The sequence below is a fragment of the Hypanus sabinus genome, chromosome 1 (assembly GCF_030144855.1).
Source record: "Hypanus sabinus isolate sHypSab1 chromosome 1, sHypSab1.hap1, whole genome shotgun sequence".
Lineage (NCBI taxonomy): Eukaryota > Metazoa > Chordata > Chondrichthyes > Myliobatiformes > Dasyatidae > Hypanus > Hypanus sabinus.
In genome coordinates this window covers 197794238-197866326 of record NC_082706.1, presented here as the reverse complement: position 1 = coordinate 197866326, position 72089 = coordinate 197794238, and positions in this window count along the sequence as shown.

The window sequence follows — 72089 nt, the reverse complement described above, 5'->3', positions numbered from 1 at the left end:
CTCCCACCACAGGAAACATCCTCTCCACATCCACTCTATCAAGGCTTTTCACCATTTAAAAGGTTTCAGTGAGGTCACCCCTCATTTTTATGAACTCTAGTGAATACAGGTCCAGAGCCATCAAACACTCTTCAAATGACAAGCCATTCAATCCTGGAATCATGATCAGAGCCATCAAATAAATCTTACGATAAATCTTTCATTCACAGAATTATCTTTGTAAATCTCCTTTGAACCTTTTCCGATTTCAACACATCCTTTTTAAGATAAGGGACCCAAAACTGCTCATGATACCCCCAGTGAGGCCCTGCCAGTGCTTTATAAATTTCACCTTGCTTTTATATTCTTGTCCTCTTGAAATGAATACTAACATCACATTTGCCTTGCTCGTCACAGACTGAACATGCAAACTAACCTTTATGGAATCCTGCCCAAGGATCCCCAAGTCCCTTTGCACTTCAGATTTTAGTACTTTTTCTCCATTTAAAATATAGTCTACCCTTTCATTTCTTCTACCGAAGTGCATGACCATACACTTCCCGACACTGTATTCCATCTGCCATATCTTTGCCCATTCTCCAAATCTAATTCCTTCTGTAGCCGCTTTAATTCCTCAAAACTACATGACCCTCCACTTATCGTCATATCATCCGCAAACTTTGCAGCAATGCCATCAATTCCATCACCCAAATCATTGCATGAAACATAAAAAGAATCAGTCGTAACACAGACCCTTGTGGAACACCACTAGTCACCAGCAGCCAGTCAGCCACTGGTTTATCCATGCTAGAATCTTCCCTGTGATACCATGGGCTCATAGCTTGTTAATTAGCCTCATGTATGGCACCTTGTCAAAGGCCTTTTGAAATCCAAGAACACAACATCAACTGATTCTTGTTTGCCCATCTTGCTTGTTATTTCTTCAAATAATTCCAACAGATTTGTCAAGCAAGATTTTCCCTTGAGGAAACCATGCTGACTTTGCTCTGTTTTATTATTTCACTTCAAGTACCCTAAGACCTCATCCTTAATCACACGCTCCAACATCTTCCCAACCATTGAAGTCAGACTAACTGGCCTATAGTTTCCTTTCTTCTGTTTTTCTCCCTTCTCAAAGAGTGGATTAATATTTGCAATTCCAGTCTTCCTGAACCATTCCAGAATATAATGATTCTTGAAAGATCATGAATTCATACTGCAATTTGAGAGGGAGAACTATGTCACATGTATCTGTATTGCAATGGAATAAAGGGAGTTAGAGAGGCATGAGAGAGGAGCTTGCCCAGGTGGATTGGAGGAGGATACTAGCAGGGATGATGGCAGAACAGGGGTGGCTGAATTTTCTGGGAATGGTTCACAAGAATGGTTCCCACGAAGAAGTTGTTCTCAAATGGCAGGGCTTGGCAACCATGGCTGACAGGGGAAGTTAAGGACTGCATAAAAGCCAAGGTAAGGGCATATAAGGTAGAACAAGTGAGTAGGAAGTTAAATGATTAAGAAGCTTTTAAAATGCAACAAAAGGTAACTAAAAAAAAAGCTGCAGTATAAGAAGGGAAAAGAAAAAAATGAGAGCAAAGTAGTCGATAATATAAGGTTACTAAAAGTTTAAGAGTAAAGGGGAAGTACGAGTTTTTATCCGACCACTGGAAAGTGATGCTGGGGTATGGTAATAATAGGGGACAAATAAATGGCAGGTGAACTTAATAAGCACTTTGCTTCAGTCTTTACTATAGAAGACCCTAGCTGTATGCCAGAGGTCTGTGAACGTCAGGGAGCAGATTATGAGTACCATTGTTATTACAATGGAAAAGTGAAAGGTCTTAAGGTGGATAAGTCACCTGGGGCAGATTAACTACATCCTAGAGTCCTGAGAGAGGTTGCTGAAGAGATAGCTGATACGTTGGTCATGATCATTCTGGCATAAGTCCCAGAGGACTGGAAGATTGCAAATGTCACTGCACTTTTTAAGAATGGAGGAAGACAAACAAAAGGAAATTGTAGGCCAGTTAGCCTAACCTCAGTGGATGGGAAACTGTTGGAATCTATTACTAAGAACAAGGTTTTGGGGTACTTGGAGACTAATGATGAAGTAAGTCAAATTCAGCATGGTTTCTGTGAAGGGAAATCTTGACTGACAAATCTCTTAGAATTCTTCAAGGAAGTAACAAGCCGGGTGAACAACAGAGTGAGTGGGTATTATTTACTTGGATTTTCAGATAAGGTGCCACACATGAGGTTGCTTAACAAGATAATATCCTGTGGTATTACAGGAAAGGTATTAGCATGGATAGAAGAATGGCTGACCAGCAGGAAGCAGTGAGTGGGAATAAAGGGGGCCTTTCTGGTTGGCTACCAGTGACTGGTGGTGTTCCTCAGGGATCAATTTTGGGGCTGCTACTTTTCACATTGAGAGCAGTGATTTAGGTAGTGGAATTGATGGCTTTGTAGCAAAGTTTGCAGATGATGCAAAGATGGGTGAAGGGGTAGGTAGTAGGGGGAGGAAGCAATGGGATTGCAGCAGACCTTAGACAAATTGAAAGAATAGGAAAAAGTGGCAGGTGGAATATAGTGTTGGGAAACGTACATTTTGGTACGTTTTGCATTTTGGTAAAAGGAACAATAGTGCAGACTATTACCTAAATGGGGAAAAATTCCAAAGTTTGGAGTGCAAAGGGACTTGGGAGTTCTCATGCAAGGCTCCCAGAAGGTTAATTCACAGGTTGAACCTGTGGTAAAGAAAGTAAGTGCAATGTTGGCATTTATTTCAAGGGGAATAGAATGTAAAATCAAGGAGATAATGCTGAGCCTTTATAAAACACTAGTCAGGCCACACTTAGAGCATTGTCACTAGTTTTTGGCCCTTTATCTCAGAAAGGATATATTGTCATTGGATAGAGTCAAGAGGAGGTTGAGGGGGATGATTCCTGGAATGAAGGGGTTAACATATTAGGAAGGTTTGGCAGCTTTGGGCCTGTACTCACTGGAATTTAGAAAACTGCATGGGTACCAAATATTGAACGTACCAAATATTGATTGGACTAGAAAGGATCTATGTGGGGAGGATGTTTCCTTTGGTGGGATTATCCAGAACTAGAATGCACAGCCTCAAAACTGAAGGGTAACCTTTTCGAACAGAATTAAGGAGGAAGTTTTTTAGCTGTATATGGTGAATCTGTGGAATGCTCTGCTACAGTGTGGGGTGGTGCCAAGTCCATGGTTTTATTCAAAGTGGAAGTTGATATATTCCTGAATGGTCAAGGCATCAAAGAATATGGTGAGAGGGCAGGTTTATTGGATTTAATGGGATCCAGGACCTGCCATGATGGGATAGTTAGGTGGATTTGATGGGCTGAATGGCTTAATTCTGCACTTATGTCTTACGGTCTTATGGTTTTATCATTACTTATGCCTCCACAATCTCTTCAGCCACTCTTTCAGAACCCTGGGGTGTACACGATCTGGCCCAGGTGACTTATCTACTTTTAGATTTTTCAGTTTCTCAAGAACCTTCTCTCTAGTTATGATAACTTCACACACTTTATGACCCCTGACACATGGAGCTTCCACCATACTGCTAGTGCATTCCACAGTGAATGCTGATGCAAAACTACTTACTCTGTTGATCTGCCACTTCCATGTACCCCATTATTACCTCCCCAGCATTGTTTACCAGCAGCCTGATATTCAACCTTGCCTCTCCTTTACACTTTATATATCTGAAGAATCTTTTGGTATCCTTTTTAATATTATTAGCTAGCTTACTTTTGTATTTCATCTTCACCTTCTTAATGATTTTCTTAGTTGCCTTCAATTAGTATTTAAAAGCTTCCCAATCCTCTAACTTTCCACTAATTTTTGCTTTACTATATGCCTCTTCTTTGGCTTTTATGTTGACTTTGACTTATTTTGTTAGCCACAGTTGTGTCATCTTTCCTTTAGAATACTTCTTCCTCACTGGGAAGGATGTATCCTGTTCCTTTTGAGTTGCTTCCAGAGACCCCAGCCATTGCTGCTCTGCCATCATCCCTGCCAGTGTTCTTTTCCAATCAATTCTGGCCAACTCTTCTTTCATGCCTCTGTAATTTCCTTTACTCCTCTGTAATACTGATACAGATGACTTAAGCTTCTCGTTCCCTAAATGCAGGGTGAATTCGATCATATTACGATTACATAGCCCTAAAAGTTCTTTTATATTAAGCTCTCCACTCAATTCCAGTTCATTGCGCAACACCCAATCCAGACTAGCTGATTCTCTAGTGGGCTCAACCATGAACTACTCTAATAATTATTTTATAGGCATTTGCCCTCTTAGAATCCAGTACCAACCTCCACTATCACCATTCCTGGGTATGTACTGTCTCACTGGCAGGACAGACCTAGCAGAGGTGGTGGCACAATGGTGTATAGTAGAGAGAGAGTTGCTCTGGCAACTCTCAACATCGACGCTGGACCCCATGAAGTCTCTTGGCACCAGGCTAAACATGGGCGAGGAAACCTCCTCCCTCAGCTGATGAATCGGTACTTCTCTATGTTGAGCAGCACTTGGAGAAGGCATCGAGGGAGGCAAGGGCACAGAATGTACTGTGGGTGGGGGACTTCAAGAGGGGCTCAGTAGTACCACCATAGACTGAGCTGGTCAGGTCCTACTGGACATAACTACTAGACTAGGACTACAGAAGGTGGTGAGAGAACCAACAAGAGGGAAAAACACACTTGACCTCATTCTCACCAATGGGCTTGCCACGGAAGCATCTGTCCATGACAGCATTGGTAGAAGTGACCACCACACTGTATTTGTGAAGACTAATTCCCATCTCCTCATTGAAGAAACCCTCCACCATATTGTGTGGCACTACCACCATGCTAAATGGGATAGACTTCGAACAGATCAAGCAGCCCAAGTCTGGTCATCTATGATGCACTGTGGGCCATCAGCAGCAGCAGAATTGTACTCAACTACAAACTGTAACCTTGTGGCTCAGCATATCCCTTACTCGAACATTACTACCAGACCAGGGGATCAACCCTGGTTCAATGAAGAGTGCTGGAAGTCATGACAAGATCAACACCAGACATACCTCAATATGAGGTGACTCCCTGGTGAAGCCACAATGCAGGAATACTTGCATGCCTAACGCCGCCACGAGCAGCAAATAATAGATAGAGCTAAGTGGTCTCACAACCAATGGATTGGATCTAAGCTCTGTAGTCCTGCCACATCCAGCCATGAATGGTGGCAGACAATCAAACAACTCACTGGAGGATGAGTCTCCACAAATATCGCCATCCTCCATGATAGAGGAGCCCAGCACACCTGTGCAAAACATGAGGCTGAGGCATTTGCAACAATCTTCAGTCAGAAGTGCTCGGCCTCCTCTAGAAGTCCCCAGCATCCCAAATATCAGTATGCAGCCAATCTGATTCACTCCAGATGATATCAAATATTGAGCTGCTAAATAAAATGTGACTGTAAATGTATTGACAGGAGAATTAAGATGCTGTATGGTTTAAGAGTTTGATTTCCACATTGAAAATGACAGAAGTCAATTGCAGCAATAGAGATAACTGAGCCAACAGTGCAAGCTGTTACATTGAGGGAAGACAAATGAGAGTTGGACTTCCACAGCGAGCAGTAGGGCCCTGGGGCAGTTTGTAGAATTGAGGGTCCTTAGATCTCAAGTTCATAGTTTCCTGAATGTAGCATTGAAAGTAGACAGGTTGGTAAAAAACACTTTTGCCATGCTAGTCTTCTTCAGTCTTCATTGAGTGTAGTGGTTGAAATATTATGTTGTACTTGTACAGATCATTTGGCGAGGCTGCATTTGGAATTTGTGATAGTTTTTGCTATCCAGCTATGGAAAAATGTCATTAATCTGGAAAGACTGCAAAGGAGATTTACGAGAATGTTGCTGGATTCAAGGGACTGCATTATGGAGAGAGGCTGAGCAAGTTCACACTTGATTGATTGAAGAATGAGGGGTGATGTTATAGAGGTACAAAATCATGAAGGGCAGAGAGAGGGCAGAGAATAAAATAAAAAAAAGGTAGGGAGAGGAGGAAGAGTATAAGCTGGCAGATGATAGGTGAGTCCAGATGAGGGGGGAAGTTGGTGGCAGGGGTTATGGATGAAAGGGAATAATGTTAGAAGCTGAGAGGTTTTAGGTAGAAAGAGAAATGGACTGAAAATTGACTGTGCACCGTAATTTTTCCGAGGGTTGGGGAATCAAGAAGTACAGGTATAGGTTTAAGATGAGAAGGGAGAGATTCCATACGAACCAGAGAATCAACATTTTCATCCTGAGGGTGGTTAATAGGTGGAATGATCTGCCAGAAGAAGCAGTTGAGCCAGGTATAAAAATAACATTTAAAATACATTTGGTTAAGTACATAGATCAGAGAGTTTAGAGGGATATGGCCAAAAGTGGGCAAATATGACTTGGCTAGATTGGCATCTTAATTGGTCTGGACTAGTCGGGTCAAAGGGTTTGTTTTATACTGCATGACTCTATAACTCTATGACTAATTTAAGAAAATATTGTTCGCACATGGGCACATGATGAATCTTTGAAATACTGAACTGAATGACATGACCAAATGAAGACGTGAAATAATGAGAAGTACGTACAAAATGGTGGATGAACTTTGCAGATCAGGCCTCCAACCTCACGACTTGCCCATCACCTCCTGCTGGTTCCCCGCCTCCTTCCTCAAATTCCATGGTCAACAGTCCACTCTTATCAGATTTCTTCTTCTTCTTCAGTCCATTTCTCTTTCTACCTATCAACTCTCAGCTTCTAACATTATTCCCTTTCATCCATAACCCCTGCCACCAACTTCCCCCCTCATCTGGACTCACCTATTATCTGCCAGCTTGTAATCTTCCCCCTCTCCCTACCTTTTTTTATTCCAGTCTCTGCCTTCTTTCTTTCCAGTCCTGATGAAGGTCTTGGTCCAAAATATGGATTGTTTATTTCCCTCCATGGATGTTGCCTGACCTATTGAGTTCCTCAAGCATTTTGTGTGTGTTGCCATAATTTCCAGTATCTGCAGAATGTCTTGTGCCTACAGGAGATAATGAGCTCAATGGAATATTGTTGTGTTTGATTTAAAGAGCTGTCATAACTTTTGTGAACTCTGGCTTTTAAAAAAGCATTACTTGAAGCACTCTGGTATTGTGAACACACAAACAATTGTCAATAGTTTTCTTAATGGGCTTGGGTAGACAAAGCCATTAAAAGTTATTTGTCAATACTGTATTGCAGAGACAAGTTAGCAAAGGCATCCTGCAGAAAAGGCCAATAAAACAGAAGTATGTTCTGCACATGAACCTTTTCCAACATGTTTGTGGCATGGCCACTAATGGCTATAATGATATGGTGGCACTTTAGTGTAATGCTTTACAGTGTCAGTTCCAAGATCGAGGTTCAGTTCCCATCACTGTCTGTAAATAGTTTGAATGTTCTCCCCATGAGCACGAGCTTCCTCTGGGTGCTCCGGTTCCCTTCCATATTGCAAAAAAGTATGAGTTAACATTAGGGAGTTGTGGGCATGCTACAGTGGCACCAGAAGCATGGCAGCATTTATGGACTGCCCCCCAACCCTCCCCACCCACCAGCATTTGTGTCTTGGACTATGTTGATTGCTGATGCAAACAACATATTTCACTGTATGTTTCAATGTAAATGTGACAACTAAAGCTAATCTTAAAATCTTTAACACATTTAATTTTTAATTAAGATTATCAAAAAAGGACTGAAAGTTTTGCGTCAGTACTCAAGTTTGGCAATGAGACATTTGACAAACTTTTACTGAACTTCAGAAAAAGTCAGACAATGCTGAGTCAAAGACAAAAAATATAATAGAGCTTAATTCAGCCAAGTATTGATGTAAGTTTGTAAGCGAAATATTCAAAACAACCACAAAGGCTCAAATCAAGGGAAGAAGCATTTTGAAGAACATAATGGAATTAAACAAATATTGGTGGAAAGCAATAGAGCAGGCAGTGCCTGTGAAGGCAGAGGGATGGTTGATATTTCAGTTTGGAGTTCCTACACAGGGTCTCAATCGGAAACGCCAGCCATCCTTATGCATTCACGGATCCTGAGCCACTGAGCTCCTCCAGCAGTCTGTTTATTGTTCAAGGTTACAGAATCTACAGTTTCTTGGGTGATTATGATACGGTTTGTCTGCTAACATTACATCAGGACCAGAATCAGGTTTAACATCACCGGCATATGTTGTGAAATTTGTTGTTATGTGGCAGCAGTACGTTGCAATGCAGAATAATAATGAATGGTAAATTACAGTAAATATATAAAACAAGTTAAGTTAGATAAATAGTGCAAAAAAGAGAAAAAAATATTGAGGTAGTGTTCAAGGTAGATTTCAAAAATCTGATGACAGAGAAGAAGAAGCAATTCCTGAATTGTTGAGTGTGTGGTGTATGCCTTCATGCTCCTGTATATCCATTCTGATGGTAGTAATGAGAAGAGGGCATGTTCTGGGTGATGGGCGTCCTAAATGATGAATACTGGGGAGTCCAGTGACCATGATGGAGCTGACTGAGTGCACAACTTTCCCTAGCTTACTTAGATCTTTTGCAGTGGACAACCCCCCGCCACCCCCCATGGGGATGCAGTCAGTTAGAATGCTCTCCATGTATATCTGTAGAAATTTGCGAGTGTGTTGTTGACATAACAAATCTCCTCAAACTTCTGATAATACATAGCCCCTGTTCAGCTTTCTTAGTATCTGCATTGAGGTTTTGGTCCCAGGATAGATTCAGAGATGTTGACACCCAGGAACTTGAAGTAGCTCATCCTTTCCACTACTGATCCCTCGATGAGGACTGGGGTGTGTGCCCTCGTCTTACCAGTTCTGAAGTCCACAATAAATTCATCAAGATGGAGATCAAAATGCTCCCACAGATAGAACATAGAACAGTACAGCACATTACAGGACCTTCAGCCAACAATGTTATGCTGGCCCTCAAACCGTGCCTCCCAGATAACCCCCACCTAAATTCCTCCATAGACCTGTCTAGTGGCCACTTAAACTTCACGAGTGTATCTGCCTCCACCACTAACTCAGGCAGTGCATTCCACACACCAACCACTCTCTGAGTGAAAAACCTTCCTCTAATATCCCCCTTGAACTTCCCTCCCCTTACCTTAAAGCCATGTCCTCTTGTACTGAGCAGTGGTGCCCTGGGGAAGAAGCGCTGGCTGTCCACTCTGTCTATTCCTCTTAATATCTTGTACACCTCTATTATGACTCCTCTCATCCTCCTTCTCTCCAAAGAGTAAAGTCCTAGCTCCCTTAATCTCTGATCATAATCCATACTCTCTAAACCAGGCAGAATCCTGGTAAATCTCCTCTGTACCCTTTCCAATGCTTCCACATCCTTCCTATAGTGAGGTGACCAGAACTGGACACAATACTCCAAGTGTGGTCTAACTAGAGTTTTTTAGAGCTGCATCATTACATCACGTCTCTTAAACTCTATCCCTCGACTTATGAAAGCTAACACCCCATAAGCTTTCTTAACTACCCTATCTACCTGTCAGGCAACTTTCAGGGATCTGTGGACCTGTACCCCGAGATCCCTCTGCTCCTCCACACTACCAAGGATCCTGCCATTTACTTTATACTCTGCCTTGGAGTTTGTCCTTCCAAAGTGTACCACCTCACACTTCACCGGGTTGAACTCCATCTGCCACTTCTCAGCCCACTCCTGCATCCTATCAATGTCTTTCTGCAATCTTCAACAATCCTCTACACTCTCTACAACACCACCAACCTTTGTGTTGTCTGCAAACTTGCCAACTCACCCTTCTACCCCCACATCCCAGTTGTTAATAAAAATCGCGAAAAGTAGAGGTCCCAGAACAGATCCTTGTGGGACACCACTAGTCACAACCCTCCAATCTGAATGTACTCCCTCCACCACGACCCTCTGCCTTCTGCAGGCAAGCCAATTCTGAATCCAGCTGGCCAAACTTCCCTGGATCCCATGCCTTCTGACTTTCTGAATATGTTTACCATGTGGAACCTTGTCAAATGCCTTACTAAGATCAATGTAGATCACATCCACTCCACTACCCTCATCTATTTGCCTGGCCACCTCCTCAAAGAACTCTATCAGGCTCGTTAGACACGATCTGCCCTTCACAAAGCCATGCTGACTGTCCCTGATCAGACCATGATTCTCTAAATGCCCATAGATCCTACCTCTAAGTATCTTTTCCAACAGCTTTCCCACCACAGACATAAGGCTCACTGGTCTATAATTAACTGGACTATCCCTACTAACTTTTTTGAACAAGGGGACAACATTCGCCTCCCTCCAATCCTCCGGTAACATTCCTGTGGACAACGAGGCCATAAAGATCCTAGCCAGAGGTTCAGCAATCTCTTCCCTTGCCTCGTGGAGCAGCCTGGAGAATATCCTGTCAGGCCCCGGGGACTTATCCGTCCTAATGTATTTTAAAAACTCCAACACGTCCTCTCCCTTAATATCAACATGCTCCAAAACATCAACCTCACTCATATTGTCCTCACCATCTTCAAGTTCCCTCTCAGTGGTGAATACCGAAAAGTATTCATTGATGAACTTGCTCACTTCCACAGCCTTCAGACACATCTTCCCACTTTTATCTCTAATCAGTCCTACCTTTGCTCCTGTCATCCTTTTGTTCTTCACATAATTGAAGAATGCCTTGGGGTTTTCCTTTACCCTACTTGCCAAGGCCTTCTCATGCCTCCTACTTGCTCTTCTCAGACCCTTCTTAAGCTCCTTTCTTGCTACCCTATATACCTCAATAGACCCATCTGATCCTTGCTTCCTAAACCTCATGTATGCTGCCTTCTTCCACCTGACTAGATTTTCCACCTCAGTTGTCACCCATGGTTCCTTCACCCTACCATTCTTTATCTTCCTTACCAGGACAAAATTATCCCTAACATCCTGCAAGATATCCTTAAACATTGACCACATGTCCATAGTACATTTCCCTGCAAAAACATCATCCCAATTTACACCCGCAAGTTCTAGCCTTATAGCCTCATAATTTGCCCTTCCCCAATTAAATGTTTTCCTGTCCTCTCTGATTCTATCGTTTTCCATGATAATGCTAAAGGCCAGGGAGTGGTGATCACTGAACCCCAGTTGCTCACCCACTGACAGATCTGTGCCCTGACCCGGTTCATTACCTAATACTAGATCTAGTATGGCATTCCCCCTATTCGGCCTGTCAACATACTGTGGCAGGAATCCATCCTGGACACACTTAACAAACTCTGCCCCATCTAATACCTTGGAACTAATCAAGTGCCATCAATATTAGGGAAGTTAAAGTCACCCATGATAACAACCCTGTTATTTTTGCACCTTTCCAAAATCTGCCTCCCACTCTGCTCCTCGGTATCTCTGCTGCTAACAGGGGGCCTATAGAATACCCCCAGTAGAGTAACTGCTCCCTTCCTGTTCCTGACTTCTACCCATACTGACTCAAAAGAGGATCATGTTACAATACCCACTCTTTCTGTAGCTATAATAGTATCCCTGACCAGTAATGCCACCCCTCCTCCCCTTTCACCCCCTCTCTATTCCTTTTAAAGCACTGAAATCCAGGAATATTGAGAATCCGTTCCTGCCCTGGTGCCAGCCAAGTCTCTGTAATGGCCACTACATCATAATTCCATATATGACTCCAAGCTCTCAGTTCATCACCTTTGTTCCTGATGCTTCTTGCATTGAAATACACACACTTTAGCCCTTCTACCTTACTACCTTTACACACTTTATTCTGCTTCTCTTTCCTCAAAGCCTCTCTATATGCTAGATCTGGCTTTACTCCATGCACTTCTTTCACTACTTTATCGCTTTGGGTCCCATCCCTCTTGCAAATTAGTTTAAACCCTCCCAAACCATGCTAGCAAACCTACCAGCAAGGATATTGCTCCCACTCGAGTTCAGGTGCAACCCATCCAATCTGTACAGGTCCCACCTTCCCCAGAAGAGATCCCAATGATCCAAAAATCTAAAACTCTGCCCCCTGCACCAACTCCGCAGCCACGCATTCAACTGCCTTCTCCTCCAATTTTTACCATCATTATCACGTAGCACTGGCAGCAATCCTGAGAACGCCACCCTTGGGGTCCTGTTCTTCAGCCTTCAGCCTAGTTTCTGAAACTAACACTTCAGGACCTCATCCCTCTTCCTGCCTATGTCGTTGGTCCCAACATGTATCACGACTTCTGGTTGCTTTCCCTCTCGTACCAGGATGTCATGCACCCGGTCAGAGACATCCTGGACCCTGGCACCCGGGAGGCAACAAACCATGCGGGTGTCCTTCTCACATCCACAAAATCTCCTGTCTGCTCCGCTGACTATAGACTCTCCAGTGACGACAGCTCTCCTCTTCTCTGTCCCATCCTTCTGCACCACAGGGTCAGACTCAGTGCCAGAGGCCCTGCCACCATGGCTCACACCTGGTCAGTTGTCCTTGCCAACAGTATCCAGGACGGTAAACTTATTATTCAGAGCAATGTCTACAAGGATGCTCTGCACTACCTGTCTACTCACCTTCGCTTTCCCCCCTCGGACTGTCACCTAACGACCTGCTTCCGGCAGCCTAGGTGTGACTACCTCCCTGTAGCTCTCATCTACGACTGCCTCATTTTCCCTTATGAGTCAAAGGTCATCCAGCTGCTGCTCCAGATTCCTCACACGGTCTCCCAGATCACCCAGCCGCAAGCACTTCTGGCAGATGTGACTCTACGGGAGAGGGGAGTTCCCTCACGACTGCCACATCTCACAGGAGAGGCACATCACCGTCTCAGGAGGCATTGTAAAGACTAACTGGGAACAAACTCATCCTCCGCCTCTTCTCGTCGAAGCCTCTCAAATCAAAGCCTCAAATCTCCACTCCTTCACTGGCCCACTAGCTCACTGGCTGCTTTCCATGGTAACTGTTAATACCAGTTAACATATTTACATTAGAAATTGGAAAATGGAGTATTAAGACCATGAGACCATAAGAATGAAAAGCAGAATTTGGACATTTGGCCCATCAGGTCTGCTCCGTCATTCCATCATGACCAATTTATTATCCCTCTCAACTCCATTCTTCTTCCTCCTCCCCTTTACCTTTGACATCCTTACTATTCAAAAACCTATCAAACTCTGCTTCAAATACATCCAATGACTTGCCCTCCACAGCCACCTGTGGCAATGAATTCCACAGATTCACTCCTCTCCTGCTAAAGAAATTCCTCCTCATCTCTGTTTTAAATGGATGTCCCTCTATTCTGAGGCTGTGCCCTCTGGTGCTAGACTTCACACCAAAGGAAACACCCTCTCCACATCCAGTCTATCTCAGCCTTCCAATATTCCCATCTCAATATGTCAATCAATCGCTCCCCACTGATCTCCCTCCTGGCACTTATCCTTGCAAGAGCAAGAAGTGCTACACCTGCCCCCACACCTCCTCCTTCACTACCATTCAAGGCCCGAAACAGTCCTCTAGGCGAGGCGACACTTCAGCTGTGAGTCTGTTGGGGACATATGCTGTGTACGGTGCTCCTGTATATCAATGAGACCGGATGTAGATTGGGAGACCACTTTGCTGAGTACCTAGCTCCATCCGCTGGAAAAAGCAGGATCTCCAAGTGGCCACCCATTTTAATTCCATTTCCCATTCCCATTCTGATGTGTCCATCAGATTGGAGGAACAACACCTTATGTTCTGTCTATAACTTACAACCTGATGGCATGAGCATCGATTTCTTGAACTTCTGGTGATGGCCCACCCCTGCCCTCTCCTTCACCAATCCCCATCTCCTTTTCCTTCTTCCACCTATCTCCTACCCCGCCCATTGCCTCCCCCTGGTGCCCCTCCCTCCTTTTCTTTCTTCCATGGCCTTCTATCCCCACCTACCTGACTTCTCCTTCTCCAGCACTGCCTCCTTCACCAATTAACTTCTCAGCTATTTACTTCATCGCTCTTCCTCCCAGTTTCACCTATCACCTTGTATTTCTCTCTCCCTTCCCTCACCTATTAAATCTACTCATCCTTTTTTCTTCAGTCCTGCTGAAGGGTCTCTGTCCAAAACGTCGACTGTACTTTTTCTGTAGATTCTGCCTGGCCTGCTGAATTCCTCTAGCATTTTGTGTGTGTTGTTTCCAATATTTAATAGATTTCAATCAGATCCCCCTCCAGACAGTGCAGGCCTGGTGCCATCAAATGTCCTCATTCATTGACCCTTTCCACCCTGGAATCTTTTTCATAAAACCCTGCAATGCCAGCACAGCTTTTCTTAGATAACAGGTCCAACTCTGCTCACAATACACCAAGTATTAGTGGATGTTTTCAAGGATGAACTTTACAACAGTACCTAAACAAGGCTGGGAATGTGGGGTCATGTTATCAGCAGGGCTGGAGTTGATGCCAAAGATTGAACATAAAACATAGAAAATCTATAGCATATTATAGGCGATGTTGTGCCGACCATGTAACCTGCTCCAGAAACTGCCTAGAATTCTCCTACCACACAGCCCTCTATTTTTCTGTCCAAAATTTGACCAGAAATTTGAAAGTTGATGCTCGATGGCCAAAATCCTGGGTCAACGAGTCAACTGGCCCACTGGGGAGGTGGATGTCCCAATACCTGCAAGTATCCGCGTCCAATAGAGGCCCGAGGTCCAGAGACAGCCTGTCCGAGGGTTGAAGGAGTGTCCGGTTATGCGGGTGGGTGGGTGTATGAGAGAGAGGAAAGATGCTTGCTTTGCTTTTGTTGTGATACCTTGTTCGGTGTTGTTCTGCTGAACGTTGTGGGCATGCTTTCTTGGCATCAGAATGTGTGGTGACACTTGTGGACTGTCCCCAGCACATCATTAGTTTGAGTTAGGTACTAATGCAAAAAACGCATTTCATCGTATTGATGTACAGTAAATATGAAAAATAAATGAATCTGAATCTGCAATCACTTAATTCCCATGAAAGGCATATAAAAGAGTATCAGTCCAAGGAACTAACGCAGTTTTATACTGAACTGTATCATGAAGTGACATCTCCCAAACTAAGCAGTGGATGCAACACTCTTATCATATTCTTTTAAGAAGATCAAAGGCACTAAGAGACTTGTAGAAAGGTTAAATTTGTAAATATTATGTAATATGAATTGCTCTCTGATCTGTGGTGTGGTGGTATAAATATGTGTCACAAGAGATACAGCAGCAACTGGAAATCTCGAGCAGCACACACATATGCTGCAGGAATAAACGGAGAGTAATAAATATGGAGAGAAATAAACAGTTGACGTTTTGGGCTGAGACCCTTCACCAGGGCTGGAAAAGGAGGTGGCACGTGTCAGAAAAAGAAGGAGGTGAGAGGAGGAAGAATAGAAGCTGGCAGATCACGTGAGGAGGGGAAGGGTATAGGTGGGAGAAAGATTTGAAGTAAGAAGTTGGGAGGGGATAGGTGGAAGAGGAGGAATCTAATAGGAGATCATGGAAGAAAGGGAAGGAGTAGGGGAACCAAAGGGTGGCGATGTGCAAGTAAGGAGAGAAAAGGAGTGAGAGAGTAAACAAAATATCTTCATCTACCCCTTACGCTACAGATACAGATGGGTTCTTCATCAGAATCAGGTTTATTAGCACAGGCATGTGATGTGAAGTTTGTTAACTTAGCAGCAGCAGTTCATATATAATCAAGCAGAGAGAGAAAAGAATAATCAATCAATCAATCAATTACATTATGCATACAGTGAATAGATTAAAAATGTGCAAAAAACAGAAATATTGTATATTAAAAAAGTGAGGTAGTGTCCAAGGGTTCAATGTCCATTTAGGAATTGGATGGCAGAGGGGAAGAAGCTGTTCCTGAATCGCTGAGTGTGTGCCTGCAGGCTTTTGTACCTCCTACCTTGTGGTAACAGTGAGAAAAGGGCATGCCCTGGGTGCTGGAGGTCCTTAATAATGGATGCTGCCGTTCTGAGACACCGCTCCCTGAAGGTGTCCTTAGTACTTTGTAGGCTAGTACCTAAGATGGAGCTGAGTAGATTTACAACCCTCCGCTGCTTCATTCAGTCCTGTGCAGTAGCCCCCCCCCACCACCATACCAGACAGTGATGCAGCCTGTCAGAATGCTCTCCACAGTACATCCATAGAAGTTTATGAGTGTATTTCTTGACATGCTAAATTTCTTCAAACTCCTAATGAAGTATAGCCGCTGTATTGTCTTTTTTATAACTACAGTGATATCCTCAGAGATCTAGACACCCAGGAACTTTCTCTCTCCACTTCTGATCCCCCTATGAGGATTGGTATGTGTTTCTTCATCTTACCCTTCCTGAAGTCCACAATCAGCTCTTTCGTCTTACTGACACTGAGTGCCAGGTTGTTGCTGCGGCACCACTCCACTAGTTGGCATATCTCACTCCTGTATGCCATCTCGTCACCACCTGAGATTCTACCAACAATGGTTGTATTGTCAGCAAATTTGTAGATGGTATTTGAGCTATGACTAGCCACACAGTCATTGTATATAGAGAGTAGAGCAATGGGCTAAGCACACACCCCTGCAGTGCTCCAGTGTTGATCATCAGTGAGGAGGATATGTTATCACCAATCCGCACAGATCGTGATCCTCCAGTTAGGAAGTCAAGGATCCAATTGCAGAGGGAGGTAGAGAGGACCAGGTTCTGCAACTTCTCAATCAGGATTGTGGGAATGATGGTATTAAATTCTGAGCTATAGTTGATGAGCTGTATCCTGACATTCTGTTTGTGTTGTCCAGGTGGTCTAAAGCCATGTGGAGAGCCATTGAGATTGTGTCTGCCATTGACCTATTGTGGTGATAGACAAATTGCAGTGGGTCCAGGTCCTTACTGTGCTGGAGTTCAGTCTAATCATAACCAACCTCGCAAAGCATTTCATCACTGTCAATGCGAGTGCTGCCAGGCAATAGTCATTAATACAGACCACACTATTCTTCTTAGGCACTGGTATAATTGTTGCCTTTTTGAAGCAGGTGAGAACTTCTACCCATAGCAGTGAGAGGTTGAAAATGTCCTTGAATACTAATTCGTTAGCTCAGGTTTTCAGAGCCTTACCAGGTACTCCATCAGGAGAGGGAGGTAGAGAGGACCAGGTTCTGCAACTTCTCAATCAGGATTGTGGGAATGATGGTATTAAATTCTGAGCTATAGTTGATGAGCTGTATCCTGACATTCTGCTTGTGTTGTCCAGGTGGTCTAAAGCCATGTGGAGAGCCATTGAGATTGTGTCAGCCTTGCGAGAGTTCACTCTCTTTACAGATACCCTAATATCGGTCTCTGAGACAGAGATCACAGGGTCATCAGTTGCAGAAGGGATCTTCACAGCTGTAGTTATATTCTCCCTTTCAAAGCAGGCAGAGAATGTGTTGAGTTCATCTGGTAGTGAAGCATTGCTGCCATTCATGCTATTGGGTTTCGCTTTGCAGAAAGTAATGTCTTGCAAACCCTGCCAGAGTTGCCATGTCACCTCCAACCTCATTCGAAATTGTCTCTTCAACCTTGAAGTAGCCCTCCGCAAATCATACCTGGTTTTCTGGGACAGGCCTGGGTCACCAGACATGAATGCCACATATCTAACCTTCAGCAGATGACGTTCCTCCTGGTTCATCCACAGCTTTTGTCATTGCCGCTTCCGTAACAATATTGTTTTTGACCATTAGGTTTGTTAACCCGGAGGACCGCTGGACTACTCTTAGTCTGATCTTTGCCTTTTAATCTGTTTGACCCCGCTAAGCTTCAAAGCACAAGGCCCTGACTCCAGCCCACATAACTCTCTGGGTCACTGAGACATGCAGAGATGGTATACAGAATAGGGAATAGCTAGAGAAGAGAGAATTAGGAGATATTGCATGCAAAATGTGGTGGGCAGATAAAATATAGAATAAATAACCTGCCTTAGAAATTCTCCATGTTCTTTATAGTCCCTTTGGTAAAAGAATTCACACATACATTACAGTGAGGATTTTTTTTTTTGTGTAGATGGTTCTAAATCTCTGGAATTCTTGCAGCATAGATGCTTGGTACTAAGATTGATAAATATTTGAAACACCAGAGGAATCAAGTGCTACCATCATCAAGGCCTAAACATATCTCAGATATTCTCTTTGACCTATTCAATTTTTCATCACATTCTCCACAACTTCAGATAACCTTTGCTATTGCTCATGCACAGTTTTGCCAAAGAGGCATAGATCAGAAATATTAACTGCTTTTCTTTCCACAGAAGTTGTCTGGTCTGATAAAAGTGTCCAACATCTTTGTAATATCTCTGTAATATTTAAATAATATTGTTAATATATTGTTTGATTAAGCATTCCTTGTTTACATAATTTATTATATAGGAAGTACATGAATGGCATACGTCATTACACCACCACATCATGTATGAACACGTTGCTGAAAAAAGGAAGTATAAACAAAGTAAGTCGGATGGTGCGGGAACTTCCCGATGGCCAAACATTTCAAATCCCATTGCTGCTCCTGCTCTGACGTATCGGTCCATGGCCTGTTGTGCCAGAATTTGGCCGCCCTCAGCATGGATGAGCAACACCTTATATTCTACCTTGGTAGCCTCCAAACTGATGGTATGAATATCAATTTCTCTTTCCAGTAAAAAAATTCCCAGCCCTTCCACTCTTATTCTATTGGCCTTTCTGGCCCTTTACTTCTTCTCACCTGCCTTTCACTTTCCCATGGATCCCCTCCTCTTCCCCTTCTCCTATGGTCCACTCGCCTCTCCTGTCAGATTCCTTCTTCTCTGGCCCTTGACCTTCACACCCATTTGCTTCACCTACCACCCTCTAAATTTCAAAGTTCAAAATATGTTTAGTATCAACTATCAATGTATTTATAAACTATACTATACTTGGCATTTGCTTCCTTACAGGCAGCCACAAAACAAGAAATCCAAAAGAACACAATTAAAAAATGCTGAACAGACACCTAGTGTGCAGAGAGAGAGAAAACACATAACTTGTGCAAATCTAGCCTTCTTTCTCCTGATTTTGGTGCCTTCACCCTTTCTTCTTAGCCCTGAAGAAGGTTTTCAGCTGGAAACATCAACTGTTTATTCATCTCCATAGATGCTGCTTGACCTGACTTTCTCCAGCGTTTTGTGTGTGTTGCTTTAGAACAACTAAGTAGACCAGTGTCCAGGCTCCTTTAATTTTCTCTGTTAGATCCTATAGTTACAAAACATACCAATTTTCTATTTGAAATTATTATTAAATAAACTAACATGTCAGGATTGGGCAGGATAGCAGATTAAAAGCGCAAGTCTGGCTGCAATCTAGTTAAATGCCAAAATTGCCTCAAAGGCATAAAAATTTCTCCTGTTCCTTCCCTCTTTTACATTCTTAGTTAGATGTTGAGTACCTTACATTAGAAATGAGTCTAAATCTCAAGAATACTTCATTGATGGAGAGCACTTTTGAGACATCCTGAGAAGGTGTGAACACAAAATACAGCTGCATTTCTCCATGTCATTTTTAACCTATGCAAAAAGTGTTCCCCACTCACAATAGCAACAGTTTCAAAGGTCAAAAAGTATTCCTTTTGTTCATTTAAAGTTCAAAACGTTCAAATTAAATTTAGTTTCAAAGTATATATATGTCCTGCTGATGCCTGTAAGGAGCCTGTACATTCTACTCCTGACCATATAGGTTTCCTCTGAGTGCTCCGGTTTCCTCCCACAGTCAAAAGACATACCAGTTAGCAGGTTAATTGGTCATTGTAAATTATCCCATGATTAGGCTAGAGCTAAAATTGGAGCATTACTGGGCGGTGTGACTAGAAGGGCCATAAGATCCTATTCCACAATTTACCTCAATAAATAAATAAATAAATAAACAAACAAACACACACACCTTTTTTAAACCTGAGGTTTGTTTCCTTGCAGGCATACTCAGTAAATCCAATAGCCATAATAGAATCAGTGAAAGACCACATCCAACAGGGCAGACAACCACTGTGCCAAAGACAACAAACTGTGCAAATACAAAAACAAAGATACAATAATAGAAACATAGAAAACCTACAGCACAATAGAGACCCTTCAGCCCACAAAGTTGTGCTGAACATGTCTCTACCTTAGAAATTGTTAGGCTTACCTATAGCCCTCTATTTTTCTAAGCTCCTTGTACCTATCCAAAAGTCTATTAAAAGACCCTATTGTATCCACCGCCACAACCGTTGCCGGCAGCCCATTCCACATACTCACCACTCTCTGAGGAAAAAACTTACCCCTGACATCTCCTCTGTATCTACTCCCCAGCTGCTTAAACCTGTGTCCTCTTGTGGCAACCACTTCAGCCCTGGGAAAAAGCCTCTGACTATCGACATGATCAATGCCTCTCATCATCTTGTACACCTCTATCGGGTCACCTCTCATCCTCTGTTGCTCCAAGGAGAAAAGGCCGAGTTCACTCAACCTATCCTCATAAGAAATGCTCCCCAATCCAGGCAACATCCTTGTAAATCTCCTCTGCACCCTTTCTATGGCTTCCACATCCTTCCTGTAGTGAGGCGACCAGAACTGAGCACAGTACACCAAGTGGGGTCTAACCAGGGTCCTATATAGCTACAACATTACCTCTTGGCTCCTAAGTTAAGTTCCATGATTAATGAAGGCTAATGCACTGTATGCCTTCTTAACCACAGAATCAACCTGTGCAGCTGCTTTGAGCTTCCTATGGTCTCAGACTCCAAGATCCCTCTGAACCTCCACACTCCCAAGAGCCTTACCATTAATATTATATTCTGCCATCATATTTGACCTACCAAAATGAACCACTTCACACTTATCTGTGTTGATCTCCATCTGCCACTTCTCAGCCCAGTTTTGCATCCTATCAATGTCCCACTGTAACCTCTATCAGCCCTCCACACTATCCACAATACCTCCAACCTTTATGTCATCAGCAAACTTACAAACCCATCCCTCCACTTCCTCATCCAGGTCATTTATAAAGTAAGGGTCCCTTTACAAAAAGTAAGGGTCCCAGATCTGATCCCTGAGGCACACCACAGGTCACCGACCTCCATGTAGAATATGACCCATCTACAACCACTCTTTACCTTCTGTGGGCAAGCCAGTTCTGGATCCACAAAGCAATTTCCCCTTGGATCCCATGCTTCCTTACTTACTCAATAAGTCTTGGATGGGGTACCTTATCAAATGCCTTGCTGAAATCCATGTATGCTACATCTACTGCTCTTCCTTCATCAATGTGTTTAGTCACATCCTCAAAAAATTCAATCATGCTCGTAATGCACGACCTGTCTTTGACAAAGCCATGCTGACTATTCCTAATCATATTATGCCTCAGCAAATGTTCATAAATCCTGCATCTCAGGATCTTCTCCATCAACTTACCAACCACTGAAGTAAGACTTACTGATCTATAATAATCATTAAATATTGAGAACATGAGATGAAGAGTCTTTGAAAGTGAGTCCATAGGTTATATGAACAGGTCTGTGATAGGGGAAGTGAAGTTATCCCCTCTGGTTCAAGAGCCTGTAAAAGAAGAGTTTACAATGAAATCACGTGGGGATGTTTGAAATAATTAATAGGTTAAGAAATTATATTTGTTGTCTAAGATTGCCTTATCTAAATACTTTATCAACCAATTAGAAATAAAAATGAGGAAGTCTGCAGATGCTGGAAATTCAAAGCAAAGTCCACAAAATGCCGGAGGAACTCAGCAGGTTAGGCAGCATCTATGGGAAACAGTAAACAGTCAACAATTTGGGCTGAGACCCCTCTTCAAAGCAAATATTATATTTTCATACTAACATAATAATCAAAATCATTAAGTACATAGAACATAGAACAGTACAGCCTACAATGCTGTGCCAAACTTTTAACCTACTCTAATAGACTACATTCATTCTCAGTGACTAAGACCTTGGCCTCAGTACCTCCTTGTGAAAATGGATCCTCAATTTCCTCACTTGTACACCCCAATCAGTTTGGATTGTCAACAACATCACCTACATGATTTCCATCAGCATAGGTGCACCACAAGGCTATGTACTGAGCACCTGCTGTACTGCGACCGTGAGGCACAGCTCCCATGCCATATTTAAATTTGCTGGCAACACTTTTTATTCTGAGCTGTGCCCTTTGCTCCAACACTCCCCTGCTGTAGGAAACAACCTCTTCACGTCCACTCTATCCAGGCCAGCGGTTCCCAACCTTTCCTATGCCATGGATCTCTACCATTAACCAGAATGTCTGTGGACTCCAGGTTGAGAACCCCAGATGTAGGCCTTTCAATATTCAATCGGTTTTAATCAGATCACAGCTCATTATTCTAATCTCCGGCAGATTGTTAGTTACTCAACATTCCAGCATCTGCAATATCTTGTGTTTATATTATCTTCAATTTTAACACATAGCTACCAGAGATCAAATATCCCATGGCATGAACTGGACTTGCAATTTATCCTTCCCGTAGCCTCTTCATATTTTCGGGCATTTTTAAATTATTGCTATTGGGGTGGATCAAATTACTGCACAGGATCAAAGTCATCAGCAGAGAGTTGTAAAATGAGTCAGCTCCAATTAGGGCACTAGCCTCTGTAGTATTCAGGACCTTCAAGAAGTGGTGCCTCAGAAGGGCGGCATCTATCATTAAGGACCCCCACCACTTGCCCTCTTCTCATTACTACCATCAGGGACGAGGTACAGGAGCCTGAAGGCACACACTCAACAACTCAGGAACAGGTTTCTCCCCTCAGATGTCTGATTTCTGAATGGACTTTGAACCCATGAACTCTACCTCGTTACTTTTTATTTCCTATTTTTTGCACTATTTAAATTTTAAAAATATATACTGTATTTCACAGTTTCTCTTCTCTCTAATATCATGTATTGCATTGTACTGCTCCTGCGGAGTTAACAAATTTCACGACATACGCCGGTAGTATTAAACCTGATTCTGCTTCTGTTGCTTTCTGCAGCTTCCCACAAAAATATACAAAACAAAATTACACGGAAGACAGAGAACATAATTGCAGCCCATGGTTTATTTCTTGGCTGTAAGCTTTAAAGCAGATGTTAATCACCTGTAACATGTGAGGAGTCATCTGAACGTCTTGCAGTGGGAAACTTGGCTTGGCTTTATGAGAAGCTGAAAGATTGACAATCATATGATGTTGCTGCTGATCATTCTCTATCTCTGCCAAACTGACTTCAAGTGTGGTACAGTCTGCATTATTGGACTGTTTGTATATTAGTGTTTTCACCCGGATCTTGAGATTTGCTTTTTCTAAAGTCTCTGCTCCTGCGTCTGGTGCCATGTCATATCTTAGTGAAGTTCTATACTTCACAAAAGAGGAAGAATGCTAATTATTGGTCTTTTGGCAAAGTCAAACAAATTGCTGCTGCTCTTGCTTTGAAAGCCTGCCAATGCTTTCTCAAGTTTAGTGTTTAGTACTGCTCTTCAGTTGGACAGTGCTCACAATGTGAGCAATAATGCCTGTAAGTCATCAGGGAAGCAGAGCAAATTGTTCCTGACAACTATTTGTGTCAATCCCCTGCCAAAGTTATGAAAGGACTATTGTGTTTGATTCTGCTACAATTGTTGCAACATCAAATTCCCACAATCATCTGCACATTTGCTTCCTTTTTGTCATATGTACAACTTTAACATATGGGCTACCAAAGGATTTTACCTTGCCAATTCGTGCAAAGAATATTTCCCCACCCTTGCTCCTTTTTGGCGTTCCTGTCTTGCATGTTCTGAGCATTGATTTAGAAATTCAAGTCACCATAAAGCAGAGGAACCACAAGCCTGTACTGTAAATGAATCAGAATTTCTTTAGCCAGAGGAGGGAGAAACTGTGGAATTCATTGCCACAGACTGCTGTGGATCCCAAGTTATTGTGTATACTTAAAGCAGAGGTTGATAAGTTCTTGATTAGAAAGGGTGTCAAAGATTATGAGGAGAAAGCAGGAGAATGGGTTGCAATTGGATCCTCGACTTCCTAACTGGAAGACCACAATCTGTGTGGATTGGTGATAATTCTTCCTCACTGGCAATCAACATTGGTGCACATCAGGGATGTGTGCTTAGTCCACTGCTCTATTTTTTCTATACCCACGACAGTGTGGCTATGGTGTAGCTCAAATGCCATCTATAAATTTGCTGATGATGCAACCATTGTCGGCAAAACCTCAGATGGGGACGAGAGGGAGTACAGGAGTGAGCTATACCAACCAGCTAGTGGAGTGCTGTCGCAGCAGCAACCTTGCACTCAATGTCAGTAAGACCAAAGAGCTGATTGTGGACTTTAGAAAGGGTAGGACAAGGGAACATGAACCAAATTTCATAAGGGATCATAAGTGCAGAGAGTAAGCAATTTGAGATTCCTAGGTGTCAAGATCTCTAAGGATCTGACCTGTGCCCAACATATCAATATGGCTGTAAAGAATGCAAGACAGTGGCTATAATTCATTAGTAGTTTGAGGAGATTTGGCTTGTCACCTAAAATATTCAGAAACTTCTATAGATGCACTGTACAGAGCGTTCTGACAGGTGGCATCACTGTCTGGCATTGGGGGGAGGAGGGGAGGGGATAGATCGAATTGAAGAGGATAGGCTTTTTCCATTGAGAGTAGGGGAGATTCAAACAAGAGCACATGATTTGAGAGCTAGGGGGCAAAAGTTTAAGGGTAACTCGAGGGGGAACTTCTTTACTCAGAGAGTGGTAGCTGTGTGGAATGAGCTTCCACTAGAAGTGGTAGAGGCAGGTTCGGTATTGTCATTTAAAGTAAAATTGGATAGGTATATGGACAGGAAAGGAATGGAGGGTTATGGGCTGAGTGTGGGCCAGTGGGACTGGGTGAGTGTAAGTGTTGGCATAGACTAGAAGGGCCGAGATGGGCCTGTTTCAGTGCTGTAGTTGTTATATGGTTATATGGTTACTGCACAGGACTGAAAGAAGTTACAGAGAGTTCTACAATTAGTCAGCTCCATCTTGGGTACTAGTCTCTGTAGTTTCCAAGGCTTCAAGGAGTAGTGCCTCAGAAAGGTGACATCCATTATTAAGAACTCCCATCACCTAGGAAATGCCCTCCTCTCATTGCTACCATCAGGAAGGAAGTACAGAAGCCTAAAGGTACACACTCTGTAATTCAGGAACAGCTTTTTTCCCTCTTTCATCTGATTACTAAATGGATATTGAACCCATATTTGCTTCATATTTTAATATTATTTCTGTTTTTCCACTATTTTTAATTTAACTATTTAATATGCATATATATTAATATATTATTTATTTATTTTTTCTATTGTACTGCTGCCAGGTTACTGGCACCTAAAAACCTGTCGCTTCGGGCAGATGGGGCTCATAATCTGTGGCTGGCAGCTCATCCAGGAGAAAGAAAGCACTGATCTCAAATCTCTAGTTCTTTGCATCTATATCCATTCATGGGGAAGGCTTCTGGAGTAAACTCCGAGGGAAAAATTTGGAGCTGGAGTCCCTAAGGCAGATCTACATTGAGTTCAATGTTGACCGGCAACTCCAGTGACACTGTTGGTACCAAACTGTATCAGTCTCTGCCGTTCCTTTGGCTTCATCATCTGTGTGGAGAGTGGGAGCTTGCTGCATGGGCAACAGCTTGCTCTCCATCCCGTACTGCCCAGACTTGAGTATCTCGACAGCTAGGATTCAATGTCCATGGTACTCTGGCCAATGGAGGCCTCACACCCAGCTGCTGAGTTAAGAAATTTTGCAACATATGCCGGTGATGCTAAACCTGATTCTAATTCTGATTCTGAATTTGAATGGGTTTGAAGGGAAAATACATAGCAAAGCAGATTCTCATAGCTAATAGTGGCCACTAAGTGAAAGTCTTTTCTTATTAACAAGGCATTTTTGCTGACAAAATTGCCACTCACTTGATTTTTGTCTGTTTTTTTTACACCTTTCTCTGCCAACTGTAGAGACTGTTGTCATGAAAATGACAAGAGATCAGCAGTTTTTGAGATACTGAAATCACCCTGTCTGGCACCAATAATTATTTCATTTGGATCACATTTCTTCCCTATGCTGGTGTTTGGTCTGAACAACTGAACCTCTTGACCGTTTCTCTATGCTCTAATGCATTGAGTTGCTGTCTCATGATTTGCTGACTGGATGTTGCATTAAAACGCAGGTGCATAACAAAACAACCACTGGATGCAGGCTCAGCAGCTCGCTCTCCGTATCGTACTGCCCTGGCTTGCATAGCTAGACAGCTAGGATGCAACATCCATGGTCAACCCGGACCAGCAAGGCCTCAGGGTGTAAGTGGGAACCGTAAAGTCCAGCAAAGGGAACCTCAGTGAGGGATGCAGAGGCCCATTTGGAAAATCAGATGACACAGTTCCGAAAGTGGTCCACACTGGGGCCGTGAACAGGCTCACTGAGAGACCCATGAAAACTAGTGCTGGCAAACAAGCCAAGTTTCTGCACTGTGAAGTCATCAGTACAAGCCTTTTCAACAGATCAAATGATGGAAATCATTTCTCACGTTCTGCAATGCCTTCACCTGCACACGTTTTGTGTAATGTTGAGAATATGCCCTCAGATACATATACATGTAAACTCAAAATTTTACCCTGGATAATTTGTGTGAAACAGCTTCCTGCTATGATTTCTAATGCTCCAAGGAATGCCATTTTGCACCATGGAATTTTTCTACACCTGATGGTTTTCCACAGCTTTTTGGTTTCATCTGCAATCCAGGTTTTGGGAATGAGAATTCATGATGTGTTCTACATTTTCTTGCAGCCAAACTTGTATCAAGAGTGATATAGAAGGCAAAAACTGCAGATTTGATATAGTGATGGTCACAACGCTCCTAATAACAGGCACAAATTGACTTCCTGGGCATTGCCAAAAGAGTTGAGGGGCAGACCCTCATGTGTGAGTTATGTACTGTATCCAATACTACTGGTGCGGCCACCTGTACATCGGAGAGACCTAATGTAGATTGGGAGACTGTTGCAAAGAGCGACTGAAGTGAAACCAAGTGCAGGACACTGACACCTAATAGAAGTGTGTTTATTAATAGTTGCAAGGAAGGCCGGGGAGCGAGGATTAGGACAAAGGGAGCCAAGGAGTATGCAAAGCTGGACCGGAGATCAAACCTGGGTCACTACAGCAAGACTGTGGCGTTTAGTGGTGGGACTTAGGCAGGACAAGGATGTGGACCAGGGGATGAGCGTGGCCGGGAAAGAATAGAGGGTGGAATGCCCTGCTCCTATTAACATGGGGGGAAATTACCATAGGCAACCGGCACGGGAACTGAACTTAGAATATAGAACACTCAGCAGTCGAGAGACAGCATAAACACAGGCAAACAGCGCAGATGGACAGAGGAGCAGTCAGCAAGCCAAACTCTTCTTGACCCTGGGCATTGGTGGAGCTGGACTCCTAAATGGAGACAGGTGGCAGGCAACACTCCTCTTGCCATGGAGCATTAACTGGAAAAGTAAATGGCTGGCAATCCTTATTTCAACACAGAATAGCGCAGACAAACAGCAGGCGATTCTTCTCTTGACACGAAGTAGCACCTGAAGAGGCAAATGGCCGGCAATACTTAGCTGGACACGAATCGACAAAACAAAACAACGGCAGACAATTCGTATCTTGACTCGGAGTAATGGTAAACAGCTGGAAATACTCAGCTGGACACGAAACGATAAAACCAAACGACAGGCAATTTGTATCTTGACTCGGACGGGAGGCAAACGGCCGGCAATACTCAGCTGGATACGAAAACGACAAAATCAGACAGCAACAGACAATTCGTATCTTGACTTGGAGTAGTACATGAAGTGGCAAATAGCTAACAATCACTAAGCTGGACACAAAGAGACAGAATTCCCGGAACAACCCCAGGCTCCAAAGCAACTTGGAATCCACCATTCTCGGCTGCCTGGAACGTGCTTTGCCGCCCTGGCTGAGAAGACGATCCCACCCCGAGTAGATGTAAGCTGGAGTTCTTATGCTCCGGTTCGGATGAAAATCAGGTGCCTCAATCAACGACCCCGATAGCACACGGGGAAAAGGGAATTAAAAGAAAATGAGGAGTCAACGGATTGGACCGTGACAGAGACTCCTTCATTGAGCACCTTCACTGCAAAGGCAGGATTTCCTCTCAGCTTGGCCACCTATTTCAAATCAAATTCCCATTCCGACATTTTCTTTTGTCCACGGCCTCCTCCACTACCACGATGAGGCCTCCCTCAGGTCGGAGGAGCAACATCTCATATTCCATCTGAGTAGTCTCCAACCTAATTGCATGAACATTGATTTCTCTAGCTTCCAGTAATTTCTCTCCAATCCTCCCCTTTCTTTCTTTTTCCATTCCTCATTCTGGCTCCCCTCTTAACTCTTTTCTTCTCCTCACCTGCCCATCACTTTCTTCTGGTGCCCTTCCTCCTTCCTTTTCGCGCATGTCTTCTCCTATCAAGTTCCCTCTTCTTCAGCCGTGTACCTTTTCCACCTATCACTTTCCAGCTTCTTATATCTTCCACCTTCCCCCTTCCCCCACCCACCCATTTTCCCTCTCACCTGGTTTCACATATTACCTGGCAGCCTATACTCCTTTCCCTCCCCCTCACCCTTTCGGCTATTCAAGCCATACCATCCATCAATTCTCCAATTTAATCCTGGCTGAGTGATCAATTAACCTACCAACTGGTACATCTTTGGACTGTGGGAGGATACCAGAGCACCCAGAGGAAACCCACACACTAATGGGGGGAACATACCAACTCCTTATAGGCAACAGCAGGAATAGAACCTGGGTCACCGGTACCATAAAGCATTGTGCTAACCACTACACGACTGTGCCACCCCTATTTCTATTTTAATAGTGTGGCTACCATTTAGAGAACACATCTCCTGGGAGGCAACCATAAGCTACAATACAATTCCCACCTAAGCGTCTTGGTCACCAACGCTTCTCCTGTCTGCAAGGCCGTTTGTAAACATCATTCCAATGGGTATGGGTGAGAACAAGGAAGATTTTACTCCAGGAGATTTTAAGCACCCTTTTGACAGGCTCAATGTTTTGTTCTTTACCTCAGTGGATCCTCCAGGAGTATGAACACAGTTAGCCAATCACTGAAAAATGCATGAACTGATTCTTTCTTTGGAGCCAACCGTCCATCATATTCCTTGTGAAGTTATAGAATGGAAAGCAAATGAAAGATGATAGAATTTCCAGGGGCTAGTGCAAACTATTGAGCTTTAGAAAATGGTATCTAAAATCCCTTGGAGGAGAATCTTTTATGTGCTCAGCAGTACCTACTGGAGGAATGTCTACAAATAACCTTGCAGGCAAATGCAGTGGTCCATATAACAAGTTAAAATCTACTCGGAGATGTGAATGAAATTGATGCCAGAGAATACTGATTTCAACATACTTTTTCTGAGTTCTGATAATTAACTAGGTCATTTATTCAATGAAATCGAAAGTCCGGATGGTTTAATAATTATCACTCCTACAGGATGTGACCTTGATGAAAATGATGGTGATTAATAATTTATAACAGAAGTGACCATTTTCCTTCAAAAGGCAGGGTTATTTATACATAGCCAGTTTTCAATTTCTTCTGCAAGCTTACTTGGATAAAATAATGTAGAGCCATGCCAAGAGATTTTCTTACATTGAACAGGCTTTTCTGCTGACCTGAATGCAGCCTTGCTAGTGAGGAATTTGAGACACAACTTTAGCTTGCAGGGCAACATACACAAAAGCTGAAGGAAATCTGCAGGTCAAGTAGCGTCTACTGAGAGGAATAAAGAGTAATCACTTTGGACTGAGAATTTGCGGAGTCATACTTCTCATTTCTGATTTGGAAGTGTCAAGCACAGGCCAGAACAAAAGGTCCAGTCGGCCCAGAGTGTATCATAACGGCAGAGCCCAGGTCCAAGTGCAGTGGGGGCGGGGGGGGGCAGGAACAACCCAGTACTTAGAATTTTTAAACACTGGGCCAGATGGACTGAAAAAGCAGAAGGTCGGGACAAGAGGCAAGGGTTGGGGCCAGTTCTGCTCTACAACATTTTGGTCCACTCTCCGTGGCGCAGAGGCTAAAGCTGCCTCATGGTCCGGTTGCTCATGGTCCAGTGATTTGCCCTGCAGTGTGATGAACTGAAACTAAGGCTATGAGCTCGCTCTGGCTGCTCCGGGTTTCAGTTCAATGGACTCAATTTCATTCTAAGTGCTGATGCTTGCTGTATTGTTTACACGATTTGTTTTCTTTCCTCTCTCTGCGCACTGGGTGTAGGTCTTTTTTTAAAATTGGGTTCTTTCAGGTTTCTTGTTTTGTGGCTGCCTGGAAGCAGATGAATCTAAAAGTGTGTAATTTATTCATACTTTGATAATAAATATACTTTGAACTTTGAACTTAATGCAAAGGTCATATTATTTTTAAACTGTTGACACCCGGTATGTTGAGCAGAGCGTTATGTTCCGGTCTACTTGCTGAAGCTGTATATCAGTTATGGTTCAGTGCGTAACCTTCTCAGCTCCAAACTAGATTTAAATTCAAGCCAGTCAAGCATGAAAACAAAGCCATTGTGGTGTTCCACTTCAGTACTCAGGGAATGCGAAGGCCCCATTCAACTTCTGTGGATGGATTTAATAAATTCTATGACATTATTATACAGGTCAAAGGATTTGTAACTCATGTTCAAACCAATATTTATCTCTTTACTAATATCCCATAATCAGATTGTCTTGTGATCATCACACTCCTGAATGCAGGCAGATTCCTCTGTTGACTATAAAACAAAACAGCAGGTCTGCAGTTTGAAGTTGCAACACACAAAATGCTGGAGGAACTCAGCAGGTCAGGCAGCATCTGTGGAAAGGAATAAAACAGACAACGTTTTAGCCCAAAACGTTGTCTGTTTTATTCCTTTCCACAGATGCTGCCTGACCTGCTGAGTTCCTCCAGCATTTTGTGTGAGTAACTCTGGATTTCTAGCATCTGCAGAATCTCTTATTCGTGTGTGCACTTTGGAGATACAGTACTTTATTAGATACAAATCACATTGGATTTGTGAATGAAATGTGATTTGCTTTATATAAATGCATGTTCTATTTGTTTTGTTTCATTCCGTTTTTAGTCCAAAGCTGATACCGTTTGGCATTTAGATTGCTGCAGTAATCCTTCGTTGTCATTTGGCCTGATTTCTTGAATTGTGATAGTTTTATTTCCAGTTGCAAATTTATTTTTAGGTTTAGTTTACAACCTGTAGGCTCTACACTCATGTTCAACACATTATTTATTTATTTGTCTGTCAGTTTGTTTGTTTGCTTATGTTTTTACAGATTGTCTTCTTTTGCACAATCATTGTCTTTTTTTGTGTGTAATCTTTCACTGAGCTTTTTGTAGTTCTTTGTTCTACTGTGAATCTCAGGGTAGTATATTGTAACATATACATACCTTGATAATAACCTTACTTTGAACATTTGACCTTTGAACACTAGAAAACTCTTTTGAGTAACAGAGTGCTTCGATTCACTTTAAAGGACACTGCAACTCCAGTTCTGAAATTTCCCAGTGTATGTGTGTGTTTATTTATTTATCTATATATTCGGAATCGTGGAGTCAGAGAGAAGTATAACATAGAAACATCCTATTTGGCCCATCTAGTCTGTAGTGAGCCAGCTAAGCTGTCTACACACATCAACCTACACCGAGAACATAACTCTCCATACCCCTACCATCCATGTACCTATTGAAACTTCTCTTAAACAATGAAATCAAGGTTGCTTGCACTAGTCGAACTGGCAGCTCGTTCCACACTCTCATGACCCTCTGAGTGAAGAAGTTTCCCCTCGAGTTCCCTTTATACTTTTCACCTTTACCCACGGCCTTTGGTTGTTGTCCCACCCAACCTCAGTGAAAAAAGTCTGTTTGTATTTACCCTATCTATACCCCTCATAAATTTGTATACTTCTATCAAATCTCCCCTCAATCTTCTACATTCCAAGTAATAAATTCCTAACCTATTCAATCTTTCCTTATAACTCAGGTCCTCCAGACCCAACAACATTCTTGTAAATTTTCTCTGTACTCTTTCAACCTTGTTTACATCTTTTCTCTCAGTACATTGGTTTGTTTGTTTGTTTGTTTGCTCATTTATTATTTATATTCATTTGCTTGTTTTTGTATTTATTTCCACTATCTGCAGTTTGTTTTCTTGGGACCTTGGCCATCAGACTCATGAACCACACTGATTTGAGAGCATTTCTATGCTGCATTGACTGTTCTATTTATTGTAAGTTACTAAGATTGCACATGGCACATTCAGATGGAGTTGTAACGTGAAGATTTTTACTCTCAGGTATGTGAATGATGTAAGAAATAAAGTCAATTCAATTCAGTTGTTGTCAGTCTTTGTGTGCAGGTTTTTATTGATTTTATTCTATTTCTTCATTACTGTGAATGTCCATTTGCTCCTCTCTCCACGGCACTGAGGCTGCTCCATATCTCCATATCTGCGATCTTTGCGGTGATTTGACCCGCTATGTGATGAACTGAGACTCAGGCTATGGGCCTGTACTGGCTGCTTCGGGCTTTAGGTCTGTGGACTCAATTCCATTCTCAATGCTGACTCTTGCTTTTATTCTTTGCATGATTTGCGTTTCTCTCTCTCTCTCTCTCTCTCTCTCTCTCTCTCTCTCTCTCTCTCTCTCTCTCTCTCTCTCTCCCCCCCCCCCCCCCTCTCTCTCTATACGCATTGGGTGTTGGTCTTTTTTTAAAATTGGGTTCTTTTGGTTTTCTTGTTTTGTGATGGCCTGTAAGCAGTTGAATCTCAAAGTTGTTTCTTTTGAGCTAACTTTGATAATGAATGCACTTTGAACTTTGTGTAGAGGGAAATAAATCTCAGGGTACAATATGCTAGCATGTACATACTTAGATAATAAATTTATTTTAAACTTTGAGTTTTAGTTATGACTGCTGCTTCATTGCAACCATAGTATACAAGAGATAATTTCCAGTCAGAGGGATAAAGAGTGTCCAGGATCCCTGTTTAGAAATGTATTCACTGTTACACGTAATAATAACTCACATCCTCACTTGCAGCATTTCCTATTCATCAATATTATTGGATAGAACATGATAAAAACTTATATTTTTGTAGCAGACGTTTGCAGACATTGCTCACACACACTGATGGAATTTTGCTGTCAGCAGCAAAGGCACAGCCTTCATCGCTCAGCAAGAAGACAGCTCGCCACTAAATCTCGATGTCTGTTCGAGGTAGCTCCATGCCATCGGATCCCCAGCACCATCCCCTCTGTCAGAATTTTGCTGCTTAGGATCTGTGCAGCAGTTCAGCAATCGGACTGTTGAATACCGACTGGACCGTCATGGTAGCGTAGGTTACCATGACACCATTACAGCGCGGGGCACTCCTGAGGTCGGAGTTCAGGCCCGCACCGCTTTTAAGAAGTTTGTATGTTCCTTCCACAGTCTAAAGTCATACAGGTCTGTAAGTTAATTGGTCCTGTGATTAGGTTAGGGTTAATTGGGCTTGTCATGGGTTGTTGGGGTAGTCTGGCTCAAAGGGTCAGAAGGGCCTACTCTGCCCTTTAGTGCAAAGTAAATAAGTTAAAGTAGCTGATGGTGTGGTACGTTGGGATGGAAAGGCATTTCCAATCTGTATCTCAAATTAAGAAAGAAATAAAACCATGCATATTTCTAATGGACTTTTATTTAGTGGTTATTGGAGTAAAAGAATAGAATTGAAGAATCATGACTCAATGTTGAAGATTGTTAATTATCCTTTTTCAGAACATGAAGGATGGCTACTCTGGATCTGATGCAGCATTAAAGTTGAATTGAATTGACTTTATTTCTTACATCCTTCACGTGCATGAGAAGAAAGAATTTTTACATTATGTCTCCATCTAAATGTGCAATGTGCAATCATAGTAATTAATAATAAATAGAACAGTCAGTGTGATATAGAGTACACTCAAATCAGTGTGAGTTAATCAGACTGATGGACTGGTGGAAGAAGCTGTCCCAGAGTCTGTTGGTCCTGGCTTTTATGCTGCGGTACCACTTCCCGGACGGTTGCAGCTGGAATAGATTGCGGTTGGGGTGACTTGAATCCCCAATGATTCTACGGGCCTTTTTTACACACCTGTCCTTATAATTGTCCTGACTCATGGGAAGTTCACAACTAAAGATGCACTGGGCTGTCCACACCACTCTCTGTGATTAAGGGAGGTACAGTTCCCATACCAGATAGTGATGCAACCAGTCAAGATGCACTCAATTGTGCCCCTGTAGAAAGTTCTTCGGATGTGGGGGCCCATACCAAACTTCATCTGAGGTGAAAGAAGTGCTGTTGTGCCTTGTTGTGTACAGACCACTCGGTGATGTGGATGCCAAGGAACTTGAAGCTGTTTACCCTCTTAACCCCAGATCCATTGATGTCATTAGGGGTTAGTCTGTCTCCATTCCTCCTGTAATCCACGACCAATTCCTTTGTTTTTGCAACATTGAGGGAGAGGTGGTTTTCTTGACACCATTGTGTCAGAGAGATGACTTCTTCCCTGTAGGCTATCTCATTATTATTTGAGAGAAGTCCAATCAATGTAGTGTCATCGACAAATTTAATTAGCAGATTGGAGCTGTGGGTGGAGATACAGCCATGGGAATACAGGGAGTAAATGAGGACACTCAGTATGCAGCCCTGAGAGGCTCCTGTTTTGAGAGTCAGAGCATAATGAACATATAGAACACCATTAAAAAAAGCAAAGAAAACACACTATAAATATAAAATCATTTAATATTAAAATTATAAATATTTTTTTTATATTATTAAAGAACAACTGTGATTTCTCCAGCTTTGCATTTAACTTTTGCAAGTGTGTGTCATACTAACAATGGGATCTAGAACCCTAACAATACTCCCAATGCACAAGCAAGGAATATTTACCTCAGGATTCACAGATGTGGATTCAGTTGATTCTTTCTTGCTTGCTTTGATGCTTCTAGATTTGCTAAGTGGACAATATCACGCTTTGATATCTGACTTATGGAAAGTTAGCTGCACAAGGCTATTCTCCTCAATGCCAAAACAACAGGTTTGAAGGCATATATTAAAATTTGTAAAATTATTTGGCTGCTCGCAAGGATGGGATGAATTGACACATAATTCTGTTTGATGGATCGAAGATTCTGAACTTCATCCCCGCACATGAGAACTTTATGAAGATAAAGGCTAAACATGAGCTTTTTTTTGTCACATATACTTCACATGCAAACATCAAAATATACAGTGAAGTGGGTTGTTTTGTGTCAGTGACCAACACAGCTTGAGGATTTTGCTGGGGCCAGCTCACAAGTTCACCGTGTTTCCGGCGCCAGCGTAGCATGTGAACTTACAAAGACTAACCTGCGCATCTTTGGAATGTGGGAGGAAACCGGAGCACCTGGAGGAAGACCTAGGTGGCCACGAGGAGAACCTGCGAACTCCTTCACATGCAGCTGTGAAAATTGTACCTGCAGTGCTGGCGCTGTAATAGAGTTATGCTCACCGCTATGCTACCATGTCCTGTCTTCCCATTAGCGAAAATGCACCACTGTCTCAGCACTTAATAAAATCCTTTCCTAATTCTGTGAATGGTGATGCAGTATAGCATTATGCTCACCATTATGTTATCGTGGCCGCCCATTTTTATGCAATTTGTGTAGTTGCCTATTGCAGACAAACAATCCAATCAAATTTTATTTGTCTAAGTATCTTTTCTAGTTGCTGCTTCCACGTGTTTCAAAAGATGGATAAGGACTTCCTAAAGCACAGGAATAAATACATACTGTAAACTTTAATATAAGTGTTATAAACCAATTATTTGAGCAGGATTCTGTTGCTTCTCCTGCTCATTATCTAACAAAAGCCTTCACTCTATTTCTCTTTATGTAATTTAATATTTAACATGCAAATAGAATGCAGAACAGTGAATGTCCTTCAGAGCATGCTGTCGGTACTGAGCAAATATTTCAGTTTAATTTTAATGAAGTATAACTGAAGAAGACAATAAGACCATAAGACATACAGTAGGAACATCGAGTCTGCTCCACCATTCCATCATGGGTGATTTATTACCTCTCTCAACCTCATTCTCCTGCCTCCTCCCCATAACATTTGACACTACGACTAAAAATGAATCCATTAACCTCCACTTTAAATATATCCAATGACTTGCCTCCACAGCCATCTGTGGCAATGCATTTCACAGATTCTCCTGCCACTGGCTGAAGAAATTCCTCCTCATCTCTATTCTAAAGGGACATCCCTCTATTCTGAGACCGTGCCCTCAGGTCCTAGACTCCCCCACTTAAGGAAACACCTTCTCCATATCCACTCCATCTAGGCCTTTCAATATTTTATACATTTCAATGAGATCCCCCCTCATTCTTCTAAATTCCAGTGAGTACAGGCCCAGAGCCATCTCATACATAAATCCTCATACATTAACTCTTTCATTCCTGGTGTCATTCTCATGAATCTCTTCTAGACCTTCTCCAATATCGGCACATCCTTCCTTAAATAAGGGGTCCAGAACTGCTGACAATACTCCAAGTGTGGTCTGATAAAAGCCTTCTAAAGCTTGAGCATTACATCCAATAAACATTGTATACCTGCAGGTGCATAGCTTTTATAATCATAGTCATACACCTGAAAAACGGTCAAGTGATGCTCATTATCCCATCCACTCTCAGGCCAGACAGCCAACTTTTGAGTAGATTGTAATATCTTGCAGATTCAGGTGTTCAGGTTTATTGTTTCAATCAAATCGGTGAGGCTGATTTCACAAAACAAGAAAGGAATTTCGAATATACTTTGTAAAACACACAAAATGCTGGAGGAACTCTGCAGGTTCTTGATTAGTCAGGGCATCAAAGGTTATGAGGAGAAGGCAGGAGAATGAGTTTGAGCGGGATGAGTTTGAGTGGCCATTATAAATCAGAGCATTGAGTATAGGAGTTGGGATGTAATGTTAAAATTGTACAAGGCATTGGTAAGGCCAAATTTGGAGTATTGTGTACAGTTCTGGTGCCTGAATTATAGGAAAGATATCAACAAAATGGAGAGAGTACAGAGAAGATTTACCAGAATGTTACCTGGGTTTCAGCACCTAAGTTACAGGGAAAGGTTGAACAAGTTAGGTCTTTATTCTTTTGAGCGTACAAGGTTGAGAGGGGACTTGATAGAGGTATTTAAAATAATGAGGGGGATAGATCGAGTTGACGTGGATAGGCTTTTCCCATTGAGAGTAGGGGAGATTCAAACAAAAGGAGATGATTTGAGAGTTAGGGGGCAAAAGTTTAAAGGTAGCACAAGGGGGAATTTCTTTACTCAGAGAGTGGTAGCTGTGTGGAATGAGCTTCCAGTAGAAGTGGTAGAGGCAGGTCCAGTATAAAGTAAAATTGGATAGGTATATGGACAGGAAAGGAATGGAGGGTTATGGGCTGAGTGCGGGCCAGTGGGACTAGGTGAGTGTAAGCGTCGGCACGGACTAGAAGGGCCGAGATGGCCTGTTTCAGTGCTGTAATTGTTATATGGTTAATAAATCAGACACAATGAAATAGTAGAGCAAACTCGATGGGACAAATGGCTTAATTGTTGTAATTTAAAAAGACAGAATTATTGCTAAAAAGCAACAAAACAGCACATTAGTAAAAAGAGATCTAAGTGGTTTCTCACAGTTAATGTCTGATTGATTTCTAATAATCTGTCTTTCCTCCACCATACACTCTGCTAATACTTCTCACTGACTCAGCATATTCAAAGAAAACATTTACCCCAGATATTCTCTCTTGTCAAAAGCCTGAATGTAAGTAACACCAAGTTCAAGGGTAGCTTCTATCCCACTTTTACCAGACCCTTGAATGGTAAATTGGACTTGACCTCTCAATCTACCTCATTACGATCTTGCACTTATCGGGGTCAACCATGGACATTGTGTCCTAACTGTCTACACGATATGCAAGCCAGGGCAAGTTGACTAGGAGAACAAACCATTGCTCATGCAGCAAATCCCACCCCCACACCCCCACCATGCAGCTGATGAATCCAAAGAAACAGAAAAGACTGATGCATTTCGGCACCAGCAGTGTCGTAGAAGTTGCTAATCAGTGTTGGACTCAACATAGGACTGCCTAGGGACTCAGGTTTGCTCTCAAAGCCTTCCCCATGAGTGGCTATAGCAGCAAAGCAGCAGAGGTTTGAGATCAGAGCTTTCTTCCTCCTGGAGGAGTTGCCTACCGCCACTGATGAGCCCCATCTGTCCAAAGTGACTGGCTTTAAGGCACTAACAACCCACCATTGCCCCTTCTCCTGACAGTAAAAATTGTTCGATGGGTTTAGCAGATAAGCCACACATGAAGTTCAAGAATTGGGCTTGGTTGTCAGAGCACATGTCATTGAGAGCATTTAATAGGTAGTGGGAGCTTATCCCTACTGCCTCCCTGAGCTATGACAACCTTGAGGATTGGAAAAATAAGATCTTGACCATTAATTGTAATGTCACTGCAGGTATATCATGAAGAGAATTCTAACTGAATGCATCTGGTGTGGGAGGGGGGCACTGCACAGAAAGGAAGTAAGCTGCAGAGACTTGTAAACTTAGCCAGCTCCATCATGGGAACTAGCCTCTGTAGTATATAGAACATAGATTAGTACAGCACATTACAGGCCCTTCGGCCCACAATGTTGTGCCGACCCTCAAGATCCAGAAGATCTTCAAGGAGTAAACAAGAGAGAATATGCAGAGGCTGGAAATCCAGGCAACACACACCGAATGCCTGAGGGAACTCTGCAGGCCAGGCAGCATCTATGGAAAAGCGTACAGTCAACATTTCAGGCTGAGACCCGTCAGCAGGAATCCTCAAGGAGCCTCAAGAAGCGATGCCTCAAAAAGGTGGCAACCATCATTAAAGACCCCTGTCACCCAAGACATGCCCTCTTCTCATAGTTACCACCTGGAAGGAGGTAAAAATAATCTGAAGGCTCACACTCAGTGATTCAGGAACAGTTTCTTCCCCTCTGCCATCCTATTTCTGAATGGAAACTAACACTAACTCGCTGCTTTTTTCTTTCTTTTTTTTGCATTACTTATTAATTTAACTATTTAATATTTAGACCTGCTGTAATTCACAGCTTTTGCCTCCATCATTATGTATTGCATTGTACTGCTGCCACAAAGTTAAGAAATTTCATGACATATGCTTAAACCTGATTCTGATATCAAGAGGCAATTCTCACTCAAAAGTAAGTTGGGCTTAAATCAACCAAAAATTTAGAACTCAGAGTGATAGGTTTTTTTTAAGCAAGGGGACTAAAGGTTCCAGTGTTAAGGCAAGGAGATAAAACCCGGATCAAATTTTGTTTAATTAAATGCAGAGCAAGCTTGAGGGACTGAAAGATCCGCGCCGATCCTTTGTTCTTATAAATGTGAGTTCTTTCATTTTCTTTATTTATAAAGCATCAAATCGAAGTACAATTTTAGCTTGTAATAACATTTCCACAGACCCTCCAGGCACTTTCAGATTTATTCAGTCTATTACCCAATCATGTGCTTCCAATTTACAACATCCTTTACTTTTCAGATCTGGCTGATGTATGAAGAAGGGCTCGTTGTTCTCCAAGATCACAAAACTGCTTACTTCAAGTGCTGGACAAAGAGTAAATTCACCTTGGAGATACTGATTAAGGAACATAAGGTCGACATTTAACCCTTATATGATCAGCATCTCTCACCATGGTTTATAAATGGTGAGAAAATTGTGGGCAACATGTCGAAACTTCAACAATATACCACCAGCAGAGAGAGTTTCTCTTGACGGCAGAGGCCTGTGTCACAGGGTATAATACTTTAATTACCACACTTTTTTCATGTACTCTTCTATTTTCTCTACTTATCTTCTCTCTCAATTATATCTTTCATCAACTTAAGCTTTGGTTGCCTGTGAGAACATGCTTAGTCTGTACTTGAAACATAACCTCATTAAACAACATTCAGTTTTCCTGCATTATATAACCCGGTAATATTCAAATTCAACTTGGCCTGATTGTTTCTCTTGTCATTAAACCAAAATTTCGCTCCTCCTCCAAATGATAAAGTCTACTAAAGATAATTTTCTCCAACTATAATCTTCATAAACCTGCAACCCAGATGTCCATTCTGCATATTTGCAATAAGCATTGTTACAGGAAAGCAGCATCCATCGCTAAGAACCTCTACCATTCAGACCATGCTCTCTTCTCACTGCTGCCTTCAGGCAGGAGGTACAGGAGCCTTAAGTCCCACACCACCAGGTGCAGAAACAGTTATCACACTTCAATTATCAAGTTCTTGAACCAGCATGGATAACTTCACTCACCTTAACATTGAATTGATCACTAAACACAACCTATGGTCTTTTAAGGACTCTGTAACTTGTGTTCTTGCTTATTTATTTATTATTATTGTTGACGTTTTTATTTTTTCTCGACTCAACTTGGTAAAACCTGAGGTATGGGCGTAGCCAAGCAAATTTATTTCTCAGTTGCTAGGAACTTTCAGACTATTCCAGTGGTGTTTTGCAACTTTCTGTATATGTATTGCTGTGTAGCCCTAATTGTTTAATGCTATTGGGTGGGATGAAGTCAATTGTATGTATTACTATTGGGACAAAATATACACTGTTCATGTTCCATAGTCTTTCAATTTCCTGTTTTAATTAATGCTTCCGGTAGTTTTCACTTACTGGTTTCTACATGTTATGTGTGTTTGGAATGGTTATATCTATCAAGTAAGTTGTTCTTGCTTGCTTATCCTGTATTATTATATCTGGACAGTTATTGTGGATTGTCCTATCTGTAATAATGGGTTATTATTATAATTATTTCTTTAATTTTGTATTTACACAGTTTGTTGTCTTTTGCCTGTTTGTCTCTCTCTGTTGTATGTGGTGTTTCTTCGTACTTACTGCGAATGCCCACTAAGAAAATCTCAGGTTTGTAATGGTAGCATATATATACTCTGGTAATAAATTTACTCTGAACCTTGATCTAGCCCACTTCACTGTTTCAGGCTCATGCTCCACTTTAACAGAATGTCCTCCAAAATATATGTCACTGTGAAGAGGGAAGATCAATTTTATTTGTCACGGGTACATTGAAATATTGAAACATGCAGAGAAACGTTTCATTTTGCGCTAATAACCAACACAGTCGATGTGTGAAGTAACTGGAGCACCTGGAGAAAACCCATGTGGTCACAGAGGGAAGGTACATGCTCCTTACAGACTGCAGCCAGAATTGAACCTGGGTCGCTCACATTGTAAAGGGTTGCACTAACCACTATACAACGATGCCACAGTATCCATTATAACAAATTACATTATGTATGATCTCAGCCAGAATATCAACTATTCATTTCCCTCCATCCTCCAAGAGGACCACAACCTTGTTGTGGATTGAAGGCTTGCGTGCCTCAATGACCTGGAGAGATATGCTGGCTGGTGTCCGGGTTTTATGCTTTGGCTCTTGGTAGGGGCACCCATGCCAAACAGGGCAAATGGTGATAGGCCAGATTAAGAGAGGTCCACCGGTCTTCCAGGTTCAGGGTTCAGCTCAAGGTAAACAACCCTGACTGATAAAACCTAATGGTTACGGAAACAGTAATAAAGAATCCTCCTACATCTGTGTGCGACCTGATTCCTTAGTCTCCTCTCTGGACTTGCAGGACTTACAGTAGTGAAAACCAAAAGAAAGCTACTGGCATGATGGAGGAAGCCATGATGGAGGACCTTTTTTGCTACCCTAAACACCAGCGGTGTAACATGCAGAAGTATTTCCCTCCATAGACCCTGCCTGACTTGCTGAGTTCCTCCAGCATTTATGTAACTGTTGCCCAAGATTTCCCACATCTGCAGAATCTCTTTCATTTATCAGGCAGCAGAAAGACATTTCTAATGCAATGCTGTGATCATTTCCCAGTTTTGCATCACTTTTGGAGCAGTTAATGAAAAAAAAAAGTCAGTATCACTTTTGACTATTTATATTGAATCTGCATTCCTCATGCATTTTCTTCAGGCCAGAACTACTAGACATTAATCTTATAAATTATGTAAATTGATGTCATTGCTTTACAATTTATTTATTGGGATACCAGGGTGACATGTGGTTTATCACAAGTCTCAACCAGGCCATTTCATTTTGTCTTGCATCCTCACCACATACTGTAGTTGCCTTTGATGTGCCAGACATCGACATCCTTGCACTGACTGTCAGTAATTGCCATAAATGCAATGTTCAAGGTCAAGTTTATTGCCATTCAACTGTACGCACACAAGTACATCACCAAATGAAACAGCATCCCTCCAGAGCAAGGTGCAGAACACAATGCATATAATTCACAAGCATAACACATAAAAGTACTTAACCACAAATAATTTAATGCACTGCATATACAAGTTTAAAAAATAAATGCTACTGATGCTTCGTATGTGAGGAGACCTTGGTGGTGGTAGGAAGTTCAGTAATGTTACAGTGTGGGGATAGAAGCTGTTCCTCTTCTTCCTCTAACAGTTCTTGTTCTCATGCTATGATGCCTCCTGCCTGATGGTAGGGGGTCAAGCGATTGTTGGAGAGATCACTGACGATGTTAAGCGTGCTGCACAACAATACGTTTCAATAGGTATATCTAATGTCAGAGAAACATACCCAATATACATCCTCAAATTCTTTTCCTTCGCGAACATCCACGAAAATAGAGGAATGCCCCAAAGAGTGAATGACAGTTAAATATTAGAACCCCAAAGTCCCCCAATTCCCCCCCATGAGCAAGCAGCAGCCAGGCAACAACCCCCCCCTCCCCCCAACCAGCAAGAAAGCATTGGTGCACCCCCCATTGAGCACTCAGGTGTGCAGCGAAGTATGAATAAAGACAGACTTGCAGTAACCCAAAAACTCCTCGTTCACCTAATAATTTGAAAGACCACAGGCTCTCTCTCTCCCTAATAAGGGAAGAAGTACCCACTGTTTCACAGCGAGAAGGGAGACATAGCAAACAACTCACTGATTTTTGATGCTAAAAGTCTGTTGCGTCGTTCTTTCTGAGGTCTGCACTCAGCTCTCTGGACACACAGCCCACGGCAGCTATCCCGCTGCTCCCGATGTTCCGTGTTCTCCTGCGATGCCTCAGTCAGGGGCACCGGCCTGGAATCAGCCCATCTCCAGAGCTACAAAAATCCGGCACCCTGAAGGTGTACTTGTCTTCCAGGCAGCATCCTTGGGATATCAAAAAGCAGCCAGTCATGAGGCCCTGAGAGCAGATCCCATTCCCACAAAGTCAGAGTGTAACTCCAGGTCAGGGTCTTCAAAGGAACCTTGAAAAGGAAAAAAAAGAGATATCAAGGACAGAAATAGAGCTGTTTCCCAAGATGCAAGCATGGCATGTAGCACCATCAGCACTTCGCTCCTCGTTTCCAGTAGATGAAGTACTTCTGATAAGTATCTCAGTCAGCTCATTGACTGTGGACATCAGGAAGGAGAAGTTAGGATAGACAAAAGTTTTACCAAAAGATTCACCAGTGGAAAGGGTGTGCAGCGGCTAATTCTAACCCAACCAAATTGCCTCTGCTGGCGACCTCCATGGATTTGTTATACCTGTATGACGCATCCTCAGCTCCAATAATGATTGTTGCAAAAGTCGAAGATATGTATTCGATTCTTTATTAGCAAGTAGCAAGCGTGCAATCTGGAAGCAACAAAACTTAAGTGAATCCAAGTGTAAGTTGAGCATAACTGAGCGGTCAACAAAAAATATGAATTCCGTCAGCCCCTACCTTCACAATGACATAACTTATATTCCCTTTGCTTTTAGCAGGACTCCAATCACGTCACAAGTTACCATGATAAGCATAATGAATGCGCAATACAGAATACAATGCAAATAGAGAAAGATGCATGCCTTCTGCAGGTGTAGAGCTTCATGTTCCTGGGCATCAGCATCTCTGGAGATCAATCCTGGGCATAACCATGAAGAAGACATTCCAGCAGCTATACTTTATTAAGAGTTTGAGGAGCTTTGGTACAGTGGAAGGAATTCTGACTGTTGCATCAGTGTCTGGTAAGAAGGCTCCAATGCACAGGATTGGAAGGAAAGGTTGGAGGCTCAGCCAGCTCCATCATGAACAGAAGCCTCGCCAGCATTGAGAACATCTTCAAAAGATGATGGCTTAAGAAGGCAGCATCCATTAAAGATTCTCCCCATCCAGGACATGCCCTCTTCTCATTGCTACCATCAGGAAGGTGGTACAGGAGCCTGAACACACACACTCAATGTTTTAGGAATAGCACCATTTAACATAGTAATATCATAGAATGGAAAAAGCAGTGGTTGATTGACAAGCGGCAAAGTATGGGAAAAAAGGGAGCCTTTTCTGTTTGACCACCGAAGAGACTTCATAAAGCTCTGGTGAGGCCTCACTTGGAGTATGGTGAGCAGATTTGGGCCCAATATCACAGAGAGAATGTGATGAAATTGGAGAGGGTTCAAAGAATGATCATAAAAATGATTCCAGCAGTGAATGACTTGTCATATGAAGAGTGTTTGATGGCTCTGGCCTGTATTCACTAGAATTTAGAAGAATGAGGAGTGCCCTCTTTGAAACCTATCGAATGGTGAAAGGCTTGATAGCGTGGATGTGGAGAGGATGTTTCCTATGGAGGGAGATTCTAGAAACAGAGGACACAGCCTCAGAATAGAGGGGCATCATTTTAGAACGGAGATGACAAGGAATTTCTTTAGCCAGTGAGTGATGAATCTATGGAATTCTTTACCACAGGCAGCTGTAGAGGCCAAACTTTCATGTATATTTATGGCAGAGTTTGATAGGTCTTTGTTTGGTCGGGGCAGGAAGGGATACAGGGAGAAGGCAGGAGATTGGGGCTGAGAGGAAATTTGGATCAGCCATGATGAAATGGTAGAGCAGGCTTGATGGGCCAAATGGCCTAATTCTGTTCCTATATTTTACAGGCTTATGACCTTATGGTCTAACAGTCCTTGTTCTAATACTATAGTACCTCCCACCTGATAGCAGTGAATCAAAGAGATTGTTGGACAGATGGAAAGGATCATTGACAATGCGAAGGGCCCTGCATATGCTGTACTCCTCATCCATATCTTGGATGGGTGGAAGAGAGATTTGAATGATTCTCTCAGCAGTATTCAAAATAATTTGTAGGTTCTTGTGGTCAGATGCCTTCGCATAACAGATGGTGTTGCAGCTCGTCCGAACACTCAACGGTTCTCCTGTAAAAACTTGTTAGCAAGGGGTCGGGGAGAATTGTTTGCCCTCAATCTCTTCAGGAAGTGGAGTTGCTGTTGAGACTCAGGTGTTGTGCTCGCATCATTCTACAGCTTTACCTCCTTTCTGCAAGCCATCTCATCATCTTTGTTTGATGAGGCCAACCACAGTTGTGACATCAAAAAACTTGGCTAAAGAGTTGGTGTTGAGGGACCAGGAAACTTCATGCTCCTAACTCTCTCCATGGAGGAGCCACTTATCTGCAGGGAGGAGCAGTCAGTCTGCACCTTCCTAAACCCCACAATCAGTAGTCTTGTCTACGATGAGACTCAAGTTGTTGCGATGGCTCCATTTTACCAGTCGCTCTACCTCCTCTCTGTGAGCCGCATGGTTATCATTGCTGATGAAGCTGACCACTCTTGTGTCGTCATTGAACATGATTCAGTTTGAACTGTATCTAGCAGAACAGTCACGTGTTAACAGTGTGAACAGCAGCAGTCTGAGCACATGGACCTGGGGGTCGCCAACATGGACTAACCGTGGTCTTTCTGTCAAGAAGTCCAAGATGCAGTTACAGGTTGAGGTGTTGAGACCCACCAAGGACGGTATACCCATCAGGTTCTGAGGAATGGTCCTATTGAACACCAAGCTGAAGTTGATAACCAGCATCCTGGCATAAGAGGCACCATTTTCCAGGTGGAACAAGATGGAGGCTATGGCATCATCAGTCGACCAATTTGAGCAATAGAAAAACTGGAAAGGGTCCAATGTAGCAGGAAGATGGATTTAATCTGGTCCAGAACTAGCTGCACAAAGCACTTCATTGTTGTTGTCAGTGCCACTGGATGGCAGTCATTAAGGCAGATTACTGTCACTTGAATGCTGGAGGCCACTCTGAAACATATGGGGACAGTGGACTGTTCTGGAGAGATGATGAAGATGCCTGTTAGGATCTCTGATAGCTGGGCTGTGCAGTCCCTTAGATTTGTCTTTAGGCCCCACAGCTTTACTTGGGTTGGCCATGTTTACACTTTCCTCACATCAGTTCCTGACAGACAAAGTGCATGCTCCTTAGATTTTGGGGGAGGAAGGGGTCTTTTTCATTGGCATAGCATTCTGTGTATCAAACTGTGTGCAAAAGACATTCAGCCTATCAGGAAGAGAGGTGTCATTATTGTTGCTGTGCAGGATGGACTTGTGGTCTATTTTTGGTGTGATTGCCCTGTCATATGCACCTTGTGTCTCTGGTAGCACAGAAATGGTTCTACATGTTCTGCGAATAATCACATTTGGCCTTCCTGATAGTGTGGGGAAACTGTAGAATGAAGATCTGTCTTATCCTTTGATCTGAATGCAGCATCACAATCTCTCTGCCAGGCCTGGGCCTCTGCTGCCAGCCATTGCTTTTGATTTCCCTCACATGAAATTCTTAACATAGAAGCCTGTTATGATAAATCAGATATTAATGCATGCATTAATTCAATTAATATATTGTACATGACTTAATTTGCATAATCCCAAACATAATAAATTAATACTTCACAATTTTGCACCAAGCATACAATTTTTTGAAGTATAGAGCAAGTTTATGGTTCAGTTCAAATGAATTGTTGTTAATAAATCAGAAAATGAATTTCAGAATCAGCATCAGAATCATGTTTATTATCACAGATATACATTGAATTGAATTGACTATATTTCTTACATCCCTCACATACATGAGGAGTAAAAATCTTTATGTTACATCTCCATCTAAATGTGCAATGTGTAATCATAGTCATGAAATATGTTGTTTTGCAGTAGCATTACAGGGCATAATATAAAAATTACTTTTGCCTAGGGTTAGGTTACTGCCTGTTACAGCACTTCACCATGGCAGTAGCTTCCTCTTGGGTTTCACTCCTGTCATACATCCCAGGTGGAGACTCAAGAATTGTGTCCCACTCAGATGTAGAAAGATACTTCACTGCTGTTTCTGTAACAATTCTGTTTTACCCTTTAGGGTTGTTACTTCTGAGCTATAACCCCAAACCTGGAGGACCAGTGGACCACTCTGAGTCTGTCATCTACCCTTTGACCTGTTTGACATACCAAGAGCCAAAGCATAAAGCCCTACCTCCAGCCAACGTGGGTCTCTGACTTGTCGAAGCCGCCAAGCCGTGACAAGGTTGTGGTCCTCTTGGAAGAGGGTGGGGTTAGGGAAAAGAAGAAATATATTAAAAATATTCAATGTGAATAGACAGCAAATATGGTAAGATAGTGTTCATGGACTGTTCAAAAATCTGATGATGGAGGAGAAGACCATAAGATATAGGAGCAGAATTAGGCCATTTGGTCCATCGAGTCTGCTTCAACATTACATCATGGCTGATCCAATTTTCCTCTCAGCCCCAGTCTCCTGGCTTCCCCATCCCTTCATTCCAGACCAATTAAGAATCTTCAGCCTCTGCCATGAAGACATACATGAAGACTTGGCCTCCATGGTTGCCTGTGGAAAAGAATTCTACAGATTCAGCACTCTCTGGCTAAATAAATTCCTCTTTATCTCCGTTCTAAAAGGATGGCCCTCAATTCTGAAGCTGTATCTTCTGGTCCTAATTTCACCCATCATACTAAACATTCTCTCCACATCCACTGGATCAAGGCCTTTTATCATTTGACAGGTTTCAATGAGGTCACACCTCATTTTTCAGAACTCCAATGACTACAGACCCAGAGCTCTTCCTATGGCAAGCCACTTAATCCTGGAACCTTGTCCAGTTTCAGCACATCCTTTCTAAGATAAAGGGCCCAAAACTGCTTACAATGCTCTGTGAAGCCTCACCAGTGCTTTCGAAAGTCTCAACAATGCATCCTTGCTTTTTTATTACAGTCCTCTTGAAATGAATGTTAATGTCGCATTTGACTCAACCTGCAAACTAACCTCTAGGGAATCTTACACAAGGACTCCCAAGTCTCTTTACATCTCAGTTTTTTTTTGTATTTTCTCTCTATTTAGAAAATAATTAATCCTTTCATTTTTTCTTCCAAAGTGCATGATTGTACACTTCCTGACAATGAATTCCATCTGCCATTTCTTTGCCCATTCTCCTAATCTGTCTAACACCTTCTGCAACCTCTCCACAGACCCCTGTAGAACACCATTCATCATCGGCAGCCATGCAGAAAAGGCTCCCATGTTTCCCTCTATTTGCTTCCTGCCAATCAGCCACTGCTTTATCCAGGCTAGAATCTTTCCTGCAATATCATGGGCTTGTAGTTTGTTAAGCAGCCTCATATATGGCACCTTGGAAAGGGCCTTCTGAAAATCCAAGTACACAACATCAACCGATTCTCCTTTGTCTATTCTGATTGCTATTTAGAACAAAGAACATGCACTTATCCAAGAGTCTCTTAAAAGACCCTATTGTATCCGTCTCCACCACCTTCGTCGGCAGAACATTCCATGCACTCACCACTCTCTGCATAAAAAACTTACCCCTGACATCTCCTCTGTACCTGCTTCCAAGCACCTTAATACTGTGCCCTCTCGTGTTAGCCATTTCAGCCCTGGGAAAAAGCCTCTGACTATCCACATGATCAATGCCTCTCATCATCTTATACACCTCTATCAGGTCACCTCTTATTCTCTGTCCTCCAAGGAGAAAAAGCCAAATTCACTCAACCCATTCTCATAAGGCATGCTCTCCAATCCAGCCAACATCCTTGTTAATCTCCTCTGCACCCTTTCTATAGTTTCCACATCCTTCCTGTAGTGAGATGACCAGAACTGAGCAATTGCTACAAGTGGGGTCTGATCAGGGTCTTATATAGCTGTAACATTACCTCTCAGCTCTTGAACTCAATCCTACAGTTGATGAAGGCTAATACACCGTATGCCTTCTTAACCACAGAGTCAACCTCTGAGTGTCCTATGGACTAGGACACCAAGGTCCCTCTGATCCTTCATACTGCCAAGAGTCACCATTAATATAATATTCTGCAATCATATTTGACATTCCAAAATGAACCACCTCACACTTATCTGAGTTGAACTCCATCTCCCATTTATCAGCCCAGTTTTGCATCCAACTGATGTCCCACTGTAACCTCTGTCACACTAACTCCACACTATTCACAACACCTCCAACCTTTGTGTCATTACACCCTTAACCTTTGTGTCATAAAGATATTTCTTCAAAGAATTCCAACAGATTAGTCAGCTAAAATTTTCCCTGGAGGAAACCATGCTGACGGTATATTTTATCATGTGCTCTGAGATGTCATCCTTAACAATAAACTCCAAAATCTTCCCAACCACTGAGGTCAGACTAATTGGCCTATAGTTTCCTTTCTTCTGCCTCTCTCCTCTCTTGAAGAATGAAATAACATGTGCAATTTTACAGCCTTCCAGAACCACTCTGGAATCTTGTGATTCATGCACGATCATTATTAATGCCTCCACAATCTCTTCAGCCACCTCTTTCAGAACTTGGGGTGTACAGAGTCTATAGTTTACTTTCATACCTTTCAGTTTCCCAGGAACCTTCTCTCCAGTTATGGAATCTTCACAAACAGAAAGGGTGCAGAGGAGAATTACAGGGATGTTGCCTGGATTGGGAAGCATGCCTTATGAGAATAGGTTGAGTGAACTCAGATTTTTCTCCTTGGAGTGAGAGAGAATGAGAGGTGACCTGATAGAGATGTATAAGATGATGAGAGGCATTGATCGATCAATTAGACGAATGATCGCCTTTGCAACATTAATGGCCAGAAGGTCTATATTACAAAATTGGAAAGAAGTAAACCCTCCTACCACGTTTCAGTGGTTCGCTCAAACTATTTCTTGTCTGAGCTTAGAAAAAATTAGAAGTACTATTTTCGATTCATCAATTAAATTTGAAGAAACTTGGGGACCGTTCATTCGACACTTTCATATGAATTAATTTGATCTCTTCCAGACCTTTTCTCTTTTTATTCTTGTTCTGGTATGGAGTTCCGGAGTTTTTGACACTATCATGTATATATAAACTGTTATTATTGCCCATGTTAGTTTAGTTTAGGTTTTTTTTTAATATATTTTTTTTCTTGCATTTTAAAATTTTTTTTTGATGATTATTCTTGTTTTTTTCATGTATTATTGATATAGGTTACATTGATTAATGTACTTTTTTTTGCTGATATTTTAATAAGATATTGTTATTCTATTACTAATTTAACTGTCTAATGCACCCATAACCTATTCAATTTCACAATATGTTTTTTTCTATATATGAAATTCAATAAAAAGATTGAAAAAGAAAAAAGAAACAGAGGCATTGACCGTGTGGATAGTCAGAGGCTTTTTCCCAGGGCTGAAATGGTTGCCACAAGAGGACACAGGTTTGAGGTGCTAGGGAGCAGGTACAGAGGAGATGTCAGGGGTACGTTTTTTACTCAGAGAGTGGTGAGTGCATGGAGTGGGCTGCTGGCAACGGTGGTTGAGGCAGATATGATAGGGTTTTTTAATAGACTTTTAGATAAGTTCAAGGAGCTTAGTAAAATAGAGGGCTATAGGTAAGCCTAATATTTTCTAAGATAAGGACATGCTCAGCACAACTTTGTGGGCCGAAGGGCCTGTATTATGCTGTAGGTTTTCTATGTTTCATGACCTTGTGAAGACACATCCACCTTGTGTCTTCCCCAGTGAAGACTGATGCAAATTACTTATTCATTATTTTTGATGGGAAACAGCTTTTGTCCCTGTCTATGACACTATTTAATTCCCTGAAGCACTTAGGTTGCATCACATTTGAAGCACTGGGTGCATAATACTGTTTACTTCTTAATTTGTGCCACAAATGCTCTTTATTATTTGTGGTAAGATTACTTTGTGTTATGTGTGAATCGATTGGTGGGGCTATGGATAGTGTAGAAGACTGGCAAAGAATACAGCACCTTATAAATCAGTTGCAGATATGGTCTGAAAAATGGCAGATGGATTTTGATGCATGTGAGGTGTTGTACCTTGGTAGGGCAAATGCAAAGAGACAGTATCCTTATCAAGCTGTTAAGGGCATGTCCATAAGAGTGTTGCTGAGCAGAGAGATGTTAGGATCCAAGTTCATAACCCTTGGTCAATAAGGTGGTTAAAAAGGTATATTAGTTGAGGCACTGGGTTCAAGAGTCAGGAGGTTATGTTGTAACTTTATAAAAAAACTGGTTATGGCACATTTGGAGTTTCGTTTGCAGATCTTTCTGGTTGCCCCAACATAGGAAGGAAGTTGAGGCTTTGGAGAGCCTGCAGAAGAGGTTTAGCAGGTGCTACCTGGTTTAGAGGGCATGTGCTATCAGGGGAGGCTGGATAAACTTGGTTTGTTTTCTCTGGAGCGGTAGAGACTGAGGGGAGATCTGATATAGGTTTACATGATTATGAGAGGCATAGATAGATGCAAACAGAATATCTGCTTCCCAGAGTTGAAATGTCTAACACAAGGATACCAGAGAGCATGCATTGAAGGTGAGGGGGAAGTTCAAGGGGCATGTGAGGGTAAGTTTTAGACTCACAGAGTGATGGATGCCTGGAATGTGCTGTGTGGATGGTAACGGCAAATACATTGGAGGTTTCTAAGTTTTTGGGTTGACACTTGGATATAAAGCAGATGGAGGGATATTTTCATGGTCTAGGTAGGAGGGATTAGTGTTTGGGTGTTTTTGGTTTGCTTTTCAGCTAGTTCAACACAATGGCCTATTTCTGTGCTGTACTTTTTTTATTTTCTATGGTCTATGTGTATGTATTGTGGTGTGTCTTGTTCCAGAGGAACATTGCCTCATTTGCCGGTATGCATGAATACGGTTGGATGTCAATAAACTTGAACTTGAATCAAAACATTGCATTAAATATTTCAGAAGAAGCTGTCAGTTTTTCCCTGTATGTTGAAGATTTCTAAGTCTTGAATTTGCTGACAATTGTTTTCTGGTGATAATGCAATTTAACTCAAAATGGAGGCTCTTGGAGATCAATGCCTAGGCTGGACAGCTTATCACCTACCATGCTTTCTGAGCTATAAGCATTTCTGGAAGAGATTAATAACATAATGAACGAACAGAGAATTAAAGAGGTAAGAGATAATGATAACAAAACTTGGCTCAAATGCAGTCACCATTTGAGTATTACCAGAATATAATAGGAAGATCAGCGCAATCACTCAAGTCCAGTATGATAAGATGAATAGCCATAGGAGCAGAATTAGGCCATTCAGCCCATCGAGTTTGCTATGCTATTCCATCAAGGCTGATTTATTATCCCTCTCAAACCCATTCTCCTGCCTTCTCCCCATTACCTTTCACACCCTGACTAATCAAACACCAATCAACTTCCACATTAAATATACCCAATGACTTGGTCTCCACAACCAGCAGCGGCAACACAGTCCACATTTCACCATGGTCTGGCTAAAATAAAAGCTCCTCATCTCAATTCTAAATGGACATCCCTCAATTTTGATAGGCCCCTTGATCCTAACATCCTCTACACATTCACACTATCTTGGTCTTTCAATATTCAATTAGTTTCAATAAGATCCCCTCTCATTCTTCTAAAATGCAGTGAGTACAGGCCCAAAGCAATAAAATACTAATACATTAGCACTTTCATTCCGAAAATTATTCTCATGAACCTCCTATGAAGTCTTTCCAATGTCAACACGTCTTTTCTTATATAAGGGCCCATGACAGCTCACAATGCTCTGTAAACACAATAAATTCTGCAGATTTTGGACCTGGAGATGTGTCTCAGCTCAAAACATTGACTGTTTATTCATTTCCATGGGTACTGCCTGCCTTGTTGATTTCCTCCAGTATTTTGTGTGTGTCTGACCAATGCTTTATAAAGCATTACATTCTTGCGTTTATATTCCAGTTCTTTCAAAATGACTGCTAACATTGCATTTACATTCCTCACCACTGACTCAAATTGTAAGTTAACCCTTAGGGAATCCTGTATGAGGACACCCAAGTCCCTTTCCACCTCCGATTTTTGAATTTTCTCCCCATTGAGAAAAACATTTTATGCCTTTATTACTTCCATTAAACTGCATGACCATACACCTCCTTACACTATATCCCATCTGCCACTTCTTTGCCCATTCCCCAAATCTGTTTAAGTACTTCTGCAGACTCCCTGCTTCCTCAAACTTGGCCACAAAACCATCAATTTCATTATCCAAATCATTGACATATAACATTGAAAAGAAGCAATCCTAATCCTGACCCCTGCGGAACACCACTACTAACCAGCAGCTAACAGAGAAGGCCCACTCTATTCCCGCAATTTGCCTCCTGCATGTCAGCCAATCTTCTATCCATGCTACTAACTTTCCTGTAATACTGTTTGCTCTTACCTTGGTAAGTAACTCACATGCAACACCTTGTCAAAGGCCTTCACAAAATCCAAGTAAGCAACATCCACTGACTCTCCATTGTCTACCCTGGCTCAAAGATGATGTTCTCCTAAGAATATTACAGGAATCAGGGGACTTGAGCCAAACAGACAAAATGCTGGATGAACTCAGCAGGGCAGGCAGCATCTATGGAAAAAAGTAAACAGTCAAGGTTTCAGGCCAAGACTCTTCATCAGGACTCTTCAGTCTTTATCAAGAAGGGTCTTGACCTGAAATGTCAACTGCTTACTTTTTTCCATTGATGCTGCCCAGCCTGCTGAGTTCCTCCAGCATGTTGTGTGTGTTGCTTTGGATTTCGAAGCATCTGCAGATTTTCTCATGTAGCAGACATGACTGTACATGAGAGGCATGAGGATGTAGTGATCTGCTCTGATCAAATGCAATGGCAGAGCAGAGAGGAGGGAGTAAATAACTTGCTCATGTTTTGCTTCGTTATGTCATGGATGAGATGATCAAAGTCAAAGGACATTTATTATTAAAGTATGTATGGAGTATACAACTCTGGAATTTGTCTTCCCCACAGACAGCCATGAAACAAGGAAAAACCATTGAGAAAAACATCAACATGCCCCCCATGTGCAAAAGAGAACCAAACCAACATAACCAAAAAGGGAGTGAAAAACATGGAATATAAAACACAAATCAAAAGAGTACAGGCACATTCAGTTAAGCACAGTGTTCATTACCTGTAGGCCGCCGTGATTCAAAATCACTGAAAGTAACAACAAATAAAGGAACAACAAGAAACCAGAACCACATCACAGCATAAACTACAGAATCCAAACCAAAACCGTATCCATATAACATATAACCGTATAACAATTACAGCATGGAAACAGGCCATCTAGGCCCTTCTAGTCTATGCCGAGCGCTTACTCTCACCTAGTCCCACCGACCTGCACTCAGTCCATTCCTTTCCTGTCCATATACCTATCCAATTTTACTTTAAATGACAATACCGAACCTGCCTCTACCACTTTCACTGGAAGCTCATTCCACTCAGCTACCACTCTCTGAGTGAAGAAGTTCCCCCTCGTGTTACCCCTAAACTTTTGCCCCCTAACTCTCAACTCATGTCCTCCCCTACTCTCAATGGAAAAAGCCTATCCACGTCAACTCTATCTATCCCCCTCATAATTTTAAATACCTCTATCAAGTCCCCCCTCAACCTTCTATGCTCCAAAGAATAAAGACCTAACTTGTTCATCCTTTCTCTGTAAGTTAGGTGCTGAAACCCAGGTAACATTCTAGTAAATCTCTTCTGTACTCTATTTTGTTGACATCTTTCCTTATTCGGTGACCAGAACTGTACACAATACTCAAAATTTGTCCTCACCAATGCCTTGTACAATTGTAACATTACATCCCAACTCCTATACTCCAAGCTCTGATTTATAAAGGCCAGCATACCAAAAGCTTTCTTCACCACCCTATCCACATGAGATTCCACCTTCAGGGAACTATGCACCATTATTCCTAGATCACTCTGTTCTACTGCATTCTTCAATGCCCTACCATTTACCATGTATGTCCTATTTTGATTAGTCCTACCAAAATGTAGCACCTTACCTCAAATGTATCAATTAATCCTTTCCCAAGATCCAGAAAGTGTAGATCCAAAATTTAATAATGGTTTTGAAGTGAAAGTGCAAAGTTATAGTCAAGAATTACGGTAGTATCATTTTTCCTTACTGCGGGTGAGTGTTATTTTGAGGATGAATCTGATCAACAGTGCAGTGATTCTACTAGATGTGCCACTGTCTTTCAGATGTTATGTTAGGTGTTGTTAGTCGTAGTAAGGTGTGTCTGGGGAGTCTAGGAAGGGATTGGACCTCCGGTAAAGGGGCTTATTGTGTCCAATCTGAGACAGCTCAATTACCTTTGGTCTCCACTTGACTGTCAGCTCTCATGTGTGGCTCTAAGTTGTTGTTAGCAAGCAACAGTGGCCACAGCCCCAGTACCCCGCTTCGACAAGCAGGCTAAACCAGTTGGGAGTAGCCAACAGGTCTCATACCCTGGTGAGAGAGGGACATAAATGCCCTTGCTTGTGAAATCAGCTCTGCCAGACTTCGTGGCTAAGATCTACAGAGAGATCGAATGGCCAGGAAGGCAGATCTGCTGAGCTCTTTGCAGAGTAAAGGATATGACATAGCAGAGAAGAAGTCATGGTCATACATTGCAACTAAGGATGACCCCAGTTGTGATGGTGTGATAGCTACTTTTACAACTAAAGCTGGATTTCCGAGTTCGAGACTGGAACTGCCCCACGGCAATGGCTTTTTCACTTCAAAAGTTATCCTACACAGGTTTCCTGTCTTCATCGAATACGATAGACACCCAGCACCAGTAGTCATAGCGCGATCGCTCGAGTCGAGGATAATGTTCTCCTCGGGTGTTGTCTATTGATGGTTCCTCAGGTGGTGAATCTGGGATCTACTTATTCTGGTGCAGTGTGAGCACGAATGGCGGCTGTGGTTAGTGGTTGGGTCCTTTGGTTGTTCAGTCTCTCCTTTCGCAGCTGCCACTTGTTCTCTGTGGCACAACAGAGGTCTCTTTCATTTAACATGGGGCCCTTTTGAATAGATTTGCTCCAGATGTATCTATTGACTGAAATGTCTTCCCAGTTTCTGGATGCAATGTTGAACTCCTTCAGACTGACTTTGAGGCTCTTTGTAAAGTGTTTCCTTTTCCCACCAGGGGTCTGCTTGCCTTCCTTCAGCTGGGAGTAAAGGATTAATTTGGAGAGACCTGAGTGAGGCATTCAGAGAACAGGATAGATGCACAGGTACAGCGGAACAGCCAGGACACTTACAGAATTGGCTCCTCAGTGTTGTTGCCATTGTCCTGGGCCAGGGCCTCAGGAATCCCACTGATCTATTAGTGGACAAATTAATGGACAAGAACTTCCCAGCAAATCCCTTTCAGGTCTGGTACCAAAGGCTTGCCAGCAGCAACTTGAGTAAGCACTGTAGCCACTAACATGCAAAGGGGCAGTTCAAGGTTCTACAATAGACTCCGCTAGTTGAACCACCCCTGCTTGTACTTTGATTCAGATTTCTTTGTCACATGTACATCAAAACATACAATGAAAAGCATCATTTGCATTAACAATCAGCACACTCGAGGATGTGCTGTGTGGGCACCCCTCAAACGTTGCCACACAGTCCTGTGCTAGCAGAGCATGACCACCATGACCCACAGAACAGCACAAGAAATAACACCAACAAAACAAAGTCAGACAACCACCGTCAAAAAAAGGTGCTTTCTCACCATCCCACCCAGCCACTCACACACCCAGATAGGCTTCCAACACAAGGACAAGCAGCCTTCAGTCTCCTGGTCTTGTCCCGGGATTCTCAGCCTCATAGATGTTATGTTTTGTAACTTCACAAACTAATCCAAAGAAAAGCATGGGAGCCGGGGATAAGCAAGACTATCTTGTTTTATTTAGTGAGGTGCGCACTTACCAGTATGACTTGGTGTTATAACATGTGCCATTCATGTACTTTTACACATAATCCATGAATTATGTAGCAAACAGAAATTGCTTAATAATAAAATTTCATTTTCAATATTACTCAATTTTTACTGTGTGGTGAACTACATATACCTGTCTGGATACCCCCCCCCCCCCCCCGCTGACTGCTCCTGTGGCTCCTCCCACAGACCCCTGTATAAAGGCGATTGGAGGCACTGCTCCTCCCTCAGTCTCCAGGATGTCGTATGGTGATCTCTTGCTGCTGACCGCTCTCTTCCAGCGAATAAAAGCTTATATCTCACCTCACGTCTCCAAGAGTTATCGATGGTGCATCATACTGAAATATTAAGTACACAACAGACATCAAGCCTCCAGCTTTGGACTTTGTCCCAGGACGTTAATCATGGGTTTGACCATTGGACCTTGATACATGGACATGTGACCCAGGTGACTCGGGCTTTTCATTGCACCTGTGTCTACATGTTCTTGCGTGTATGAGAATAAACTTGATTTTGGCTTTGATATGCCAAGAATGAGATCATCTACAATGGTTTGTTTCTCTCAGGTGCTTGGGCTTGATGATGTCTGACCCACTGAGTTCCTCTAGAATTGTGTCTGTGTGCCAGGTGTGACCATTTTGCTGTGCTGGGGTCATGGGCAGGTATGTGGCTGAAGACTGGAAGAGGAACTGGGAATGGGTTTGGTAGCTGGTAACTGAATGAGGAGTAAAGAATGTGTGTGTGTGTGTGTGTGTGTGTGTGTGTGTGTGTGTGTGTGTGTGTGTGTGTGTGTGTGTGTGTGTGTGTGTGTGTGTGTGTGTGTGTGTGTGTGTGTGTGTGCGCGCGCTTGCCCATGGCCAGGAGACAAGGCAACATTTGTGAGGTGCCTCTAGCACATTCTCAGACTGTGCAGGTCGCTGAAGCAAATTCATGCATTTCACTGTCTGTTTCGACATAGATGTGACATATAAATCAAATTTTTATCTTTAGAATTGGGAAAGGAATTTAACAGCACAATGGCATCACATTTGACATAACACTATTACAGTGCAAGCAACCTGGGTTTAATACCACTGCCGTCTGTAAGAAGTTTGTACGTTCTCCCCATGACTATATTGATATCCTCCCATTTCTTCCCACATTCCAAAGACCATAAGATATAGGAAACAAATTAAGCCATTCAGCCCATCAAGTCTGCTCCACCATTCCATCATGGCTGATCTCAGATTCCATTCAATTTGGATGGTAGAATTGAATTGAATTTGCATTTGGTTTGCTTTGTTACAAACTTGCAGACAAATTGGCAATTGGTGGAGGGGCAGGTAGCTTTGAGGATGTAAAGAGGGTACTGAAGGACTTAGACAGATCAAGAGCATTGGCAAAAATGGCAGATGGAATAGTGTTGGGAAGTGCATGGTCATGCACTTTGGTAGAAGAAATGAGAGAGTTGACTATTTTCTAAATGGAGAGAAAATACAAAAAACTGTGATATGAAGGGATTTGGGAGTCTTTGTGCAGGATTCTCCAAAGGTTAATTTGAACATTGATTTAGAGGTGAGAAAGGCAAATGTGGTGTTAGTATTCATTTAAAGAATATAAAAGCAAGGATGTAATGTTGAGACATAATAAAGCACTGGTGAGGCCTCACTTACAGTATTGTGTGTAGATTTGGGCTCCTTATCTGAGAAAGGATGTGCTGAAACTGGAAAGAGTTCAAAGGAGGTTCACGAAAATGTTTCTAGGATTGAATGGCTCGTCATATGAAGAGTGCTTGATGGCTCTGAATCTGTATTCACTTGAATTCAGAAGAATGAAGGGTAACCTCATTGAAACCTATCAAATGGTGAAAGGCCTTCATAGGGTGTAAATAGAGAGGATGTTTCCCATGATGCCAGAGTCTCAGACCAGAGGGCACAATCTCAGAATAGAGGGTCGTCTCTTTAGAATGAAGGTGGGGAGCAATTTCTTGAGCCAGAGAGTGGTAAATCTGTGGAATTCTTTGTCACAGGCACTTGTGGAGGTCAAATCTTGATGTATATTTAAGGCAAAGGTTGATATATCCTTGAAAGATCAGGGTGTGAAGGGATATGGGGAGAAGGCAGGAGATTGGGTGTGAGAGGAAAATTGGATCAGTCAAGGTGCTGCACATGAGGTTGTATAACAAGATAAGAGCCCTTGGTATTACAGGAAAGATAGTAACATGGATAGATGATTGGCTGACTGGCAGGAGGAAAAGGGTGGGAATAAAGTGAGCCTATTGTGGTTGACTGCCAGTGTTCTACAGCGATTGGTAATTGGACTGCTTTTCTGATTATATGTCAACAGTTTGGATGACAGAATTTATGGCTTTGTGGTTAAGTTTGCAGAAGATTCAAAGAAAGATGGTGGACAGAAATGGAAGACTATTTTCTATATGGGGAGACAACTCAAAAATTAGAAGTGCAAAGGGACTGGGTGTCCTTATGCAGAATTTCCTAAAGGTTAACATGCAAGTTGAGTTGATGGCAAGAAATGCAAATGCAATGTTTCCATTCATTTCGATAGGGCTTGAATATAAGAGCAAGGATGTCATGCTGAGACTTTATAAGGCATTGGTCATACCACATTTACAGTATTGTGAGTAGCTTTAGGTTCCTCATCTAAGAAAATATGTGCCAGCATTGGAGTAGGTTCAGAAGAAGTTCATGAAAATTATTCTGGGAATGAAAAGATTGAGAGTTTGATGGCATTGGGCTTCTACTTGTTGGAGATAAGAAGAAAGTGGAGGAATTTCATTGAAAATTATTCAGTATTGAAAGGTCTACATAGAAATGATGATTCCATTATTGAGTGTGTTTAAGAATAAGAATCAGAATCAGAATCAAGTTTATTATCACCGGCATGTGATGTGAAATTTGTTCACTTAGCAGCAGCAGTTCAATGCAATACATAATCTAGCAGAGAGAGAAAAAAAAGTAATAAATAATAATAATAATAATAATAATAATAATAAAAAAATAAAGCATAATAATAAATAAACAAGTAAATCAATTACATACATTGAATAGATTTTTTTTAAATGTGCAAAAACAAAAATACTGTATATTAACAAAGTGAGGTAGTGTCCAAAGCTTCAATGTCCATTTAGGGATTAGATGGCAGAGGGGAAGAAGTTGTTTCTGAATCACTGAGTGTGTGCCTTCAGGCTTATGTATCTCCTACCTGATGGTAACAGTGAGAAAAGGGCATGCCCTGAGAGCTGGAGGTCCTTATTAATGGACGCTGCCTTTCTGAGACTCTGCTCCCTAAAGAAGTCCTGGGTACTTAGTAGGCTAGTGCCCAAAATGGAGCTGACTAGATTTACAACCTTCTGCAGCTTCTTTCGGTCCTGTGTAGTAACCCCTCAATACCAGTCAGTGAAGCAGCCTATCAGAATGCTCTCCGTGGTACAACTGTAGAAGCTTTTGAGTCTATTTGTTGACATGCCAAATCTCTTCAAACTCCTAATAAAGTATAGCTGCTGTCTTGCCTTCTTTATGACTATATCAATATTTTGGGACCAGGTTAGATTCTCAGAGATCTTGACACTGAGGAATTTGAAGCTGCTCACTCTTTCCACTTCTGATCCCTCTATGAGGATTGGTATGTGTTCCTTTGTCTTACCCTTCCTGAAGTCCACAGGGGGATAAGCTCTTTCGTCTTACTGACGTTGAGTGCACAGAATGCACAGACTCAGAGTAGAAGGATATTCCTTCAGAAGAAATAAGAGGAATTTCTTTAGCTATGGGGTGGTGAATTTGTGAAACTCATTGCTACACATGTCTGTTGATGCCATGTCATTTGGTATATTTAAAAAAGAGACTGATAGGTCCTTGATTAGTAAGGGTATCAAAGGTTATGAAAAGAAGGCAGGACAATCAGGTTCAGAGGGATAATAAATCAACCAAGATAGAGTGGCAGAGCAGACTTGATGGGTCAAATAGCCTAATTATACTCCTGTGTCTTATAGTCTAAGCGTGGCTGGTTGTTAGTTTGTTTGACCACTGAAATTTTCCTTTCTGTGTAGATTGAGGATGTCATTGAGGGGAGAATAATCAGAGAATAACATGGAATTCGGGTAAAGAGAGAATTTGATGGATAACATATACTTGATAGACTGAAAAACACAAAATGCTGGCAGAACTCAGCAGGCCAGACAGCATCTATGGGAGGAGGTAATAATGGCGTTTCGAGCCGAAACCCTTCATCAGGGCCGAAACGTTGTTATTACCTCCTCCCATAGATGCTGTCTGGCCTGCTGAGTTCTGCCAGCATTTTGTGTTTTTTAATTTATTTCCAGCATCTGCAGATTCACTCACATTTACTTGATAGACTGAAGGGTTTTGTGTGACTCTATGATCCTGAAAAGCAGAACAAGAACAACAGCTACTCTTTTTGGTCCTTTGAGGAGGAAGATTGACTGGCAAAGTTAGTACTGAGGGAAAGGAGGTCATCACCCTCTACATTTCCTATTCCAAAAGAATAGTAAATGATATAATTACAGAAACCATTTAACAGCCTCATGAAAATACTTTAAGTGCTTTAAAGCTAATGACGATCTTTTACAAATGCAGTCTCTGATTAGCAGTTGTAATATAGGAAGCAGGTGGATCAGTCACCCGATTATCTGTTTCAGTGATGCTGACATGAAAATACTTAGTAATTTAACATGGGAGCATCTCACTATATGTTTTTGAAAGACTACCTTTGGATATTTTACATTCTCTTAAGAGGGCAAGTCTTGGTTTACTCATAAGCCTCTTACAGCAACAGTGATCACTAATCAGGATTCAATTCCCGTCTCTGCCTGTTAGGAGTTTATATTTTTTCCCCGTGACTGTGTTGGTTTCTTCCAGTTTCCTCTGTCATTCCAAAAAGATGTACGGGTTTGGGTTAGTGAGTAGTGGGCATGTTATTTTAGCAAAGGAACCGTTTGCAGGCTACCAAGCACAACTCTCGCTGATTTGATTTGACAGAAATTACATATTTTGATGTACATGTGAAAAAATAAAGCTAATCTTTTTCCTTTCATCTTCTTAGTCTAGCAGATGAAAGTTCTGAGCGGCAGCACTCGTCGGAAGTGCTGGACTTAAATTTGTGGCTCTTGAGCCGATAGCCCTTCAGGTCAGAGAGAGAAGAGCAAGATGCCAAGATGCAACAGACACAAGAACCTTTCATGCAGCCTAAACACATTAGGATAAATGTGTTATTCATTTTAAAGCAAATTCTTTAAATGCACATACAGAATGTTAATGCATGTGAAAATAATCTCACAAGCATAATTTTGAAACCATGAATATCTGCTCAGCTCTCTCTAATGAGCAGTCACAAAGCACTTGATCTGCTGAATGGACAAAACAATGTTCGAATATGCACAGTAGGCTGGAAATACACATTATCAACATGTTAAGCTGTGTCACTTAGACATAGAGTCACAGCACTACAGCACAGAAACATGCCGAACTGTTATTCTACCTAGTCCCGTTAACCCACACCTGGACCCTAGCTTTCCAGACCCCACCCATACATATCCAAACTTCTCTCGCTGCCCAGTGAGGGTTCAGAGGAGGTTCACAAGAATGATTCTGGGAATCATATGAGCAGTAATTGAAGGCTCTGGGTATATGCACTCACTGGAATTTAGAAGAATGGGGGGGGGGGGAATCTCATTGAAACTTATTGAATGTTGAAAGGCCTAGATAGACTGGTTGTGAAGAGGATGCTTCCTTTGGTGGGAAGGTCTAGGACCAGAGGGCACAGCCTCGGAATATATCATTTAGAACTGAGATTAAGAGGGTGGTGAATCTGTGGAACTTACTGCCTCAGCCGTCTGTGAGGCCAAATCACTGGGTGCATTTAAGGTGGAAGTTGTTCTTGATTAGACAGGGAGTGAAAGGTTGTGGGGAGAAAACAGGCAAATGAGTTTGAGGGGGAAATGGATCAGCCATGGTGAAATGGCAGAGCAGACTCAATGGGCCAAATGGTTAAACTGAGCTCCAATGTCTTATGGTCTCATGGTCTAAATGCTGAAGTCAAACCCACAACCACCATTTCCTCTGGCAGCTCATTTCACACTCCCACCACACCCTCAGAGTGAATAAATTCCCCCTATCAGGCTCGCCTTAAATATTTCACCTTTTACCCTTAACCTATGACCTACTCTCAGTGGAGAAAGCCTACTTGCATTCACTCTATCTGTACAGCCCCATAATGTTGTATACCTTTATCAAATGTCCCCTTATTCTCCCACATTCCAGGGAATAAAGTCCTCATTTTTTCAACTTCTCCCTGTGATTCAGCTCCTGGAAAAATCCTTGTAAAGGTTCCCTATTTTCTTTCAATCTTATTGATTCCTGTAGGTAGGTGACCAGAACTGCAAACGTATTCCAAAATAAGCATTATCAATATCTTATACGACTTCAACAGAACATCCTATTTCTTCTTTTATTTACTAGTATCTTACACTACCCTGTATGACTTGTGGACAAAGTTCATATAAATTCTAATCAATTTATTTTTCTACCGCTAATTGTGATATATGCCACTGATGTTTCTTTCCCGTTGGTCACAGAGTATACCTCTTGTGGGGGTAGGGAGGGCTCTAGTCCAGGTGCAGGCAGTTTAAATAGTTCAGCACAGTCTAGATGGGCCAAATGGCCTGTTTCTGCACTGTATTTTCTAGGACTCTATGCACTGATATCTACCTTACTGTGCAACTTGTTCCTCTTGCCTCGGAGCGCCACAGAATTTGGAGATCATAGTTTCCCCAAGTTCAAATGTGCAGATCAAATTCAAAGTCAAAATAAACTTATTATCAAAGTACATATAGGTTGCCGTATACAACTCTGAGATTAATTTCTTTGTGGGTCTACTCAGTAAATCCAAAATAGAATAATAACCATAACAGAATCAATAAAAGATCGCACCAATTTGGGTGCTTAACTAGCGTGCAAAAGACAACGTACGATGCAAATACAAAAAGAAAGCAGTAGTAACAATAAATAAATAAGCAATAAATATCGAGAGCATGAGATGAAGAGGAGTCCTTAAAAGTTAGCCCATAGGTTGTGGGAATATTTCAATGGTGGGGCAATTAAAGTTGAGCGAAGTCATTCCTTTTCATTCAAGAGCCTGATGGTTGAGGGGTAGTAACTGTTCCTGAATCTGGTGGTGTGAGTCCCGAGTCTCCTATACCTTCTTTCTAATGGCATCAGTGAGAAAAGAACATGTCCTGGGTGGTGGGAGTCCCTGATGATGGGTGCTGCTTTCCTGCGTAGATATGCACAGGCGCTCGGTCCTCCAGCAGTGGCGGGATCTCCCTGTGGCCACACACTTCAATTCCACAGACCACTCCCACTCCAACGTCTGTCCATGGCCTCCTCTACCGTCAAGATCAGGCCACATGCAGGTTGATGGAGCAAAACCTTATCTCCCGCCTGGGTAGCCTCCTACCTGCCGGCATGAACATTCAACTCACAGACCTCCGTTGATACCCCTGCCCCTCCTTACCCCCATCCCTATCTATTATTTCAGTCTGGTTCTCTTACTCTCTTTTCCCCCCTCACTATAATCTCCCCCCAGCCCTACCTTTCTTTCTCTTTTATTTCCCATAATTCTCCACCTTCCCACCCCAGCCTATTTCCCTCCAACCTATCACTTCCCAGCTCTCTACTTTATCCCTCCCTCCACTTCTTATCCCCCTTTGACCATCCCATGTTACTTCACTCCTGATGAAGGGTTTCGGCCCGAAACGTCGTCACTACCTCCTCCCATAGAAGCTGTCTGGCCTGCTGAGTTCTGCCAGTATTTTGTGTTTTTATTTATTTCCAGAATCTGCAGACTCACTCATGTTGACATTAGATATATACCTGTATTTGTCTGTATTAACTCAGTTTTTTTTAGTATTTACAGGTTCCTGCAATGACTCTTCAGAATAACCCATACTCAATTAAGACCTAAGAATAACTTGTAGGTTTCAATAATTTCTGCTTTCCCTTTCCTCAGTATTCTGGTATGTCATTCGACATGCAAACTGACCAAAGCATCTACTTTCTGAGGAGGCTGGACTATGCATAATTATACTCATAGAGAGGTGCAGCAGGGAGCATGCTAACAAGCTGCATCAGTGCATGGTATGGAAACTGCATTGTTGAGGACAGGAATGCTCTGCAATACTTAGTCAAAATTGCCCAACCCGTCACTGGCACCAGCCTACCCACTATTAGGGACATATTGTATATACAGAAATGTACTGGAAATGGGCCAGCGGTATCATGAAGGATCTCACCCAACCTACTCATGGATTGTTTGTCCCAGTCCCATCAGGCTTTATAGCCTGCACGGCAAGATTACCAGACTCAAAAACAGTTAGCGTCCAAAAGCAACAATGCTGATCAACGCCTACATCCACTAACCCACCCTAATTTATCATTTCCTGTCAGTCACCGATGTACAGACACTCCTATGCCGAGCGTCACTTTATGAACATACAATACATCTATGTGTATAAGCTATCTTATGTATTTATATTTATTGTGTTTTTTGCCTCATTTTACATATGACAAATAAAGCTAATCTCTTCTAATATAATCCAATTTAATATATAATTTTGGCATCTTATCTTCAGAAAGAATGTACAGATAGTGGAGAGGATCTAGAGGAGGTGCTTGAGAAGGATCTCAGGAATGAGAAGGTTAATGGATGAGGAACATTTGATAGCTCTGGATCTGTACACACTGGAGTTTGAAGAATAACGAAGGATTTCATTCAAATGTATTGAATATTAAAAGGCCTGGAGAGAATGGATGTTGACAAGATGTTTCGGAGAGATTAGAACCAGAGGGCGTAGCCTCAGAGTAGAAGCACATCCCTTTAGAACACAGATGATGAGGAATTTCTTTTAGTCCAAGGGTGATGAATTTACAGGAATCATTGCCACAGATGGCTGTGGAGGCCAAATAATTGGGTATATTTAAAGGGCAGGTTGATAGGTTCTTGATTAATAAGGACACCTAAGGTTACAGCAAGAAGGCAAAAGAATGGGGTTGAGAGGGTAATAAATCGGCCATGATTGAATGGTGGATTTGAAAGCCGGTATAGCCCAAATGCTCTGCTTCTATGTCATATGATCTAATCTTGCCAATCACTTTCCTTTTTCTGTTTCTAACCTTGATTATTTAAGTTTCTTTAATCTTCTAATTTTAATTTTACAGTGAGTAGAGACGAAGATGCAAAGCAGCTTCTTGGGAATTCATACATGCTGCCTACATGGACAAGAACATGAGAAATTCTGTTAAGCATAACACCAAAAGCAGAGTACTGTTTAAATGTCACCATTTCACACCACCAGGTTCAGGAAGAGTTATTACCCTTCAACCATCAGACTCCTGAACCAGCGTGGCTATCTTTACTGCCCACAGTGTGGAACCCAGGTGTGTAAAAATGACAAACTCCCTTGTTGAGACAGAACCAGAGTTTATTCATCAGAACTACAACTACAACTGAAGTTTGATGGCCTTACCAAACGACACTGCAAGACGAGTCAATCTTGATGTACACACACACACACACACACACACACACACACACCAACCCCCCACGATAGCACTAACTGGGAGTCCACTTTAAATAATCACAGCAGGCTGAAAACCCGTGTCAGACAAAATAAACTTGACAAGATTAACCAGAACACACAAGGGTGTAACAACTCTAGATAAGATGACAATTAACAACAATTTATTTGATTGCTTGCTTGTTATTATTTGCCCCTTTTTTGTACCTGTACAGTTTGTCTGCACCATGCTTCACAGTAGAGGAACTGAGCTTTCATTCTAAGTTTTACATATGATTTTGCTATGATATGCAAGCTGTATAGCCTTATAGTTACAATGGCAGCCTAAACTTTACAACTTAAGTGCAGGGCATATTTGAAAAATAGGCCGCATCAATTATTTATAGGATGCGAATGCCCAGAATGTGATTTTTTTCCTACTGACAAAACATGTTTAGTCATGCATTGATTTTCCTAATCTTCTTCACACGTGGCTTTCCTAATCTTCCTGGGTCATGATTTCGCTAATCTTCTTAGCATGTTTTCCTATCCTTCTTAGCACCAAGCTAGGGAAGTAATTCTGAGATAACCATCTACAAAGTTCTACTCCGGAAGTTTCTTCCCAGTCTCAAGTTATTGGATTTCAGAGCTCTTGTTAATTGGATCACAGACGCCTGCATGGTGCACAATGAACAGTTACTCCTTTCTTTTGTGAAGCCCATGTTGTATGGCTAGTGAGGCCTCACTCTTGAGAAGAAACAATGTATCCAATAATAAGCAATTCTGTAATTTTGTATGTATTTCATCCAACAGCATCACCCTCACTGGAATTCAGAAGAATGAAGTGTGACCTCGTTGAAACCTATCGAATTTTGAAAGGCCTCAGTAGAGTTGATGAGGACAGAATGTTTCCTAAGGTGAGGGAATCTAAGGCCGGATGACACAGCCACAGAAAAGAGGGATGCCCACTTAGAGATCAGGAGGAATTTCTTTAGCCAGTGATTGGTGAACCTCTGGAATTCATTGCTGTGGAGCCAAATCACTGGGTGTATTTAAGGCAGAGATTGATAGATTTTTGATTAGTCAGAGCATGAAGGGATATGGAAAGAAGGCAAGAGATTAAGGCTGAGAGTGAAATGGATCAGCCATGATGAAATGCTGGAGCAGACTTGATGGGCCAAATGGTCTAATTCTGCTCCTATGTCTTATGGTCTTATGGTCCTACTACAATAGAAATATCATGATAGAGCCTATTACCAATTACTAAATTTTTCATTTCCCTTGCATTCTAACTGTATTGTTAGTAGCCTTATGTGTGTTTTCTTGTTTCACAGTACTAAGCAGAATATTTGCCATATTGAGAGTTAAAAGAATAGTTGGGGGCGGGAATCTCATTGAAACCTATCACATATTGAAAGGCTGAGATAGAGTGGACATGGAGAAGATGTTTTCGTCAATTGGGGAATCTAGGAGCAGAGAACACTGCCTTAGAGTGCAAGGATGTCTCTTCAGACCAGAGATGAAGAGGAATTTCTTTCGCTGGAGTGTGGTGACTGTGTGGAATTCATTGCCACAGGTGGCTGTGAAAGCCAAGTCATTGAGTATACTTAAAGGAGGTTGACAGGTTCTTGATTATTAAGGGTGTCAAAGCACATGGGGAGAAGGCAGGGATAATATGTCAATCATGACGGAATGGTGGAGTAGACTCAACAGGCTGAATAACCTAATTCTGCTCTTTTGTCTTATGGATTTGAGTTCAAGAACCACAAGATAATGTTTCAGCTCTATAAAACCATTGTTAGACCATACTTTGAAGATTGCATTCAGTTCTGGTCAACACATTACAGGTAGTATGAAGATGTTTTAGAGAGGATGCAGAGGAGATTTATCAGGACGCTGCCTGGATTAGAGAGTATGTCTTTATGAAGAGAAGTAGAGTGAGCTAGGGCTTCTCTTTGGAGCAAAGGAGGATGAGAAGAGACTTGATAGAGGTGTACAAGACTATATGAGGCATAGATTGAGTGGATAGCCAGAGACTATTTCCCAGGGCAGAGATGTCTAATACAAGAGGACATCATTTTAAGGTGATTAGCGAAAAGTGTAGATGGGATGTCAGTGGTGCGTTATCCACACAGAGATTGATGAGTGCATGGTATGCCCGGCCAGGGGTGATGATTGATGCACTTGCATTAGGAACATTTTAGAAACTCTTTTAAAGGTACATGGATGATTGGGAGATGGAGGACAATGCAGGAAGGAAGAGTCAGATTGATCTTGGAATAGGTTAAATGGTCAGCACAACGTTGTGCACTAATGGGCCTGTGCTGGGCTATGTTCTACATTCTACGCAATATTATGTTTGTAATAAGTTCTAAGTTCTTTACACAGTCCTGTTCTACATTTTGTTTCTTGTTTTCCTCAATGCTTCTGCACATGTTTTCAATGAATTACACTTTAAAACTGTAAAAACATCTACCTCAGAGGATTTTGCTAAATAGCCCAAAGCAACTGGTTTGTAAGTGCCAGTTTCCCATCCGTGCCCCTTCTCCTGTCAGTAGAAGCGGCTCCATCAGGCTTAGTAACTAAGCCACAGTTGAAGGCCAAGAGCTGGAGTGGGTTATCAAGGGCTATATGAGATGCACACCATCTATTCAGTGTTGAGGTTGGTGCCGTTATCCACACAGGTTCAGGAGACTGATGGCTGGAGGATAATAATCCTTCTATTCATCTATGGACAGACACATTTCTGATACGTTGTTTGTGTTACTGATCAACACAGTTCAAGATGTGCTAGGGAAGTCCATAAGTGTCGCCACACTTCCGGCACCAACATATGCAAATAACAAATAATAAAAGTAGCAGTAAATAAATAAATACTTAAATACATAACACTGAGAACATGAGTTGTAGAAACCTCGAAGGTGTCCATAGCTTGTGGAATCAGTTCAGAACTGATCCCAGGACAGATCATCTGATATGGTAACGCAAGGAATTGAAAGCAACTGCCTTTCTGCACCTCCAGGCCCCTGATGAGAATTGGCCCATGGACTTCTAGTTTCTTCCTCCTGAAGCCAATAATCAGCTCTTTACTAACGATCATTAATCAGTGATTCAAAGTCAGTGGTGTGTTCAGCAGCAAAGCAGGGGATCAGGTGTACCAGCATGCGACTTAGGGCATATCTCAGACTTAGACTTTCAGCAGAGTACACGTTAGCAAAAAGAAGTCACAACATTATTGATGATAGCCATATTAGACAAGATGTCTGCTGTCAGCCATCTTGATGCTGCCCAATGAGGATATCACTGACTGAGCAAACTAAAAATGAAAGCTTATTTCTATACTGTGAAATATGCAGCTGCTTCAAACTAATCTATCTTCTCTTCTGACTAATGTCATCTTTAGTACAGAACTTCATTTTTGCTGGCTGCGAAATTGCCTTCACTAGAAAATCATCTGCTGTGTGCGGATGACAGGCCGACTGGAATCACAGTGCCCATAGGTAATAAACTCCTGGGAACAGATGTTGAATTCAATATCGCTTGAAGGTGCGCTCAAACAAATTGCTGTGCTGCACACAAAATGCTGGAGGAACCCAGCCTCTGTGGAGGGAAATAAACAGTTGATGTTTTGGGCAGAGACCTTTCATCGGGATTGAAAAGTAAAGGGGAGAGTGCCAGAATAATAAAGTGGGGGGAGGGGAAGGTGGACAAGTTGGCAGGGGATGGGTGAGACTAGATAAGTGGGAAGCTGGTTTGGTAGGGAAGGAGGGAGGGAATTGAAGTAGGAAGTTGGGAAAGGATAGGTGTAAGAGGTAAAGACCTGACAAAGAGCATAAAGCCATAAGACCTGTGAGCAGAGTTCGGCCATCTGGCCCATTGAGTCTGCTCTGCCATTTTATCATGACTGAATTATTATCCCTCTTAACCCCATTCTTCCGCCTTCTCCCCGTAACCTTTGATGCCTTAATTAATCAAGAATCTATAAACCTCTACCTTAATTATACCCAATGACTTGTCCTAGCACAGCTGTTAGTAGTAAAGAATCACCACCTTCTGGCTAAAGAAATTTTTCCTCATCTCTTTTCTAAATGTTGTCCCTCAATTCTGAGGTTGTGCCCTCTAGTTCTAGACTCCCTCACAATAGGAAACATCCTCTGCACATCCACTCTTATCCTGTCACAACCATGGATTTTGCTGCGGGGTCAACATGACCCGCAGGTGGGCTGTGCAACAGACTTGGCAATCGTGCTCATGTGTATGCACATTCCAGATAATTACTGTTTCATTATGGTGGTATTTAACTCCCTTCTTTCTTTTCTAGTCTTGTCGAGAATTGACCAAAAGCACCGCAACACTTGTTTACCCTCAACCTTGTCTGACTGATGCTGAAAAGTAGCAGTATTCATTTAAAATTTAGGTATAGCTTATGCTGCAGTGTTGGTGTGAACTTTCATTTTGAGAGTTTTAGTTAACCATCCTATTAGCCTAGCATTTATTGTTTTTCTTTTCCTTAAAATTCTGCAACACTTCTCATTAAAGTCAACAAACTATTGACCCGCTTCAGTGTTTCTCTCTCCACACTTGGGCCATACCCAAACATTGAGACATATCCACTCTCGAAGAAGGAAACTGACTTTCAGACGATGGTGCACAATGGAGGGAATGGAAGGAGGAGGTGCACCAGAGGAAGGTGATGGGTAGGTGAGTTGAATAAAAAGGGTCAGAGAACCATCATGGGCAATGGAAAAAGAGAGAATGGGGGGGGGGGGAGAAATTACCAGAAGTTAGAGAAATTGACTTCCGTGCCATCAGGTTGGAGGCCAGCCTGAGGAAATATGAGGTGTTGCTCCTCCAACGTGAATGTGTACTCATCGTGGCAGTAGAGGGCCAATATGTTGGAAGAGGAGTAGGAAGTCAAATTGAAATGAGCAACCATTGGGAAATCACGGCAATTGCTACAGACAGAGCAAATTTTTTCGATGTTGTGGACCCTCAATCTACAATTGGTACATTTCCTCTACTGGGATTGAATGTATAGCCATTTCTTGATTAGGTCATTTGAACGGTGTGAAATCCAGAGCTACTTCATGGAACTAAGATTATATTCCTTTTTTTATTAAAAAACACAGCTATTGAAGTCAACACATCAGGTATTTGAAAATTGTGTGTGGATTAGTACTCCTCTCAGACTGCTTCCAACAATGAAAAACTAAGTAATAAAAATTGACAGAT